This window comes from Anolis carolinensis, chromosome 4, assembly GCF_035594765.1.
Source record: "Anolis carolinensis isolate JA03-04 chromosome 4, rAnoCar3.1.pri, whole genome shotgun sequence".
NCBI lineage: Eukaryota > Metazoa > Chordata > Lepidosauria > Squamata > Dactyloidae > Anolis > Anolis carolinensis.
The window spans coordinates 67,677,700-67,749,788 of record NC_085844.1 but is presented as its reverse complement, the minus strand read 5'-3'; the positions used below and the strand labels follow the sequence as shown (position 1 = coordinate 67,749,788).

The following is a 72,089-nucleotide window of genomic DNA, read 5'->3' as shown; positions in this document are numbered from 1 at the left end:
AAACTCCTTTTAAAGAAACCAGAAATAATATGTGAGAAGAATGTCTTCTGAAACATATTGACATATGACCATGTAGTGACACAGCCATCACCTTAGAAAATGCTTCAAATTTGCTTGTTTTCCATGTGTCTGACACAGTTCAATTCACCAGGGAAAACTCTGGAATGTTTCTTTCATACCAATGAAGCTGCGAGCTCTTAGAGCCAAAAAGGAATATAAGGATCTTTTCCCCCTTTGGGGAAATTTCTGAAGGATGCAATGAAAAGGAGACGATAGTGTTCATTCATTAGTGGCCCTTTCATTTATCAGCTGAATTGAAGGTGCTGCCTTTAACTTTTAGAGCCCTTGATGGCTCGAGGCTCAATAGAACTGAAGGGGAACACATTATTCTGTATCAGCCTTTCTCTGAGTGTCAACACTATGAGAAATTATGTGGGCATATGTGAGTAAGAGACAGTCATCATTAGTAAGCCAGTTTTGATCATTCCCTCCCTTAGGAAATTTGCCTCATTTTGTTATTGTCTTAATGGCACAAACCTCTAGATGTCTACTCAGAAGTAAATTGCATTGACATCAGTAGTACCTACTCTCAGTGAGTGTACTAGATTTCAGCTTATGACATTTTAACACAAAATTCTTCAGGCATATCAGAAAATGAATTGGATTTTAAATGGTGTGACTGAATTCTCCCTTCTGAAGTTGAGAAAAATATGGAGAACATTTTCATTTGAGCTTTTTTTAATGTGTTTTGAAGTACCTTAATAAATGAATTGTTTTTATGGAACACTGTGATGCATTTTCATGGTGCCTGATATGATAATTTCTTAATGTAGAAACTTAAAAGTTATTTATTATAATTATAAATTATTATTATTTTTACTTCAGAAACTATAGGAGTATTGAGTTGGATCTTTGGGTCATTTCCAAAAGAACCTTACAAAAGTACCCTTGTAAAATTCTAATGTATGCAAGCTACAAGAGACATACCATGTTTCCCCGAAAATAAGAAAGTGTCTTATATTAATTTTTGCTCCCAAAGATGCTCTAGGTCTTAATTTCAGGGGATGTCTTATTTTTCCATGAAGAAGAATTCACATTTATTGTTGAACAAAAAAACGAACATTTATTATATACTGTACAGTAGTTGTCATCAAAACCAGCATAACCAGACAAACTGTGAATCCTATCAAGAATTTCTTGTTACTACCAATATTTCCATGTACAACACTTTATGGTACATACGTTTACCGATCCTGCATGCTCTGGTGTTGTTCGGTGGGCATGCTTCCAAACAAAAACTTTGCTAGGTCTTACTTTTGGGGGAGGCCTTATATTTAGCAATTCAGCTTGTAAATCGCCTAGAGCATCTTGGATGGAGGGCAATTAATAAGTAATTAAATGATGATGATGATGATTATCATCTTCTTGTGTTTTAAACTGTGTGTATTGTTTATGTATTTGCGCTGTTACTTTTGTAACATTGTGAGCCGCCCCGAGTCCCCACGGAGAGATTATTATTATTATGAATTCAGCAAAACCTCTACTAGGTCTTATTTTCTGGGGATGTTTTCTGGGGTAGAATACATTTCAACTTTAATTCATGTTGAAGTAAGCATATGAAGGTCCAGTCTAGACCATGGTAAGAGATGTTTAAATCTTGCTTCATAACTGAAATCTTGTATTTTTGTTGTGTGTCTTCAAGTCATTCCCATCTTGTGGTGGTCCCTAAAGTAACCCTTTCACAAATTTATGTGACTTGCCGAAGATGATCCAGTGGCTTTTCATGGATGTGGAGAGATTCATGACCTGTTCCCCAGAGTCTTAGGACCTCATCCCACAAGGGGCAGAAAGTGGAGCGAATCGTATTCTAAGTGTGGCGCTCAGTGGCCTTTCATTTCCCAAAATAACAGAGAATTTAACAATAGTTGCAATCCTTAAAAAACAACAGTTTCCATCCCAAGACGAAATTCACCAGAAGCAGTCCTGTCATTTGATGGGCTCCACGGGACTCTATCTTTAAAGTGAGTAGAACCTATCTCCCCCTGCCCCACTTCCCCCCAACCTTGTAGGATGAAGTCTTTAGTCCAATGCTCAAACCACTATGCCATGCTGGCTCGTGTCTTTCTTATTTGTCCTCTTCCTGTGAAGGCTAAAATAAGAAAAGAATGGAGATTTTCTTGTTTTTACATTTGGTTTTCAGCCAGTACCCAGGAAAATGGTTGGTTTAAGGTGAATTGGGAATGTCAAAGTGTCATTTAAGATCCCCCTCTAATCTTGATGAAGTGGTCCCAGTCAGTGAGGCCATCTATGCTTAGGAAGGAACAAACTGAGGCTCAGCTGTATACAACATATTTAGCAAACATGTCATTCCCTCAGAGTAGAGCCCAATTTGAAACCATGCCTTGCATTCAAAAATACAATAAAACTGCAAAAGCAATAAAAATACAGAGGCAGACATGACATAATCTAATTTGTTGCCCCTTGGATGTTTTATCTTATATATCTTTCTGTTTCCAACCATTGAACACGCTGCTGGTATTACAAAGTATCTTGAGGGTGCCAGGTTGCCCATTCCATTTCTTTGTGAGATTCTATGAATGTGTGCTTCTTTTGTTTTGATAATCTTGGATGTATACGGAGGAGAGGAGCAATTCAGAGCATGGAGTATTAAACCATGGAATAAATGTGGCAGTAGAGGCTCGGGCTGTGGCGCAGGCTGGAGAGCAAGCCAGCTGTAACCAGCTGCAATGAATCACTGCAGGAGGTCATGAGTTCGAGGCCCGCTCAGAGCCTATGTTTGTCTTGTCTTTGTTCTATGTTAAAAAGGCATGGAATGTTTGCCTATATGTGTAATGTGATCTGCCCTAAGTCCCCTTCGGGGTGAGAAGGGCGGAATATAAATGCTGTAAATAATAATAATAAATAATTTGAAAGTTGAAATTTAGATCCCATCCCACCCCACTGCCCAGCCTTGCCTTATGTTGAATTTGCCATCTTGGGTAAAATCATTTTTCTAACTCCAGCATTCTGTTTTTGAAAGCAGTTTGATCAGACATCTGTGGGTTGCTAGCAAGCAAAACAGGTGAGAATATCAGACCAACATCTGGATTTCAAGGGAAAGCAGCTGTTGATGGGTTTCTTCTGCTTCATTATTTAGTCCCAGTGAATTTACCCGAGATGATGCACTGTGGTACTTTAAGCAATGCTGAGCTTTTGGTTCTGTTTAACTTTACCTGGATTTAACTTTCATACAGTTCTGCAACAGTGACTATTTTAAAAAGGACAAAAATCAGAAAATAGCCTCAGCATATGTTCATTGAGTTGGAAACTGCAGATTGAAAAGCTTTAAACCTAAAATAGATATAAATGATGGACTGCAGTATTTTTTCTTACATTTGCTTTCCACAGCTCTGTGTGAGGGCTTTTAAAATATAAAATCTTGAGTAAGATATCACCACCTGGAAAAGCAGTGTATTTGCTTCATTAAAACTCTACCATGAAAAGTTTCATCCTACAGCAAGAAGAAATAAACAGATGAGGACCAGCAAATGGTTCAAAATCTCTTTCAATGACATCTTTACTTACCCTCCAGCATCCACCCTCCATTTTATTAAATAAACTAGATTCAAGTTGACATCTTTTGGATCAGATATGATTCCTTTTTCTCCTCCTTCTTTTGCCAAAATGCCAATCATTGCTTCCTGTGATATTTGCCTTTTTAGAGTTGTACAAGTCCATGGAAATTCATCCCTGAGCACACTATTTCAATGCTTTTTCATCATGACTGACAATGTGGGAATTGATTCAGCAGTAGTTCTAGTTACATCTACATAAATCTGGGCACTAGGGGTAGCTTTTTCTCTCTTTTATAGGACAAGAAAAGGCCTGCCAAAAGATTCAACATAGGATTGGGAATAGCATATGTTTTCTTTGGTAAAATGCATTTAACTTCTTCTGTAACATATAACTGCTGATGTGCTGAAACCTCTTGACACATTGAAATTAGTTCAAGTAAACCCACTGTGTGGCAATATCCAAATTTATTCCAGTTCCATTTTAATATGGAGAAGCCTTCTATTAATTAAGAAGAATGTAAAATCCTGCTGTTATAATTTCCAGTTCACTGTGTTTAAGCATAGCACTAGCACACGTCTTTCCCTTCCCACTAATAAGGGAAAAAAGAAAGAAAAATGTTAGCATTTGAACCTGTAAGGTGATGCATAAAAGGACAGTTTATAAAGAACTTCCAATATTATGTATACTTAGCTATTGTATTTAATTGCACAATAGTAATGTTTAACCCTTTTTTTGGAGGGGAAAGGGGTGCGACTATTATGCAGTGATTTTAATATTTCTTTGCTGCTATGGGGCTGGCAGCTGAGGGAAACTCCATAGCTGCAAAGCCTGCCAGAAAAAGCTATGAGGCCTCCTGAAGCCCCATAACTCTCATGCCTTCACCACCACCACCCCACCCCGAGCTAGAGGACATCCCTATGGCGATTTTCTTGTGGGACTTTCCTTATAGCTCTAAGGGGCAGGCACACAGGCAAAGGGTGAGACTATTATGCAAGGAATCAGAAAATACCAAAACTGGGACCCCAAAAAGGTGGGTATGACAATTATGCAATAGGCACTATTATACAAGAAAATATGGGTATAGTCTCCAAGAACCTATGCCTAAGGCCTATTATGAAAGGGAAAGTTAGACACAGTATTTTAACAACATCAGCCATGAGGAGTAGCCATGATGGTCAGGGGCAGACCTGTGCCAAGAGGCCATCTGGCTGCTGAGCAAAACTGTTATATGGTAAGTAGATTTGCTAGAGTAAGATCCCAAGAGGATTACTTTCTTAAGCCTTCCTTTCTACACACAGAAAAATCCTGATGAATAACATCTTCATTCATAATTAGAGTTATCACTGGAGGTTGTCATCTTCCCATGGCATTGTTTTCATACTTAATGCCCCTCCCAATCATTCTCTCATTGCAGCCAGTATTTTGGTGAGAAAACTGCATGGAAGGTAGAGTAATTCTTACTTGCTCTTTCCTTCAGTTTCAACATGAAGCAAGACTTCATCTGACTAAAATTTCTATTTTTTAAGATTATATTTAACTTCTAAACAGTGTTGATTAACTTTATCAAGGCCATTTTAGGATATGAATTTACATGCCTTGGAATGTTTTCTTCTATATATATCAATTCATATACATACGCTATGGGAATTGTGAAGTTTTCTCTTGTGAAAATGTCTACTTTTTGGTGGATAGTTTTCCACTGTCCACTATTTGGTGAATAGTTTTCTGTCATATTCCGCCCATGACAAAATTATTTTCAAAACCCTATTGTGGCAAAGTCCAATTATTTTGTTGCAACTCAGGGAGGCAGTAATCAGCTTTGCTTCAGTTGTTTATAGCATTATAGATTTTCAAGCATCTTTTTCTGAGATACTCATTTTTTGCTCATGGCACAGAGTGGTTTGGAGTAATAGATTAGATGCATGTGAATGCATCCAGCAAAATGTACTGCTTTTTAGCCTGATAATCATTTTCAAGAGCTTCTAACTGAATAACCAACTCAAATGGGAAAAGTTGCTTAGAAATATGCCCTCTGAAATTTAAAATATGATGTGTAAAAAGTGTCATGACCCAAGCAACACTGAACAGCTACTTCTTATTAACGCTCCATTTCCACCGATTACAGTACATGATGACTTATCGGACCTGCCAACAGCTACCAAGAAATAGCTCAAGTGAGCTCAGGTCAGACAAACACCTGGAGAGAGTCTGATTGCCTCTTTTTCTTAGGAGAGTAGGAAGTCAATGGTACTTAGTTTTAAATTGTTGCCCTTGGTTTCATAAGTTTCTTCCTGGATTCAGCAGCAAAAAAGTTGGATGTTACAGTTCAGCTGGCAAACATTGAAGATATCCTTGATGCATAAAGGGAGAAAAGTTGAATGCAGGCCAGCTTGGGAAGAGTCCTGCAAGAACTGATGAAAAATGGACAAGTGGACATGATCTGGCAAAATTGGACCACCCCACCAAGACGCCTACATAACTGAGCTTCCTCTAGAATCAGAAGTGTATTGAATGATCAAGCATTAAGAAATATTAAGACAGCGGCTGTGTCTACATGAGACAAATTAAATAGACTCAACTTGCAACTGCTGCAAGGAGTTCACACAATGTATGGCTAGTTTTACAACAGAAGTGTTACTTCCAGCCATTGATCTGAAACTAGGGGGCCACAGCAAAGCTCTGGAATGCCCCCAGTTTTTACCAAAGTTTGTACAACTAGATTGGACTGGATCCAGGGCAGTCCAGTGCCCACGCTTTAAAAAGACCCATTGCTTTTTCATCATCCAGAAGCAGTTCTAAGCAGCTCCATGACAGAGCCTTGCTGGTGATATCACTCAAGTAGATCACATGGCTGAATTCCCTTTTGTGACCTAACCAGAAGCAATGTCACCAGAAAGGCTCTGCCAGGGAGCTGCTTGGAAATGCTTCTGGCTAGTGAACAGTGGCAGTCTCCAGGAAGACAAGGTACCAGGCCCCATCTACACTGATTATTTAATACAGTTCAAAGCTAGCTTTAAACTGCAGTGGCCAGACGACAAACTCCCACATTAAGAAAGCCCTTAATGTGCATCAGTGCTCTGTGGTTTGTGCAACCACTATTCAGATCTCAAATTGGTTCCAGGATTTCATATGTAATAATCTGCACAGTAAAACCACTTTCCTCAATGATAGTTTCAAACTGAATTAAATGATCAATGTAGATGCGACCATGTCCACACACTGTCAACCAAGTTGGAATAATAGAATCATAGAATAATAGAGTTGGAAGAGACCACATGGGCCATCCAGTCCAACCCCCTGCCATGCAGGAAAAGCACAATCAATGTACCCCTGACAGGTGGCCATCCAGCCTCTGTTTAAAAGCTTCCAAGGAAGGAGTTTCCACCACACTTCGAGGCAGAGTTCCACTGCTGAACAGCTCTTACAGTTAGGAAGTTCTTCCTAATGTTCAGGTGGAATCTCCTTTCCTGCAATTTAAACCCATTGCTCCAAGTCCTAGCTTTCAGGGCAGTAGAAAACAAGTCTGCTTCCTTTTCCTTGTAGCATCCTTTCACATATTTATATATGGCTCTATCGTGTATCCTCTCAACCTTCTCTTCTGCAAGTTAAACATACCCAGCTCTTTAAGACGTTCTTCATAGGGCATGGTATCCATACCTCCAGACCTAGACTTCTGAATTGCTAAAGAAGTTCAGGATGCTTTTTGAATGGTAGGTGTGGACTACCTATGCTGCATCAAAGGGAGCTTCTTAGCAGTTTACTTCAAAATATTTTGACAAAATGTAGATTACCCATTCCAGCAATAAGGCTCCATGAAATCTATCCAATTCACACTTACTTTGAAAACTACACTGAACACATTCAAGGGCACTTCTACATACACATTATAAGAGTCTTCATATTTCAGGATATTTCCATGATAATGAATGAGAAAAGTAATTTTCAGTACCCCTGGAAATACCTACAAGTAGATAAAATAACAATCTGGTGGCCAATATTGAGCCCTCCAACACTTTGAAAACAGTTCTAGTCAAGACCATATGACAGGAGGTCCCCAGAAGCCTGACCACATATAACTCCTTAAAACTGTGTTTTTCAGTCTAAGAAACTTGTCTGATCAAGTAGCAACTTGAAATATGTCTGCTTTGCCTTTTACTTGTCCTGCTTCCAGTTCTTATTTGGCTGGTCCATAGCACATCTTCTGGCTAAATTTCTGCTACGGGTTCTTGGTCAACTTCTGGCTGTGCTTGTTGTCTCACCAGTCTATCTGAATGTGTTCGTTCTGTCACAAGCTGCCTATAGTGGCACCTGACACAAATAGGCTCCAGGTCATGCAAATCTTTCACAAAATGAGCTACAGATTTTGACCAACCTCAGAGGGATATGACTGCCTCATACATTGCAAAATGGCACTGTGGATTCTTTTAAATGTTTTTAACACTATAATTCATGCTGCTATTGTCAAAACACAGTCAAAAGCAAGAGACAAATGGGGTTGCTGCTGCTTAATGTTGTTTCCAAACTTGAAAAGGGCAGATTAATGTTAGTGATTTGGAGGGAAACAAAGCTCTTAACACAGAGAGATTGTGGAGAGGGTATCACATTAAATGTGGACATTCAAGGTCCATGTAATAGAAATGCCATTTGATATTATGGGAAAATAGTAAAACATTAACTATATAAGAAAAACCAAATTGTTCAGAGCACTGTTCACTAATAACGGAATGTTTTAAGTATTTTTACAAAGTACACTTATTACAGCAATATTAGCTACTTCTTGACATTGGAAGGATTGCTGCAAGAAATAATACAACTCACCACTAGAGGGTACTATTAGTAAAACATTTGTCACATCTCTCTCACATACATACACACACACACACACACACACACACACACACAAGAAAAAATCTTCAAATGACAACTTGTGTGTGTGTGTGTGTGATATATGCCTTCAAATCACCTGACCACTTATGACATAAATTTCATAGGGTTTTCTTAGGCAAATTCCTTCCTCTGAAATATGCATATGTGAACTCATAGATAATAGTGAACACTATTCACTATTATCAAAGGCCTACAAATATAATAGAACCATACTGGAGGACCTAGAAAATGCCTAGAGAGGACATATTTTATCGGATGTGGATAAATGAAACCATGTATACTGTTCACAACTATCCAACTGTTTGCCATTAAACAACCAAAATAAAACCACACACAAAATTAGCACCATGCAGAAAGGGAAAAGCAGTCTGGAGGGAAAGCTTTGCAGAACTATAACAAAAGTCTTTAGGCGGCAAACACCTTGAAACAAGGACACACAACAGTTCAATGGAGACTGCTCATGATCAAATGGGGTATTTGGGGAGAAGCAAGGATGGAATTGGAGTGTCTGGATCTCCAAACAAACTTCTGTAAAGGGTTTTTGTTGTTGTTGTTTTAAAAACTCAAGATTGTATTCTGAAAGACCTAAAAGACAGGCAGGAAATCAGCACTGCAGACTCTGAATATTGCTTTTCAGGTATTGAGTACAACCATGTGTTTTTCCCAGGGGTATGGAACATGTTTAATAAAAAAAAGTAGTTTGATAACAGCTTCTCTTATGCTATGGTAAGTATTAAAAACATTTATCACTGACTGTTTATCATTGACTCACAATCATTTTTTTCCACAGTAGTTTATTTCTTCTATTAGCTCTAAATATCTAGGAGAACAGGGGAGGAAGGAGGAATTGAAATGATGAATCACGGTTTACTTCTTGAAAAAGGTCTCTTTCAAATATGAGTTTCAGAAAATGTCAATACCCACCAAGCATGTGCTTGGGTGATAAAGGCGAATGGGGAGGAGGTGGGCAAGAGTAGTAATGACCACCCTTCCAGAACTCTCCCTCTCAGAAGGACCAAAATCAAAATCTTTATTACGGTCATAGACTAGCATAAGTGGGGTATAGTCTCATAAAAGCATTGTACATTAAAATCAAAAAGGCTAAAATACAAACGTATGTTGAAAACTAAAGCATAAAACTATTTAGAGAAGGGAAGGGACTAAAAAGGGATGGAGAAGGAGGGAGATTGATGGATGGATAGGAGATTCGGGCCACAAGTCTAGGGGACTAGAGTGGGAAGAACTGATTTACATTTCAGTTAGCTGATTCTTAGATTGTTAACTACTAGATCCAGTCATCACTCAGCAGATTTTAAGTGCTGCTACACAAAACTTGACAGCACTGTTGGTTATAACTGGGTTGGTATCTAAGAGCAGCAGAGTGGTGTAAGATTGTCCTCAATGGCCTGGGTAATAATTATATAGCAAAGGCAGGATGAGCCTGGATCAAATTTCTCTGTAAAACAGGCACTGGAGGAGCACATGCTCAGTTGTTTCTATTTCTATAAGTCACAGGGGCAGAGTCTCTCTGGGTAGGGGGGTCTTCCAGTATTGGCCCTTGAGTACAGCTAATGGAAGGGCATGATATCAAGCCAGGGTGAAGGCCCTCCGATGACTGGAAACCTCTAGATTTATCAGAAGGACCAATGTCACTGTAAAATGGCCAAGGTCTGGTGGCCAAGAAGGTTGTTGTGGTTAAAAAGTGATGTGAGATCCCAAAAAGGACAGGCTACCTCTGTCCAGTTTACAACGTAGGTTCACCACTAAGGTGACCAGTCTTAAGATAGTCTGAAATGAATTTAGATTATCCAGAACCTGGAGGAGAAATTCAAGAATCAACTATTGGAGATTGGCCAGAAATGATCCAAGGTTTTTACTCCGTAAAGACTTCATGAAGGATTTCAAAAATCCAGGTGTTTCTTTTAGGTATGGAGCAATGATTTGTTGTAAAAAAGTGTTTCAGAAAGCTTCTCTCGGATGGTGTGGCTTTGATCATGTTCCCCCATGCTCTTTAACAGATACATAAAATTGCTGCAAGAGTTCATTCAGAGTTTTGAAGCTGATGACATGCTACTCACTTTTTCAATTCTCAATACAAAGATGTTATTTTAGTTCTGAACCAGTGTCTGGGGGCAGTAATGGGCTAGAAGATATTAAAGCTTAATTCAGATAAGACAAAGGTAGCTTTGGCAAGTTAAAAGGCAGGAGTGAGTCAACCAGTCTTGAATGGGGCAGCACTCTGCTTGAAAAATCAGGCTGGAGTCTTGACTGGACATGATTCTAGTACAAAAATAGTTGAAAAAATATTTGAGCCTTCCCAGAGGTTGTGTATATATAGTTTCCAGTGCAGGTAAACATTATAACTTTGTGGGTAGGCCCAATAGGTCAGCTGAAGACTATGGCATCTGGTGGAGAGTCACTAGTACATAAATAGGATGTGTGGTTTGAATGAAAGTGTATGAAAGGTGTATGCCTGAGTTTGGCAAGACTGAAGACACCATCTTAAGAAAATTGGAACCTGTGAAAATGGCATTGTGGAAAACTGCAAGAGGCTGATAAAGGAAAGCTGCTAAACTGTTAAATGGCTTAACTGCTGACATGACGAGAGACAGCGATTAACTCTGTGGTGGAAAACAATATGTTTTCATAGTGAAATAATTATTTAAGTTAAGTTAGCAAAAACAGTGCAGCATACTGAAAAAAAAATCCAGCATCAGTTAAGAAGGAAGAAAGCATCTGTCTGAATGGATGGATTCAACGTATTTTAGATGCAAAGCAACCTGTCAGTCATTTACAACTTTTTGGAACAACAGCAGATAATTGCTATATAAGAGACCTTTTTACCATCCAAAACTGTGGCAGGCAGCGGAATCTGGTTACCTGTTGTTTTCTCCAAGGGACGGAGAAAGATGGTGTATTCAGAATGGCAGATTTGGAGGGAACATGATCTAGCCCACATTCGGTTCTCTTCTTCAGGAGACAGACGAAAGGATGGTAATGTATGCAGAGTGTGAATGTTTATATGTGCATGAATGCTGAGTATAATGTAATATCCCCTTTGTTTTTGTAACTAATGTAGCTATACAGAGTCTGTGTGCCTACCTTCTTTCTCTGTAAAGTGCCTGTGAGATACTCTGTGTCACTGGTAACAGAATAAAATAACCTTTTTAATGTTTAAAAAATATTCATGACAAGTACATTTGTGATACCCAGTATAACTAAACTGTCAAGTATTTATACTACACCAAAAGAAGTACAGGATCTCAGCTTCAGGTTTGTAGTTTGAATATATCAAGTTCTCCAAAAGTATGAATAATAACAGCTTAATTATATCGGTTAATATCTGGATATGGGAAGTAGTCAATATCTCATTATAGCAAAGCAGGCTTCCATCTTGTCTGAAAGAGGCTGTGGAAAGGTCATTAGAACTATCAGAAAGTTTCCAATATCCCTTTTCTGGGCAAGGTATGGGAGCATGTGCTGGTCTTCCTGCTCTAGCCATTTTTGGATGAAACAATTATTTCGATCTATTTCAGTCTAACTTCAGGCATGTCTATGGAACAGCTTTCTTTACCTTGATTTCTCTACGTAGTGAACTAGACAGGGAAATGTGTCTCAGTTTTAGGGAATCCATTTTATGGGGGTGAGTTATGTGTTGGGAGAAAGAAATACACACACACATAAACACACACACAGTACACATGACAATATATAATGTTAACAGTATTGCTTCCCTATGGATGTTAGGATTGCTTCCTCCTTGCTCTTCTCCAGTCTCAAGTGAGGACGTTTCTATTCCAATTGACTTTTATGAATTGGCTACAATGGACTTTTAATAACTATTTCTTATATCCTGTTTTTAATGGTTTTTAAAAGGCTTCCATTTTGTACATTGTTTCACTGTTTTTTTAAAATAAAAAACAATGTTTTTGTTTCTGTAATCCAATGTCTTATAACATTTTGTAAGCAGCTGATGACAAAATTTGAAATTTTTCTAAGTCCCGTGAATACCAAGGGATGCCTGGCAAGCTTTGCTAACCGCCGATGCTTCAAGTCAGGAATCCCACCAGATTGAAGGCAAATGACAGTCTTTACACAATTTGTGCAAAAGGGACACTCGTACAGCAACAGATGCTCAAAGGATACAAATGTAAAAGTATAATCATAAGCAGACATTTTTATACACAAGAGTTCTCATGCATTAACATTTCATTAACTCTCTCCCTTTTCCCTGATTGACCAGCACAGACGGCATTTCCCAGGCCTCTGATTGGTCAGGAGGTGAGTCCTAGCTGGTGCATGCCCTCATTGGAGGAGGCGGCGCTGATGTAGCCAAGGATCTCCTCCCAGCTGGGCAGGAAGGCCCCGGGGCTTCCAATGGGCTTTTAATCTATGTTAATTTTATTAATATTTGTATGTATGTATTTTTATCCTTTACAATTTTATCTTGTAAATCGCCTAGAGCATCGTGGATGGAGGGCGATTAATAAGTAATTAAATGATGATGATGATGATGATGATGATGATGAAGGTGGTCTCAGGGGAGGAGAGGTCTCCAGGGAGTTATGCTAACCCCTGGGTGGGTATCAATAGAATGCTGGAGACAAAGATAACTCCAAAAGATGATTTGACAGATAACAAGTCCTACCAAAGAAGACAAGAGAATGTTATTCCAGACATCTTCCTATGTTGGGAAGACAAAGAAAGATTCCCAAAGATGTCTATGCTGGTGGGATTTCAATCAAAGTTTCATCCTAGACCTTTGTCCCATGGATAGCCGAGATTCCAAAAAAGGAAGCACTGGACAGTAGACAAATGGGCCCTTGCTGAGATCCAGGAAGATCCTTTGTTCCATAAATTGTGTACTATCTCTGGTTCCCACACAGAGTGTGGAGTGGATATCTGGAATTGCTGAAGAGGTTGTTCAAGAGGTAACTGTAGTTCATAAGTTCATATTAGCCTTCATTTTATAGAGTTTAATAATAATAACATCACACAGTCCTAAACACTTGAGAAGTGTTCGACTTGTGATTTTGTGATATGAATTCCAGCATATATATCTTGTTTGCTGTGTCATACTATGTCTTTGTGTCAATAATAATAATAATAGTTTAATAGAGAGTTCATGTGTTATTCTTGGTATAGGCATATAGACGGAAAAGGGGTGAAGAGAGGGGTCCCGCCATTGCTGAACATAAGGTGAGAGAGGATATTTGCCTTATTTTTGTATTTCATCAACTCAGCTCATAAAAAAACAAAAAGAAATGTAGAGAGATACAATGTAGAAGGGGTTTCGAAATGGAGGTGCTTTGAATACATTGTGGCTGCCTGGATTGTATCTTGGCTGGGGGGAAAGAGAGAGAGAAAGATCATGGGGCAATCTCCAGCAAAGCTCTCAAGTTTTGCTGGTGGGGACCAGCTCATGCTGAACAGCTGAGCCAGGTGTGTGTATATGTGTGTGTAGGGTTTGGGTGCTATGGGGTTGGGGTAGCTGCTGGTCCTGGGAGGCTCGAGGGAGACTATGTGGACAGTGGTCGCTTCCATTAATCTGGCCTTCCGTTCTTTGGAAACTACAGTTCCCATGGGGTCCAAACTGTCTTCTTTTTATTTGGGGTGGGTTTGGGGGGTCTTTGATAACACAGTCTTGAGTCTTAATAATGTGGAAAAGGTGTAGCATAAGCGAATAAAATGTTTTATTTATTTGTTGAATTAATGCTATTAATGTCACTTTTTTCTTCTATTTTCATTTTCTAAGCAAAATATTGTGCTCAGAAAATATCTGATTCAAAATGTTCCAATCTTATCCAATTTAGCTTACTCGCCCAAATATTACACATTCCATTTCATGTTTTTTATGTCTAGCTTTCCCTGCTATATGATTCCTACATTCTGTGTTCCTATAATATGTGTTGTGCAGCTTTAGACTTCTCAATCACTTCCAATCTTGTCAACAGCTGAACTTTAATTTGAATCCAATTGTGCCATTAGCACTACGTCGGCCTCCATTGTACCCCAGTAGCTCATTGAGTGATGTCCAATCTGGGAGTTTGATCCTCTGGTACTATTTCTTGTTTGATTTTGGACTGGATTGTCATAGGATTTTTGTGTTAAACGGCATTCAAAAGGGGTTTACCGTGCCTTCTTCTGCACAGTACTAATAAGTATTAGCTATGGTTCCACTGCTGTTGTCTTTGAGAGATTTTCCATTATTGTCACTCCCTCAACTGCTGCTGTTAGGCAGCTGTTTGGCACATTCAATAAGAGCATTAGATACTGGTATACCTCAAATTACTACTTTTAGATAACATTTGACTACAGAGGCAGAAATGACGTAAAATAATAGGGATAGGTTCCTACAACACAAAAAGGTACAGCAGGTCAACATGATTTGGCTAACATTTTAGTACCTATTGATCTACTCACATTTGCATGTTTTCGAACTGCTAGGTTGGCAGGAGCTGGGGCTAACAGTGGGCGCTCATTTCACTCCCGGGATTTGAACCTGGGACCTTTTGGTCTGCAAGTTCAGCAGCTCAGCGCTTTAACACACTGTGCCACCAGGGGAAATAGGAAAAGCCTATTAAATGTCAAATTGCATTATGATTTTACAAATTAAGCACCAAAACAACAAATCAACAGAAAAAGCAGTTCAATATATGGTAACGTGAAGTAGTAATTGCTGTATTTACTAATTTAGTACCAATACAATGCAATGTATTGAAAACATTGACTACTAAAAGGCAGGCTGTGTTAGATAATACAGAATGTTGGATAAGCGAAGGTTGGATAAACAAGGCTCTACTGTATTTGTTTATTGGCAGATATTGTTAATATTGCTGCCTTTCTCTTGGAGTATCTATTAAAGAGAGCTGAAATTGGTTTCTGGCACTCAAAATATGAGAAATCTTGGCTCAAAAATATAGTTAGTTAGATGTGAATGTGAATAGCATATGGTATTACTGAAGAATGTCCACTAGGTGGAGGTATCCTCAAGAGAGTGGACTATTTTTTGCCTTTTGACCAAAAACCTTTAGAATGTATAGATATTGAACAATATGCAAGCAACAGAAAAATGAATATATAAGGACTGAAAGGAAATGGGGATATATTTTTTAAAAGAAGACCAACACTTTGTCCCTGAGCACTCAAAATGTCTTAGATGCAAACAAGCTTGAAAGACTGAATGGAGAATCCTTATACTATTTAAAGAGAAATTTGTTTGTTGTCCAGAGTACTTACAACTTGTGTATTCTGCTGCTTTGTAAACAAAATGCTTGGAGAACATATTTTTGTTGTTTGTTTGTTTGTTTCTTTTTGTTTGCATTCACATAGCTTTATGCATCCTGTCCCAGGTCATGCTTCATACTCTACAACATATCACAAATTAAAACAGTGACATATGGCGAAGCAACATCAGTCTGTAGTCAAGATGGCAAAACACATGAGCTGCGAGACACTTCAGCAACTTGTTTTTGCCCTCGCCTCTTTTTTACTGTCCTCTTCTTTTCCCCTGCTGAGCTGAGTACAAACTATATTAGCTCATTGAACTCAGTTTGAAGTAACTGAAAAGCTGGAGTCAAAGTGGGAAGGGTGGAAATCTCACATTGTTTGCCTTTTGTAGCCTTTTTGCTTCCAGGTTTACAGGGAACGGCATCTGGCCACCCTCCTGATTGCTGCGGGAGCTCCTGGGATAAAGGTACTGTCCGGACAGGCCTTTAATGTGAAAATACTTGTACCCCAGGAACTTCATTTTTCTGCCACAAACTTCATTATACAGGTGAAGGACAAAGTTTCTTTTCCCAGGACAAGGTTTTTGCCTTCTACTCAAGTGTCACCTTCTTTTTAGATGAACAAACATCTAAAACCCAGGAACAAACCCAGATAAAAAAATCCCATGGTTTCCGATTGCAGGGACATACAGACATGTGAAGATCCGGATATTTGGCTAAAAACCGCGATATTCTGGCAACTGGAAATCTTGCGGTTTTTGCCTTTTGTAGCAGTTGCTTCCGGGTTCACAGGGAACGGTGTCTGGTCACCCTCCTGTTTGCTGCAGGAGCTCCTGGGATAAAGGTATTGTCTGGATGGGCCCTGAGTTATATGACTGTGTGGAAGGGCCCTAAGACTGTTTGTGCCAAATCAGGATACATGGAGGGTAAATTCCTTCCACTCATGATTCTTGCAATTCATACATATTTATCTGATACAAGGAAAAATACATCCAAAATATTACTATTTATTATTGGTTGTGAGATGCACACAAACAAACTATTCCGTTTACTATTTGAGTCCATAGAGTACAATAGCCTGTATGGGTCAAAACACATTGATAAAGTTTAGAGATGAAGTGGAGATTACGTCTGCTTCTACACTGTCCTAATCCCAGGATCCGATCCCATATTATTTTATTATCCCAGATTATCTGGCATTGGAGACTCTGGGCTCTTCCACACCGCCATATAACCCAGAATATCAAGACAGATATCTGCTTTGAACTGGGTTATCTGAGCCCACACTGCGATATAACCCAATTCAAAACAAATAATGTGGGATTTTATACAGATGTGTGGAAGGAGCCCTATATAATACAGTTCAAATCTGATAACCTGGGATCAGATTCTGGAATATAGAACAGTGTAGAAGGAGCCTAAGAGTTACATCTTAACTGTTAATCCCAATTTGTGTAGAATCGTTGAGTCAATTGCTGGATTGTACTCTGACATTTAACTAATCAAATTGATTCAATGAATCTACTCTAGTTGGTTAGTCTACAGATTGGTTTAGATTAAAATATGGACTAATTTGAGGGCAACATAGTTTTGCCTACATGTGTAGTGTAGGTCCTTCTTTCCATCATCCTCATTTGAGTAGAGGCAACATCCCCCTTACTTTCTGTTGGGTCAGCTAGAATTATCACTACAGTAGCAGTTGAGTACCAGCCATGGACATAAACAGTTGGAAGTGATTAAGTCATATGTTCTTCAGTTGCTAGGAAACTGAGAAACGCCATTCATCTGCCAATCACAATAATGATAAATTAGAAGTCCCCATTTTCTCTCCCACTCCTAGCTCCACTACATCATGTTTTGTCATGAAATGCTTTTAATTAGTGAAATTTTCTTGCTATAGTAGTTTTATGTAAAGGGGAGGGATAAAAGACAGGCAGTGAGTTGGGGATGTGAGAACACAAGAGTAGAGGAAAATAAGGTAGGTGTTTGTTGGCTTATTTCCAGTGTTTACTGATGTGGTTTTTAAAAATAATTTCATAACAAAGGGATTCCGTATTCAACCATTTAGATTAAGATCTCTCCCATTACATCAGGTCCAGAGATGACTATGTGGCACCTCCATCTTGGTTGGATTGTGCATTGTACATTGGGAAGTAATAGACTGTACATTTGCCAGAATTTTAAACAGAAAGAAAGGCTATATGGTGAATAAATGAAATAAACGTTTATAAAAAGGTTTTGTATACCCAGACCAAGCAACTTTCTGAACAATGTTGTAGGAAAGGGTCTTAATTGCACTACCGCAGTGCTCATTTCCCAAGTCTTTTCATGAGAGATTAATTAGGCTGAACTATTGTAACTCATGTGCAAACTGAATAATATAAGGAAGCAGTGCACACCCATGACCTCATGGAAGTTTGGAACCAGACCGTAATTCTGTTTCCCTCCCCAGGGATTCCTTAGATCTTTTCATGCCAGCATGGAACATTTTTAGACAGGATAAAAATATAAAATGTGAAAACACCTGTTGTAAGCCAAGCATAAATTTCACCATGTGAGCTCATTTAAGATCCCCCAACCAGCATTTCATGAGCATGACACACCAGATTCAAATTAAGCTTAAAATGTGACAATATGGCTCCTAATGCAAATACCATTCATTTCCTCCCACTAATTATTTATGTGCTAACAACAGCTGAGACTTTTTTTGGGCATTAGGATTACCATTATCTATTGACAATACTGCCTGGTCTCTACATAGCTTAAGTCTATAGAACTACCCTTTTCTGGACGCTTTTCTCCAATTTCCTATTCTACAAATCCTGTTATCCCCAGCTAGATGTCATTGCTTCATCATATTTCACAGATCCACAAGAAATCAATGTAATTATTATTTCATCCAGTGGTATGGCAGTGTGGGCCATCTGTTTGAAGGGCTACAAATTAGGGCATGCATTTCAAAAAGATTTCATAGAAACAGCCAGTTGTTTACTCATGCAGTTTCATCACACTAGAGCATGAATTCACTTTAAATCCAGTTTCTGCCTCCTTCAGAATTCTGGGGTTTGTAGTGTGGTGAGGGCCAGGACCTGTCTGGCTGAGCTGTTTAACCCCCCTCCCTAAAATAGATTTAAAGTGGATTTAAAGTGGATCCAAGCTCTAGAGCAGGGATCCCCAAACTTTTTAAACAGGGGGCCAGTTCACAGTCCCTCAGACCGTTTGAGGACCTTGACAAAATTGAAGGAAAAGCTGATAAGAAGAAGACCTGGCTATGGCTCACGAATGGAACACTGAAGAAGGAGACAGAAGGCCTGATCCTTGCAGCCCAGGAGCAAGCCATCAGAACAAATGCAATTAAGGCCAAGATCAAAAAATCAGCTGGTCTGCCATGGCAGACTTAAAAATATTATCTTGGAATATAAAAGGTATGTCTACACCAGAAAAAAGGAGAAAAATATACCACTTCTTAAGCAAGCAAAAACTTGATATCATCTGCCTTGAAGAAGTGAGAGTCAAGAAAGGGAAAAATTATCTGATGCAGAATAAAAGACTAGGTAAACATTTTTACTCGCTAGCAGATGAAAAGAAAAGAGGTGTTACAATCTACATAAGAGATAATATACCAGCACAAGAAATCTTTAAAGACGAATCTGGACACCAATTGGCAGTAGAAATCACCTGGCAAAATCAAAAAATCTTACTAGTTGGAGTGTATGGACCACACAAAGCCAAAGAAAAATTCTATAAGAGATTGGAAAAAACAATATTAGACATGGACTATGAAGAAATTATCTTGCTGGGAGATTGGAATGGAGTCCTGAACCCACAAATAGACAGACAATCTGGAAGGAAGATCAAACAAGATCAAGGGAAACTGCCCATAGCCTTTAATACTTTAATGAAAACAACAGGAGTGGTCGATGTCTGGAGACACCTATATGGGAATCAGAAGGGATTCACATTTTACTCAGAAGCACACTCATCCCTGTCAAGAATAGATATGTTTTTAACATCAAAAACCCTCATCCCACAGATAAAGAAAATGGAAATCTTGCCAAGAACCCTCTCAGACCATAATGCGATTTTGCTAGTTTTCAAAAAAAAAAAGAGAACTGACTTTTCCTGGAAACTAAATGAAAACATGTTACAAGACCCAGAAATAGTCAAGAAAGCAAAAGACATTTTAACACTCTACTTTGCTGTAAATAAACCAGGAGAAGTAAAAATGGAGACTGTCTTGGATGCAAGTAAAGCTGTCATAAGAGGGTTTTTTATACAACAAAATGCAATTAGAAACAAAATAAAAAGGGAAAAATTGGATAAAATAAATGAAGCAATTAAAGAAAAGGAAATAGAACTTCACAAAAACCCATCCAACAAAAAAACAGTGGAAGAAATAAAGTTTCTACAAAAACAGCTAGACTTGATTTTATCAGAGGAGATAGCAAAGAAACTAACGAGATGGAAACAGAAAAATTTTGAATGGGCGAATAAAGCCGGAAAGCGGCTAGCATTACGGTTAAGAAAGCAACAATGCTATACACCCATCACGAAAATAACAGACGGTAATCATATACACCATGAAACTACTAAAATCAAGAAAATATTTGAACAATACTACACAAATTTACACCAAAACAAAACAACTAACAAGGAAGAAATCCAAAAGTATCTAGATGGATTAAAGATAAATAGATTCACAGAAGAAGATAGAAGAAGTTTAAACCGAGCAATCAGCACCGAGGAAATAGAAGACGCAATACAATCTGCCAAAATAAACAAAGCTCCGGGACCCGATGGCCTCACAGCAAAATATTACAAAGTATTTCAGGAGAACTTAACTAAACCGCTACATGCTATTATGCACTCGCTAAAAGAAGGGAAAATACCCGAATCATGGAAAAATGCATACATAACAGTAATACCGAAGGAAGATAGAGACCCTCTACAACCAAAGAATTACAGACCTATATCACTTCTGAATGCAGACTACAAACTCTTTATGTCTATCCTGGCAAACAGATTGAAAAATATCCTAAAAAGAATAATCTCAAAAGACCAAGCCGGCTTTTTGCCGAATAGACAAATTAAACAGAATACAAGATGCCTCATCGATATAATTGAATTATTTGATAAACATCCCAGCAGGAAATTAGCGATACTCTTTTTAGACATAGAAAAAGCATTCGACAGCTTAAGCTGGGATTTTATGATGGAAGCTCTGCAAGCACATGATATGGGAGACCAATATATGAAAACAATAAGAACTATATACAAAGATCAATATGCACAGTTAATAATCAATGGGGAGAAAACACAAAGAATCAGAATAAGACGTGGTACCAGGCAAGGTTGTCCATTATCGCCACTCCTGTTTATTATGTGCATAGAGATGCTTATAAAACAAATAAATGGAAATAAGGAGATAAAAGGTGTTCAGGCAGCAGGAAAAGAATATAAGATTCGCGCCTTCGCCGATGATATTGTTATGACTCTGGAAAACCCCAATGACTCAAAGAAATAATTAATCAATATCCTAACAAACTTCTCAGAATTAGCTGGGTTAAAGGTAAACAAAGAGAAAAGTCAATTTTTAACAAAGAACCTCACAGAATCGGAAAAACAAGAACTAAAAGAAAACACAGAATATAATATTGTACAGAAAGCCAAATACCTAGGAATATATATTACAAAGAAAAATTCAGAACTATTCAAAAATAATTATGAAAAGGTGTGGAGAGAGATAAAGAAAGAACTAGCGGAATGGGACAAACGAGGGCTCTCCCTATTAGGGAGGATATCATCTATCAAAATGACAACACTGCCAAAAATGTTATTTTTGTTTCAAAACATACCAATTATTAACAACGAAAAAATCTTCAAAATTTGGCAAAAAGACATCTCAAAATTTATTTGGGCTGGGAAAAAACCAAGAGTAAAAATGAAAATACTTAATGATGATAAAACAAGAGGCGGCTTATCCCTTCCAAATTTACAACTCTACTTTCATGCATGCTGTTTGGACTGGATTAAAGAATGGGTGACCCTAGAAGACAACGAGCTATTAGATTTAGAAGGTATAAATCTCCCTTTTGGATGGCATGCATATTTAGATATACAAAAGGCCAAACCAACAGGCATATTTAATGATCATTACATACGAAGACCAATTCTAAACACCTGGAACAGATACAAAAAAAGAATATATACAAAGACACCAGAGTGGATGTCCCCACATGAGGCACACTACAAAAGGGAGAACATCTTACAAGGGAAATGGTTAACCTACAGGGAATTGGTCCATACCAATTTGGAAAACTCAGAAATGAAATCCCTAGAAGAACTGAACCAATCAGGCCTTAAATGTAATTGGCTTTTATATAGACAACTGCGTGAGAAATTTAAAGAACAACTCAAAACCTCATGTCAAAGACAGAACGCTCCAAGTAGAATACAACACAGTTTATTGAGGTTACAGAACTAAAAATTGCCCGTAGGAAACAAAAGACGAGGCAAACACTTGTCTTCAGTGTGAAAAGTAACAAAAATAACTTCGTTTGAGTCTAGATAGTTCAAAAGAATAAACCGGATTAAACAGAAGTTTAATCCGGATTAAAACAAAGGTGCTTACTTCAGCCTGGCAATTAAACAAACAAAAACTGATTAACAAAGGGTCAAAATGAACACAAAACCCCGCAGCAGATTCCCCTCTGCTACTCAAGAGCTACGGAAGTAACTCAGGCTGTTGCTCCTCCGTGCAACGGGCGAAAACCAGGTCCAGGCACTTCAATCAGGATAACGACAGTCAGCGAGGTCCCAATCCGGTCCGAGGTCGAAAAGCCAAATGCAGACGTCTAGGTTCCACAAGTTCCACCGATAGCCACAGAAGGGTTAGTCCAGAGTCGTAGTCAGTCAGTCAGTCCAGCGTCAATCCAGAGTTGGCAATAATGTCCGTCAAAAAGACGACGGAGGTCCAAGCTATTAAGATTAAACACAGGTTGCACAACAAAAGCCCACACAGTTCCTCCCGCCGTCTATGCCCAGTGTCCTTGGTAACTTACGTATACAGCAAACGAATCACACCCGTCTTCAGGAAGTCCCCAACAAGAGCCCAAGCGTTCGTCCAGATTACCTTGCCCAACGCAATTAGCCATTGGTTCTAAACCCCATTTTATGCCAGTTCATAACTCCTCATCGCTGTCAGCTGCTAACCTAATTCCAGGTGCCTCATCATCATCATCCTCATCAGAACTAACACACCTTTGACTACGCCCCACAGGATCCCCAGCTGTGGACCCCGTTCCATCCCTCCAACCCGTCCACGGGTCCGATCCTGCAACCCGCCAGTCGCCTCCCATGCTATCATTACCAGGAACACCCAAATCCTCCCTCACACGAGTCCATTCCATGTCATCCTCCTCTGAGCTAACCATCTCTTCCTCCATTCCCTCGGTAAAACCCTCAAAGGAGTCTTTGTCAGTTGGTTCTGCAAATAAGTCCCGGAGCCGCTTCCTTTCACGCTCCTCAAAAGAGTCTGACTCTCGAGGAGTCTTACGACCTCGTCTCCTAGTATCGGAGCCAGAAGGCTCAACCATAACACCTCAGGTTTCCAGACTGCAAAAACATGGTTTGATGTGGCGATGTTCCAAAAACCAAAAGGACGTATATCTTATATATACAAAAACCTACTGACTTGGCACACAGAAGAGGAAATAGTAAAGGACTCAATGGTTAGATGGGCTCAAAACATCGGCCAAGAGATAAAAATGGTCCAATGGGAAAAAACATGGAATAGAAGAATGAAGTACACGGCATGTCAAAACCTAAAAGAAAACATTTACAAAATGCACTTGCGGTGGTATCTCCCTCCAGAGAGATTAGCGAAGATGTACAATTGCACCGATAAATGCTGGAAATGTGGGAAAGAAAAAGGCACATTTTACCACCTGTGGTGGTCATGCAACAAAGTAAACAGCTATTGGAAACAGATCCATGTACATCTAGAAAAGATATTAAATGCAAATTTTAAAATGACACCACAAATGTACCTTTTGAACATGCCCGAAGAAGAATTGGAAAGGAAATATGGAAGAATTTTGTTTTACGTGACAGTGGCAGCTCGGATAGTATACGCTAGATACTGGAAAACCCCAGAGGTACCTTCCTTAGCAGAACTGGAACAATATACTATAGAGTTGCTGATGATGGACAAAATAACAATGCACTTAAGAGGAGAACCTTTAGAGAACTTTGTTAAGGAATAGCAACCAATGATCCAACATTTCAATGTAAAATTAATCTAAAAATGTACATAGAGGAAGCTAATAGACTGAAGGCAAGGAGAAAACGGATATAAATTCGGATATTATAATATTAGTATATATATTATACAAATAGAAGCTTGTGACCCCTTATTGTAAATATATTGTCTAAGAAATGATTATGAAAGACTAATAGATGAAAGTATTGCACTGTATGCAACAAACATCTGCAATGTATGTATATTTGAATGAGTGAAAATAAATAAACATTATATAATGAATGCACAACCGAAAAAAAAAAATCAGCTGGTGACCCAAAATGCAGACTGTGCAAGGAAACCGACGAAACCATTGAGCATCTCCTCAGCTGCTGTAAGAAAATCGCACAGACAGACTACAAACAGAGGCACAACTATGTGGCTCAAATGATTCATTGGAACTTATGCCTCAAGTACCACCTCCCAGCAGTAAAGAACTGGTGGGATCACAAACCTGCAAAAGTATTGGGAAATGAACACGCAAAGATACTGTGGGACTTCCAATTCCAGACTGACAAAGTTCTGGAACATAACAGACATCACAGTTTTGGAAAAGAAAAAGGTTTTGATCATTGATGTTGCCATCCCAGGTGACATCAAACAACAGGAAAAACTCAGGACCTCAAGATTGAACTGCAAAGACTCTGGCAGAAACCAATGCAGGTGGTCCCAGTGGTGATGGGCACATTGGGTGCTGTGCCAAAAGATCTCAGCCGGCATTTGGAAACAATAGACATTGACAAAATTACGATCTGCCAACTGCAAAAGGCCACCCTACTGGGATCTGTGCGCATCATCCGAAAATACATCATATAGTCCTAAACACTTGGGATGTGTTCGACTTGTGATTTTGTGATACAAAATCCAGCATATCTATCTTGTTTGCTGTGTCATACTATGTCGTTGTGTCAATAATAATAATAATAATAATAATAATAATAATATCTATTTTGTCAATAGACATTGACAAAATTATGATCTGCCAACTGCAAAAGGCCACCCTACTGGGATCTGCACGCATCATCCGAAAATACATCACACAGTCCTAGATGCTTGGGAAGTGTTGGAGATGTGAGGGCTACCACATGCATCCTAGACCCCTGCCCATCCTGGCTGGTGAGAGAAGCCAGAGGGGGATTGGCCGAGTAGGTGAAGGTGGTGGTGAATGCCTCCCTTTGGGAAGGCATATTTCCAGCGAGCCTGAAATTGGCTGTGATCAAACCGCTGTTGAAGAAGCCATCACTGGACCCCACTCAATTGGATAAATAAAATAAATAAAGTGTTCGACTTGCGATTTTGTGATACAAAATCCAGCATCTCTATCTTGTTTGCTGTGTCATAATAAAATAATAATAATAAAGAGGGTTGGAAGAGACCCCTTGGGCCATTTAGTCCAACCCCCTTCTGCCTTTGTGCACCAAAAGCACTAGCAAAGTACCCCTTAATAATTAATTAATTAAATAATAATGAAAATGCCGTTATAAATGCAAGCAAAGCTTTGTAAGGCGTGCACCGGGCAAGGAAGGAGGTGGGAAAGGTGCATGCTGCGTGAGTGAGGAGACAGGAAAGGCACGCGTCTTTCCCTCCTCCCTCACCCTGTGCGTGCCTTCCTTGGCGGTGCCGGGGGGGGGGGGGCTGAAGATGCGCACAGAGTGAGGGAGGAGGGAAAGGCACATGTGTGTGTTGCATGAAAAATGTTCCCCCACCCTCACAAACAAAAGCTGCCTAGCAAGGGAGCATGTCGGCGACTCTTGGATGCGATGAAAGAGGCATTGGTGTGAGCAATGGCTACTCGGGAAGTGCTAAGGCCAAGCCTGAGGGAGGCCTCACTATTCTCTTCCTCAATGTGTTCGTGCTGTCTCAATTATGACTTTTCATATAGTGCTTCTTTTTAGCAGCTGGCCAACTATATCATTGCGAACTTTAGCAAAGGAAACACACTTGTTTGCATTTGGTACCAAACAGCAGGGCACACCTTACTCCCCTTGCTGATAAGCAAGAGAACGCCCTGGAGAATCAGTAACTCATTATAGCTGTTAAAAGTAGTGTTAAAACAAGAGACTTTAAACTGGTCATTTAAAAGGAGGTACAGCTGAGCATGGAAAGTTTACTGACCTTTCATCAGAATGTAAGGGAATGAATCATACGGGTTGACAACTATGGCTTATCTTTGTTTTCCCTTGCCTTTCAAGCCAACGGTAGTGACTAGAATTTGGCAGGTTCACAAAAGGAACATTCCAGCAGAGAGCCTCAGTCACAATTTCAATCATTTCAGCCTGAAATCAGATTGCCATTCTCAGAGTGGCTGAGAAAACTATGTAGTAATTATGTTGAGGAAAGAAATACATCTCTCCTCAACCTCTTTATGCTTTATTCACCTAGTGAAAGACAGAATTGATGTTTAGTCATTCAAAATCAGTTTTACATACAGTATATATTTGTGCATATGTAAATCTCATGTATAAGTTGAAGGCAGGTTTTGGTGCCAAAATTATGATTTTTATATGGTGCATAGAAAAGTTGAGAGCTGTTCTGCAAGTTTTGAAATTACTTTGAAGTTTCAGGTTTCAGAATCACTTTGAAGGCTTTAAAATATACCATATTCCAGTGAGGATAGCAGAGGAGGTAGTGAAAATGGGGAATTGCAAATAGTGGGCGCTTCCAAGGAGGAAAGTGTCTGGATGTCTCAAGAGTTTTCAAATTTTGATGAGTGCATTGGAAGGAGTGATGTGGATGTTCCCCACAGGGAGATAAGCCAAAACCCCATAGCATACTCTCTGAATGATGTCTAGGACACAGGAGTCTGATGTTATAGCAGCTGTGGTATGATGGTAAACTGAGAATCTGTCCCCAAAAGGAGAAGCATTGGTGGGAAGGTGTTGAGATGGTGAGTGATGTAAACAATGTAGTTGAGATGGAGTCTTTGGTACTGAGGACTGAGCATGAAGAGGCATCAGTGGAAGTGACACTGGAGCAGTTGGTTCAGCAATCTGGCCTGATGGCAGAGATCAAGAAGTGTGGCTTGAGGTTGGATGAGAAGACTGAGCTGGAGATTCAATGGCCAAATGCAGAGAGTTCGATGTCCTATTTTCCAGATCTAAAGATCTTTACCAGTGAGTTTACATGACTCAGCAGGGACTCAAATCCTAACCTACAGTGTCATCGTCCAAATGTCAAACCATTACCCCACACTGTCTGTGACTGCAGTAGCATCCTCCTAATTCTGCTGCCCTACAACTAATGTTCAGACTAATTGCCTCTGATCCAGAAAAGTCCATATGGCTTTCCTGACAAACAAGCATTGGTAATGTGTTGTCGAAGGCTTTCTAGAACATGGCCGTACAGCCCGGAAAACTCACAGCAACTCAAGCAATGCTAAGCCTGTCTTATATCAGAGTTCTAAAATGCAGCCAACGGCCTTTATATAGTCCAAGCCATTTTATGGCTTGAACCCCTGAATCATTCTCCAAATTTCAGACCAAAAATATTTTAAAGGCTTAGGGAACATTTTTCATTGGCCTAATTTTTTAAAAGCTAAGTAGTAGTAGTAGTAGTAGTAGTAGTAGTAGTAATACAGTGTTCCCTCACTTATCACGGGGGTTAGGTTCCAGGACCACCCGCAATAAGTGAAAATCTGCGAAGTAGGGACACTATATTTATTTTAATATTTATACATTATTTTAGTAGTTATACACTATTTTAAGTCTTTATCAACCAATCGTGTGTTGATAAATCGCCTCTTTCTCCTCCTGTTGCCATTTGGGCTCCTTTTCTCTCCCTTTGGTTTCTCCTTCCTCCCTTCCTTAGGCTGTAAATTGTAATTTTTTATGATTTATAATAGTCTTTTAGAGTTTATTGAAAAACCGCAAAACAGTGAATCCGCGAAAAGTGAACCGCAAAGTAGTGAGGGAACACTGTAATAATAATAATAATAATAATAATAATAATAATAATAATAATAATAATAATAATAATAATTTATTTATACCCCACCACCATCTCCCATAGGGAGATAATAATAGCACATAAAGATGCTATATATAAAATACATAATATATAAAATAAAATGCAAAATGGTGACTTCATACCTGCATATCCCTACTGCCCTACAAAACCGAAAGGGAACAGATGTCATAGCACTTCACTTCTGGTTTTTGGATGCTAGTACCATCCATCTTACAAGGGCGTGGTGATCCTTGCTGTAGTTGTCCAGCCCTATCCTACATGATTTTCTAATACCACTCATAATGCACATTTATTTTGATTGTATAGAATGGTGCTGAAACACATTATATGATGAATATTGTCAAGAAATAGACAACATGAAGTAATATTTTCTGCATTCTATCAACAGTGAATTATCCTGATACTTTCAGGGAGCTTCTAAAATGATTGCATGAACTCTGCCTGAAACAGCAATAGGCAATCTATAACACAATAGGGTCACATGTTACTCTGAATTATTTTTACAGCATTTATTTTGCACCTAAGATTAAATCCCATCTATCATTGAAAGATGAGTTTTTTAAAGCCCTCTTGTGGCCCCACTTGCCTAGCAGTTTCCTACACAAAATAGTATGTCATATATTCAACATTTTTCCAGCCTTTAAGATGCCATGGGTATCTTATGCAGCACCCATAACTGTAGCTGTTCTAAACAGTAGATGAATTATGTAGATATTTCCAGCTCATAAATGTGTGCATAATTGCGAGGTTTTACTGATGTTTTACATAGCTTTGAGTTCAGTGATGTCATTGTTCTTCTGTCCAGTTGACCAGCATTTCCCATTGCTCATTGTTAGCAGCAATGTTCTCAAGAAAATCACATTTTCACTTGCTTTGTGACTTTTTTTTTTTTTGCTGATATGCAATAGCATTGTACACCCTGCATAAACTTGTACTGTAATAGTCCCTGTGATTGTTGGAAAGTCACAGTTCTGCTTCTATTTCAGTATCAGACAATTGTACAAGCTCCACCAAGAAAGAGGGAGAAAAACAGTTTCTTTGGGGTGTTTTCATTGTTTTTCTTCCACGTTGTGGGAAGCCACCATTCATGCCTGCCCAGTATTTTATCTTTCAACTTGTTCTTAAACAATGAAAGGCAATTCCATTTACGCTACAAATTCTCCCTAGCACTTGCAAAAATAAATGTTTTTAAAAACCCCAAATTCCTATGGGTTTTTAAAGTATTGGGACAACAAACAGAACATAAATGGATTTTCAAGATTCTGAAACGAAGACTTTGTACGAGGGTTGAATGAAAAGTAATGTCTCCACCTTCGTTACTTGGGTTTGGATGGGAATATTTTAATAAATCAAATGCAGAAATAATCCTTAGAATGTTCTCTTTAAGTACTACTATTCACTTTTCCACATAATGACCAGACAATTGGATACATTTCTGCCAACGATGAACAAGTTTTCTGAAGCCGTCATGGAAGAAGTCGATACTCTGTTTCCGCAACCAGCATCTCACAGTACCCATCGTGCACAGATCTTCCGATAGCCAAGTAAAGCAATAATGTGACCCACACATTCTTGTGAAATGCTGATTATGCTTGAAATTTCTCTCTGAGTGATATGACGATCATCCTGAATCAATCTGTCAACCTTTTGCTTGTGAAACCCGGTGGTTGCTGTCACAGGACGTCCAACTCTTTGTCACGCAAGTCAGATGTTCACACCTCAATATCTTTAAACTTACTCACCCAACGATGCTCAGTACTCACATCAACACAATCACCATAAACAGCTTGCATTCTCTGATGAATCTCTTTTGGGGTGACACCTTCTGCTGTCAAGAATTTAATGACTGCACGTTGCTTAAGTTGCATTGACCGATTGTCTGAACAGGGTTCCATACTTCGCACTTTAACAACACAACCATTCAATACTAAGGCTTCCTGCCAAATGGAACTGTAGAGGAGAGTCTACTGAACAAGCCAGTACCTGCCGCATACCAGTACTGCCATCTGTTGAGGAGTTACGAAGGTGGAGGCATTACTTTTCATTCAACCCTCGCCATTAATCTTCAAATGCAGAGTCCCAATTATTTAAACTGACAGCAGTTAATATTTTGCATATGCCACAGCTGGGATTAATCTTGGCCCACTCTTTCACCTTTGAACTTCCCAGTTAGTTTAAAGGTTTCTTTTGAAGGAGATAGGGCTTTATGAGTCTTTTCAGAACATTTGCAGTTGGCGCTTTGCCAGTCTTAGAAGAAACAGAAGAAATGCCTTGTTTGCATCTGTAACAATGCCAGTAGGGAATAAGTGATATCTCAATGGCAGGAATGACAATGTTAAATGTGTTCATGCATCGTTTTAGATCCCGGAGAGCCAACCTAAAGTTAGGATTTAGTGGCAGAGTTTTGGAAAGCAATTGAGATCTTTGTGTCTAATAGATGGTTGATGCTTTACACATAGTGTTTCAACTTTTAAACAACGATGTTTCAGATGGAAATTTCAAATACAGCCAGGCTTCCGATATGGGGGACCAGACATTTCTTGTCAATGTGCAAAGCGAAATATATTTCTGCTCACTGCCTTCAGCTGTTTTGTTCTTTTCTGGAAAGTTGCAAGGAATCCACAGCCAATAGCCCAGGGACCAATATTGATCTGTGGCCCACTACTGCTACTACTATATTAATATATTTGTTTATTTATACCTGGCTTTATCTCTCCCGAAGGAGACTATTTTGGGTAGCACTATTTTATACGACTGTTCCAGAGTTTAGGACCCCCCCCCCCCCCTCCAAGAATCACAATAATTCACTGGGCACCTAAAAGAGATAATCAACATTGAAAAAACGACCAGAACAAGTTCATTCTTTTATCTATATTTTTTGGGGGTACACCATTTCATGGAGCCCCCGGTGGCGCAGTGGGTTAAACTGCTGAGCTGCTGAACTTGCTAACCGAAAGGTCAGCAGTTTGAATCGCACCAACCCCCAGAGTCAGACATCACTAGACTTAATGTCAGGGGGAAACCTTTACTTTTACCTACACCATTTCATTTGTAACACAGCATAATTAAAAGGACACTTTTAAAAGAAATAATAATTCTGCACCATTACAGGCCTTTAGTGCCTCACAGAAGAAATAGCATTGCTTAGGTTAAGGGTATCTGAAAGCAGCATCGTAGATGAAGGCTGCACTGCTATTCTATGTATGTTTACAGTACCATATATACCATGGTGTGTAAGTCAAGATCAGGTTTGTGGGCCAAAATTATTGATTTTGAAATGATCCATGGATAAGTTGAGGTGCAATACACTGACCTGTGGAGAAAGGAGACACATATAGAGATGAACTATTAGCATTCTTTCTATTTCACTTATACTCTGAAAGGATTAGAACTATCTCGGCAATGGAACAGACATCAATATTTTTATAGCACAAAAAAATATTGCAGCAGCCAAAACAGAAGTAACGGTTCATACCAAATTTCTTCAGCAGTGAGATTCTTGATTATATTTGTGATATTTTATAGTTCTCTCAACCCTATGAACATTTCTACTATAGCAAATGGTTTCACATATCCAGTAAATAATATAGTAACATATGTCAGACTTGTGTTTAGCTCTGCTTTGGCAAACAGGCATGAATCTGAATTCAATTTTTGTTTGTTCTCTCACTACCATGAATTAAACAAGCAACAGGTATATATTACCTTCAGCGCACCTTACTACAAAATTTGTGGGTGTCAGACTGATGCCAGAAAAAACCAAGGAAGAGAACAGATTCTTAATGAATGTAATATGTGTATCAATTACAGTAGTCTCTCACTTATCCAACATTCGCTTATCCAACATTCTGGATTATCCAAGGCAGTCTGCCTCCCACCCGGATCCACAACTATTTCTCTAGGCAGCAAGGACTGAATTTTTTACGGATTTAACTTCCGACAACGTTGTTACTCTAAATTCATTTTATTCTATCTTTATTTGTAGTCAATTTGTTAGTAGCCAATGTTTTTGTAGTCTGTGTTTTCAATACACTGCAATGTTTTGGTGCTAAATTCATAAATACAGTAATGACTACGTAATGTTACTGTGTATTGAACTACATTTTCTGTCGATTTGTTGTAAAATATGTTTTGATGCTTAATTTGTAAAATTATAACATAATTTGATGTTTAATAAGCTTTTCTTTAATCCCTCATTATCCAACATTTTTGATTATCCAACATTCTGCTGGCCTGTTTATGTTGGATAAATGAGACTCTGCTGCACATCCATGTGTGCTTCACATTCTTTTCCTAGGCAACTGTGTGTGTATGTGTTTGTGTAATGTTAAAAGATGGAAGTTTGGATGAAATACTGGAAATAAATAACATTGAAAATAATTGGGTGTGCAGGGGGTTGGACTAGATGGCCTTTGTGGTCTTTTCCAACTCTATGAGTCTATGATCTTAGATTTTAATGAAAGATTATATTGTGTGTTTTTAAGCATGGCATTGAATGTTTGCCAGTTTTATATGTATGTAAACCGCCCTGAGTCCCTAAGGGAAGAGAAAGTGGTCTAGAAATTTATTATTATTATTATTATTATTATTATTATTATTATTATTATTGACACAACGACGTTGTATGACACAGCAAACAAGATAGATATGCTGGATTTCGTTTCACAAAATCACAAGTCGAACACTTCCCAAGTATCTAGGACTGTGTGATGTATTTTCGGATGATGCGTGCAGATCCCAGTAGGGTGGCCTTTTGCAGTTGGCAGATCGTAATTTTGTCAATGTCTATTGTTTCCAAATGCCGGCTGAGATCTTGACGTGGTGGGGGGGCTTAACTGCTCCAATGATGACTGAGGGCTGTGCTGGCGGTAGTGTAACTACCGGCAGGTCCAACCAAGCCAGAGAGGCCTCAGCTGAGGAGCAGAACCAAGAGCACCTAACCCATTAGCATTATGGAGAATCAAACCCAAACGAAGTCTATACTGGCTCGGTCGTCGCCCAGGATAAAAAGGACCGCGGTGGATGCTGCTGATTCTGGACATCCATCAACAAGTGGGCTACGGAATCATCAAAACCCAAATGAACAGTCACAGAAGCGGCAGAAATACACAATGCCAGAAAACCGCACAATAATAATAATAATAATAATAATAATAATAATAATAATAATAATAATAATAATTATTATTATTATTAGGGTTGTTGTGTTTTCTGGGCTGTATGGCCATGTTCTAGAAGTATTCTCTCCTTACATTTTGCCCACATCTATGGCAGGCATCCTCAGAGGTTGTGAGGTATATGGGAGCGGTACCTATTGATTTATTGGAGTGGTACCTATTGATCTACTCACATTTGCATGTTTTTGAACTCCCATATACCTCACAACCTCCAAGGATGCCCGCCATAGGTGTGGGCGAAACGTCAGGAGAGAATACTTCTGGAACATGACCATACAGCCTGGAAAACAGACAACAACCCTGTGATTCCGGCCATGAAAGCTTTCAACAACACATTATTATTATTATTATTATTATTATTATTATTATTATTATTATACCCAATATACTGAAATTTAGATCTGTATTTGCCAAAATTGTGGTGATGAGAAAATATGAGCCTATAGAAGGGGCAGAGTTGTCAGAAAGATTAGAAGTATAATTCCTTTAAAAGAAAAAAATAGATGCATATTATCCCATTGTTAAACATAATTGGATATATACCATTTCAGTATGACTGGGTGACCTGATATAAGGCTTCTAAATTAACATCTGCATTTTATTACTGCATTACTGGCTGCTTATTATTGCTCTCTCTTTAATTAGTTTGCATATTAATACCCAAATGAAAGCAGACCTGATTACAAACAGACCAAATGCATAAAATCCCATTAAAATGTCCCTGCACTGGCCTATGCAGAACATTTACAACAGGCATTTTCATAAGCAATTGTGTGTGATGTCCTCAGAATGAAGTATGCTAAACCACACAGAAATATTCCACGCAAAAGAGATGTTCTTGAATATATGTGGGTTTTTTTTGGTTTAAAAAACCAGCTCATTAAAATGATGCCGGAGGTCTGCAACTGGATGCGCAATACCCTTGAATGCCGAAGCAACTTCAAGAGAGGAAGAAATGCAACTGCTTTTTTTCCATATACAGACCATTAACTGGTGACATATGGAAGCACAAGCAGGCTATAAGGAGGAAAACTGGTGTCCGAAAATTAGATCCAGATGCTCCTCGACAAAACAAGAAGCAAGTAAAGCCAATGCAGAACTATACTCTGCCTGGTGTAAGATTATACAGAGCAATGCATAGTTTTAGCTATGAAATACCAGAACTTGTGAGCAAAATAAGCCACAAATATTACTCAATTGCAAAATAAAAATAAGAATAGCATTACATTTTTGGAAACATGCGTAGCTTATTAATCCTTGTCTAGACAGTGTGGGGATGTATGTGAACAGTGTGCAACTGTATGTGGATGGATGATTTCATGGTTTGCTCGTCTGTTCATGTTTAGCACCATGCGGCCTATACTTACGGGATCAAATTATATGATGTCCAAATAGTAACAGTTCAGTTTGCATCTGACAAGTCCTTCAAGAATCTTATAAGGACACCCGCTGATAACTCTATGCCCCAGCATAGAATCATAGAATTGGAAGAGACCTCATGGGCCATCCAGTCCAACCCCCTGCCAATAAGCACTTCCATGTTTTCCCCTAAAAGAGCTAACCTTTTCAGTAGGCTCAGTACCAATTATGAGGAAAGAGATCCTCAGAGACTACAAGTATGTTGTTATTTATTCATTCAGTCACTTCTGACTCTTCATAACCTGATGGACCAGCCCACACCAGAGCTCCTTCCAGCTCCTTCAAGGTCACACCAATCGCTTCAAGGATACCATCCATCCATCTTTCCCTTGGTCAGCCCGTCTTCCTTTTTCCTTCCATTTTCCACAACATCATTCTCTTCTCCAAGCTTTCCTGTCTTCTCATGATGTGGCCAAAGTACTTCATCTTTGCCTCTAAAATCCTTCCCTCCAGTGAACAGTCAGGCATTATTTCATGGACTTGTGAAATTGCTAAAAGTTTATTTACCACCTACTGATACTAGGGTCTGTATGGTATAGTGGTTTGAGTACTAGAATATGACTTTAGAGACCAGGGTTTGAATTCTCATTCAACCAAGGAAACTCACTTGGTAACTTTAGACAAGCCTCAGATGAGCATAACTGCAAACTGCTCCTGGTCAAATCTTGCCAAGAAAATCCTGTGATACATTAGCCTTAGGGTTCGGCATACAACCACTGCAATTACTATTTATAACATCCCACTTCTAGAGTCAAGGTGACTAAGAACATACTGAAAAACAATAACTGCATCAAAACTACACATTTAAAAGTTATTTAAAAAGCAATTAAGCCATGTATAACTTTAAAAGCATCAAAATTCATTGATGGGACTATATGCAAATCATATAAAAAGAATCATACATCAAAGAGAATTCCTGAAATAAGAATTTTTTTACTTGCCAGTGGAGGGAAAGCAAGGTGGGAGCCATTCTAGCCTCTCTAACAGGAGAAGGTATTCCAGAGTCTTGGAATAGACACTGAGAAAGCCTCTCCTTTGTTACCACCAAATGAATATGAGAAGGTTGTGGAAGAGATGGGGAGTTTCTTCAGAAAATTTTACATCCCTAACCAGCTCATAAAGGGAGAGTAGGGGTGGTCAGGGGATCCTAGAAGTCATTCTTTGCTCACTCTTGTTTGGAGGGTTACATGCATAGATATGTACAATATGATTCCATTATCAATGGTATTATTTAGCCATGTTTCATGAAATATGTCACTTCTAGACATTTTCTAGGTCCTCTAGCATGACTCTATGGTATTCTTGATCTTGAAGTCCTCCATTTCAGTAGAGTTCACTATTTGCAAGCTTCACATATCCACAAGAAGTCTGTGAACATATCCCTTACACATACAGGTTTGCACTGAACTGAAATCTTACAACAGCCAAGGTTGCTAGCTTAACCATAGTCACAATTCTAAGTCTTTCAATTTATTTAAATTTGATTTATATTTATTGACTCTTATATGTGTGTGTATATACTAGTAAATTTAAGGAAGTAATTAATACGTTTTTAAATGAGTTCTATTAGCCTGATTTTTCAAGTGCAATTTGATATGACTGCACTATCAAGTAAAGCTGATTTCAAACACAGGGTGATAATGCTACAAGTCTGAAGGCCAGTTTTCCTTTTTTTCTCTCTCAAGCCTACAGAGGTGTTTCCAAAGGGCTAACAACAAAAGTATTAGGAAGCATATGCTAGCAGGACTCCTGCTAGTTTCTGGCATCTGGAAAAACACTTGTTCACACCTTTATTGGATTTGGAAGAACAGATATGAATCATTAGAAAATACATAAATGCTTGTTAAGACGGAAGGCAGTAGGGGGAAAAGACCACATGATAGGTGGGTAATTTCAAAGAATCAATGGTTTTGAATTTGCAAGACCTGATCAGGGTTGTTGGTAACAGTGATGAAGAGGTTTCTCATTCATGACGGGTCTCCATGAGTCAAAGTCAACTCAGCAGCAGTTAACAACAGGATGTGAAATCTATAAAAAGAGAGCCCATGTTTGGGACTAGCTACCTGCTGTTTTATAAATAAGTGTTATTGTTCTGAGCAGAGAGAAAAGGAAAAGAAGCACTTCACCTTTCCCCCTCCAACACCTTTCATCACACATCCATTCGCCTCCTCCGCAGGGTACAGTTAGCTAAAACCAATGTTATTTACAAATGGATAAGCCACACAACCACCTGGGATTGAAATCAGACAAAATATTACCTTGGTGTTGCTATGTTGGATTCCTGTGGAGTTGTATTTTCATACCCCTTGTGGCTGTTATTTTTCCTATTTTAACCCACACTACAGGGTGTTTCAAAATAACAGACTCAACTTGTAAGCAGTATATGTGTAAGCTCTTCCTCTTACATAAACAGCCTGTTTCCTCAGATTGTTTAGTACCTGCAAAGAATGCCTTTTGGTATTGGGCAATCAATGCCCAAATGCCATTGAAATGCACACTTCTCCTCAATTAGATTCAGTCTTGCTGAGCTGCAGAGCACAAATTACCTTATGTTGCATAGTCATATCTTGCAGATGAGTGAGACTAGGGGCCGATTATGCCCTGTAAGAGGAATGTAGTGGTAATCCTTTGAAACTCTATACTCCACCCTTTCAAGTGCCTAGGGTTTCATTCATGGGTGGTTCGCGGTTGCAGAAATGTTGCAATTTCAAATCAGGTCCATCTTTTTGAAGCACCCTGTATTTTGCATAGAGAAATCTAAATGTTCAGAAGTTTCAGTATTCATGAACAGGGTTTATTATTTTTTTAAGAACATCCTGTAAAAAGTGAATAAGGAAACTAATCACTCATTCTACAGACATTTGCAAAATGTCAATACTGCTTTGTGGAATGGTTTTTGACCAAATATATATACCACATATTATTTTTGTGATTTTTTATTTACATACTGTATCTAGAAGCAGATACATAAATCCTTTTACAATTTTTCAAAAAATGTGCAAGAAATTACTATAATCTTTTTAAGAAACCAAAACACATTTAAAATCAATGGACTTTGGATAATTCATTCTGTTGTGTGCTTAGTACAAATAGAGCACACTTAGCTGGAAACATACAGAAAAGTGTAAACTACAGCAATCTGGATTTTAGTATTAATTGCATGGCACTCCATCACCACTATAAAAGTTCTTCAACCCATACATCGTAATACAAAATTCTAGAATTTCTCACCCAATAATTGGCATAAAGAGTTTGGACCATTTTCCAAATACATCAAACTCTACAGTATTTTGTCATGTTAAACTATCCCCATTTTTGTTAAAGGACACATTATTCATATTTTATAGTACTGAAACATACAATAATAGCAATCTTTTGTGACCACATTTTAGCTTAACATTTTAAACTTACATAGCTGAAGACCCTTCCTTATTGGAATTCACAGTCAGTATTTTGCTGGCATTTTGGTTTTACTTAATTATTCCAATGTCTACATATTAAGAAATGCATCTGTATGAAAAGCTGCATGTTTTGCAAAGTTTAGCAGCAAGAATTATTAGAGAGATAAGCACCTTGAGCTAAATATTGATACCTGGGGCAATGAAAAAGAAAAACTGGGTTGAAAACAAAATTGAAATTATGTTGGGGAGAACCAAGCCCTCACCAATAATTTAATGATTAAAATTACAAAATGAAGGGTAATTCTAATTTTGTCGACAGGCATATGGCCAACCTTCATTTGAATCACCAGTCTTGCAATGTTTTCCTTCTACATAGATCTTAAAGCCCCTCACCAAAATTGGCTACCTCAGCTTGCTTTCCATTCAACTTCCTCAGACACGGGATGGGGGGGATCAGATTGATTTAGCCAACCATTATTATTTACTCCCTTCTGATGCTATGATTTTAAGAAAAACTTTCACTTCTGATTTTTTTCACCCGTGAAAGAAAAAATCATCACTGGGCTTGAGTTGAGTGAACCTGTTTCATACATGAACCATGAGCTGTGGGTGAAAAACATGGCATTCTAGATTGTGTGTTGGTGTGTTTTGGACTCTCATCATCTCTCTCAACTGGTTATGCTGGATAGGGCTGCTGGAAGTTTTACAATAACAGTTGGAGGCCCTACAATCAAACAGTCATAATTGCCCCATTTGACAAGCAGTGCTATCAACTTAGAAATCACAATCCTTGGAAATATCCATATTAGATTTGGTAGTTCTGATTGTTTCAAATAAATACTTTTTAGAACTGAGTCTGAGAAAACATATTGAGCAAGTATGTGTGTGTTAATGCAAAAGATTTAAAACTTGAGGAAGACAGACAATGGAAACCAGCTGGTTCCTTATGGTGCTGCACAAATATCAGATTACTGCATATTGCAGGTGTGTGAAAAACCAGTGATTTATATTTATGTATGTTATCTGGACTACAGCATGTTCCAAAATTCATAGATGTTATTTCATCACCTACTGAAAGGTGACAAAGAAACAAGGTACATTTCAGCAACACTGTCATAATTTGATTTTCTTTGCTCCAAAAGAAATATGGTATCAATTAGAGGCATGTAATCTTCAAAAGGAATAATTCCATTTATTATTGAAAGTATAATGGATCCTACTTGGTTTGTGCAGATCCCCAAGGCAGGACTTCGCCCTTTGTTTCTTACACCAGGTTTCATTTTTGTTTTAAAGCAAATCTTTATTCTAGCAGGATCAGGAATAGTTGCTGAAGTTCAAACTTGATTTCTCATAATATATACAAAAAAGATATGAACAAAAGAGAGCTTGCCATGTCTTAACACTTAAACAAACTGGCTTTTTTTTAAGGGACACATTCAGGTTTAAGAGTTATGGGCTATTTGTTTGGTACCTATATAGCAGCTGCAGCCTAACAGCTACTTAGTTATTGCTCTATTTTATCATTAACTTTTATGCTAATTATGTGCTTCAATAAATTTACATTAGCATTTTACATTTGCCATAGTAATAATTTCTACTTGCATTTATTATTGAAGCCTCTGTGATGCAGGGATCGCAGTAATTTTTAAATAACCAATCCTAATTATTATATCAATTATATCATATTTCATTTATTACAAAGTGTTATTTCTGCTGGTGTTCCAGTAGCACAAAAATGCTGATACAGGATCAACAGTTTAAAGAATGGTAATTCCCTCATACTGCTGTAAAAACTGCTAAACAGCAGATAGTGATCATTTATCTAGAAGGTGTCTTTGTTTCAATGCTTAAAACCACTTGGTCTGAGAATCTAAATGTTAAATAATGACTTGGTGTGGCATCTTGCATGAGTCATCTCCTGGCATTGGGGGGGGGGGGGGGGAGCAAAGTGATAGAAGAAAATTCAGGCAAAAATTGTAGCAGCTACCTCAATGAACAAGGATTTCTACTTCCCAGCACTGTGATCATGCAAGATTTTATGAGCTGTAATTATTTTATTATACTGAACATGTGAGCAAGTTGCTCACTGATGCAGCCCAAATACACAATAATGTTGATAACCTGTGTGGCAATGAGGAATAAACTCGCCACAAAGTTCAAAGGACAGGATAAGAAAGACAATTTACCAAGTGCTTTCAATGTATTCATTCACAATACATTCCAGCCTTTATTCACTTATGTAACACATGGTTGAAATTTGCTGTTCACCTCAAACAAACAGCAGTTACCTCAAATGACAAACTGAGGCCTGGGAATACACAGAGCAGCTGCCTATGGTTTTGTCTTGTCTTAATAACTTTAGCAGGCTGGGGACAGAAAATGTGTGTGGAGGAGATACCTCCAGCATAGATAATACTGGGCAGCATCTTAAAAGTTTTCTCACTTGGTTTCAAGGCCATATAGAGAAGAAATAAAAACCAGCTTCACTATGGAATTGCACTCTGCTCCACAAAGTTACCAAATGAATGGCGGCAGCAAAATAGGGAAAAAAATGTTCCACTAGCTGTCTTTGAAAAATGCAGATACCCTATATACTCATGTATAAGTCTAGAAATTTTAATCAAAATTTGCCCCCAAAACCCTGAGTTGACTTACTCACTTGTCAATGTAAGCGCTGTACATCAATAAAGAATCAGGCTCCTCCTTTGAATAGAGTAACAAAAGGCAAGAGTTTAGCCCATCCTATGAAAACCAAAAAGAAGCACCGAGCTCCTCTATGTCTGCCGCAGTGCCACTTCTAGCCTTCTTGAATGTCTGGGCCAGAAAATGGCAGTGGGAATAACTGGCCCCTTGGAGCAACACTGCTGCTTTCCACTCTCCATGGAGTGAGCCTTGATTTACTCAGGGGTCATTTCAAAATCCATATTTTTGACCACAAAACCTGCCTTCAACTTATACATGAGACTGACTTATACATGAGTATATACAGTAATTCAGTGGTGTGCTAGTGCTTGCACTCTTATTTGCTTTTGCATTTGCATTTGGATGAGGATTACTGTGCACCACTGGCTGTTTTTACACTAACAGTTGCTGATAAATGAACTTCTGACTACGTGAAAGTTAAAGCTGAATAAAAAGAGAGGCAGGCCCACTCCATTCTTTCCTAGGGCACATGTTGCCATTTGATAGAGCGTACTACTTACCATAATAACTATACTGTAGAGGTGTTTATCCTTCAACACGGTGCTATAGCAACTCGAGAAAAAGGATGATCACCTCAAGTTAGAAGAACACTGCAAGTACTGGGAACCCTTTAAAAAACTTTTTTCACTATTGATAAACTGTAGATCAAAAGGTATGGTGGAAAAGGTAAGTGTGCAGATTTACTGTCTCAGAATAGCATTATGACTGGGATATTATAGATCAAACTTGTATATTCCCCAAATCATTATTTTGTTAAACACTGGGATATTTAATTCAGGTATTTAGCCAAAATACACTTTATTCTAACAGGAATATTCCTCTGCCTCCAAATCTCCAACCTCCCATTCCTTTTTTAAAGTTTTATAGAAGGGAATTTGCCCTCCCTCAGTGCCAAGGGTTTTACTCAAAAGTATGTCTCCTATTGTATAAAAAATGATTTCCTTATTCTTCCTAGTACCATAATAAATATCATTGTGCCTTTTATGTAGAAAATTTGTAGTCTTCCTTTATGACTAAAATTCAGAAAACACAATGAAATTTTTGCATAAATATCAGAATGGCAAAGCCAGGAAATGACACACAGAAACACATATATTTTGCTCAGGAATTTAGCAATACATATTCTCTCTATATCTTTTTTTCAAAATCTATTTAAATGGGCAAGAGAGACATTTTTCACCTCTATCTCCCAGAGCAAGACATGCTTTGCCTCTGATATTCCTTTTTAAACACTATGATCTAAAAATAAATTTTAAAAAAATAGAAGTTTAGCATATTGATTCAGGCAACCCAGGATGTAGTGCCATTGCAGCACCTTGCAGCAACACTGTACTTTAATATTATAAACTCATTCACAGCACAAAAAAGGCTAGGTAGAACAAGCAAGAGAGAATAACCCCAAAACAAATGTTTGTCTAAACTTCATCACCCTTTAATTAAAAAAAAAAAAACGAACAGAAATAAAGTCAAATTCCTAGGATGGGAAAACAAATGCTACTTATGATCATGACCATAACTTTCAAAGTAAAGAAGGGGAACGGAGTAAGACACATGGGAATGGCACAAAATAGATTCTGCCGTCTTAAAACCAGACTCCCAAATTGTACATTTTCTTTTGGAACATTCAGGATTCAGTTGTTTTTTTTCTAGTTAAGATTTTTATTCACAATATCTCTCCTAAAACAAAAATGAAATAGAAGCAGTAATACTTCCTTTCAGATGCAAAAAAAATCAGCATGGGAACAACTTGTCTACCCATTAACAAAAAGTTAAACTGCTCCAATCTAGAGAAATTAAGGCTCCAGCAAGTCCCCCTAAACTGAACAAGACTTATTTCAGCACAGAGATATATAAGACTACAATCTTAGGCTTCAGTCTTAAATAACAAGACCAACCTTTTCTGGCTTGAGCTTCATGGGTGAAGAAGCCCCATTTCTAGCCCTTCCAAAACACTGGAAAATTCCCTGTGCAGACCTAAGCAAATGGAAGGGAGATACTCAACAATACATCTGTACTATGGAAATCCTCCTGTTGGAGCAACATTTGGTGTTTTTGCCCACACCAAATATTTTAAACAGAATTTATTTTTCCTGGTTTCATATCAAGATAAGTAGGATGAAACTGGTAATGCACTGAAACATTTCCATGGTGATTACATTATAATGCAATTAACCCAATCTTGACTTTAAAACATGAATTATTTAAATTAAGAATTCGGAAGGATACCTTTGAAATCTCCTTGTTCTCTGCTGATTAAAATAAAATATAATGATGGAAAATGAATGCTTAACAAATAAAAAACCCACTTTTTAAAATAGAAGGAATGATTCAGCAAAATTAGATACTTTTTAAGCCAACTTACTTATATGGGGAAAAAATTAACCAATGAATAAATATATCGTAATAAACAGAGAAGGCATCTCTGCTTCGCTCTGGCAGGATAATGTCTTAGTTTTGTTTTAACTGGGAAGCAACACTGAGCTCCAATTAAGTCATTCTTTTTTTAAAAAATGCCACTAGAGCAAAAAAAAATCATGTTAAAATTGTCCTGAAAATGAAAAATATTGCCACATGCTGTTATGCCTTAATCCAAGCCAGAGCTTCTACTGGGAAATCAAATATTTTTAAAATGGCTTTAAAACTACATTTATCCTTTGCTTAAAAACAGCATGAACATTTCAATATATTTTCACAAGGTAATTAAAAAAAACATTTAGGAATGAACAAATAATAATGACATCTACAATCTTTGAACCCATTTAGAACAGAGGCTTGGAAAGATATGTTGTCTAATTGTGTGGCATCACACATTTCTTCCAATCTATTTATTTTTAATAAAGGTATTGGGGAATCATTTTAAGCATACGCTTGAATTCTGGATACCAGCATATCTTATCCACAACCATTTTTGATTAGAAATAAATGGACAAACAAAGCAGGCTATTCGAAGAAGACAAAACTTATCCCATCAAGTTTCAACTTTTACTTATGGTTGAAAACACATGAAATGTGCTTCAAATGCATAAAAATCACAGTGGATTAGCAGCAAAGGAGATGGGGAGTTTTAGGAAAACTCGTTATCATTCACATTGTGATTATTCTGCACACTGAATGAAAGATAGCTATTTGACTCCTTAAAAAACCTTGAGATCATTATTTTTAAAAGAAAAACCCAGACTCTACCTATGAAACAAATAAAAACGCATTACCCTTCTTGATGCAAAAAATATGAAATTATGGCAGCAAAACACTAATAGCAATTAAAGTTTGTAAACGGTATTTCAATCTCTCTCTTTTAATTTGCTGTTGTTGTTCCCAAAGTGCAAGATGCAAGGTTCCCATAAGCCTTCAGTAGTGCTTTTCTTGTAAATAATCCTTCATTTTGTTTGGCAAAGGCAGTTTCTGAATCAGATCTATTCTAGTATATTGGCGTATAACAAAGCGACACAGATACTGCAATGAGCGCACCTGCATAAAACGAGATACTGGATTGGTCAGTCTTACTGGATATGTTGTAGATCCAGGCAATCGAGACCTTGAATAGCAAAATGCTCCGTTTTCAGAGTCCCTGATAGAGTGTTCAATTAAATCAACTATAGAAGTGTGTCCCTCCACATCTGGTTGTTCATAAAAACTAAACCTACCATTTGAATGTTCAATTCTAGTATGAAGAGTTTTACCATGTGAACGAAAACTGAGACTTAAAAGATAGCGGTCATCAGAGCTATCTCGTACAAGAAACGAACCATCAGGAACATTGGCCAGTTTTCCCTCTGCTTCCCATCTTGTAATTGGACCCCAGTACCATCCTTGTTTTGCAAGTTTTTTCAGTTCTTCCGTGAGACTTGTCACAACCATGGGGCCACTGCTTTGTACAGAATCATAGACTCTTCCCACCCCAGGTGCAGAGTTGGGATCAAAATTCAAATGGCAATGCATACTTTCAGCCACATGGACATCTGTGCCATTCAAGCCATTAAAGTTCCTTTGGATTTGATTATTCTGGATTGGAGGTAGCAATGGAGAAAGTGGAGGAACGTCACTGTGATTCACTCTTGGGCTTTGCAACATGACTCCTGTGGTACCAATTAATAAACCACTTTGGTCCACAAAGATATCTGGAGCAACTACTACATCTTCACTAACTGGAGCTTCCTCTTCATGAAATGCACCACCACCCAACTGAGAAGAAACCGTTGAAACTTCCATGGGTGAGGAACTATCCAAACAGTAACTACGTGATCCTTCCAAAGGATACATTCCCTCATCTAAAGGCACAGTGTACTGAATGTAGTCCTGAGGCATAAGTCCAATAACTACAGGCACATGTTCATCAATATGAAGATGCAAATCTCCATTTTGAGATTCTGTACTTTTTAATGTATTGTTTTGTTCCTGGAACATGCCGTCTGGCTGCAAATCATGGAAATCTTTGCGAACACCATTCAGTGCAGGACTTGGATTTGATGAGTGGACCAAGGCCTTGACTTTCACTTCCATTTTTATACATGTTTCTTCTGAGTTTGTTGGGCGAAGGGGCCATGGAGTTGGACTATAATGGTGATTTCGGAGGGATGTCGATCTAAGAGGCCTTTGAGTTCTTGCATCTTTGAAAGTTATTGGAGCAGAAGATGATGAAAAGGTATCATCATCAGCAGAGCTTACAGAAGGTGTACTACCTTTGCTGCCTTTCTGCTTTTGTTTTGCTGAAAGTCTTCTTTTTAACGTACCCATTAAACTTTCACTTTTCGATCTGTTCTTCCCACTTTTCTCATCTTCACTGTTGATGTCACAGCTAGCCAAATCTTTACCATAGCAGCCACCAAACAAGGAGTCATCTTTTCCAAAATCATTCAATGATGGCTGTGTGACTACAACAAAGTCACTTTCATCTTTGCTCTTATTTAAATTAAAAGACTTACGAATAGTCTTGAGACTAATTTTCTTCATTATGAAAGCACAGGCAACTCTGACGCTTTGAGTCTTTTGGAGCTCTGTCCTTAAAACATGTAAAGCAGAAGCTTCTTCATTGATGCATCTCTCACTTAACTTCCAAGATCCATTTTCTGAAAAACAAGAAAATAAATTTTACAGAAGATCTACATCAGTATCACTAGTGTTAAAAGTATCTGCCATTTCATTGCACAATATGGTTATCTGGTTTACCATATTCATCTTTGGTTTTCTGATTAATTAACATGGGGGCTTAGACTCTGATTTAGAATTGTTTTGGGGATCATGAACAATTGGCATGCTCTAAAATCCTGTCTTTAACACTTTAAAGGTTTCCTTTCCATTATAAATGTAGTTCTAAGCATAGTATGATGTGATGGGCAACCTGGTGATCAACTCCTATCCTCAAAATCAAAATTCACTTTAAGCTACTATTTCATTCTAATTTGTAAAATAATCAATACAGAAAATATTTTCTTGTTAAGCTTCAATTTTTAGTTAATTTAGTTAAACCAGAAAGCTACAAACAGGTTCCCCTTTTTACTTCTAATCATTATGCTATAAGCAAACACACACAATGAAGACCAAAGCAAATAATCCACAGGACAGTAGAAAGCAAAATCAGTAGGTATCTTTTTTAAAAAATTAAATAAAATCAAAGACAGTCTTCCAAAAATACTGTCCTTTACTTAACTTTGAATTTTAGCAGGTTTGTGCCTATCTGTTTGAAATTTGGGAAATTGATGTTGGAAGCCAAGAAGAGTCACCTCTAGTTAATTCTTGGATAGGAGATTGGCAACCAATACTAGGTGCTATATTTCAGAGGAAGGAACGGACAAAACCACAAAACCTACAGGATTGCCATTGATTGACAAGTACTTGAAGGCACATACATGCCCAAGATGGACCTATTACAAGGTATTCTTGGCGTGATTTGTTCAGAGGGACTTCAGAGCTGAAGTATCCCATCTGAACTGAACCCCCACCCCTACACTCTATGGATAAGACTGTGCTAGAGCTGACACTAACCACTGTTTCCCAGAACACTTGTTTTTATTTCCAACCATATTGCTGTAGACAAGAATTCAAAATTATTACCAGTTAGTTCTACAGCATTTCCAGTGTGACTAATATTGAATATTCGTCCAATGTCACCAACTTTCTTAAAATGGATACAAAGTTTCTAAGGTAACTATTTTCATTAGAGCATTCAAAACATTAGGTTATTCTATCTATAAAATAACCTTGTCTATGCTATAAAGTACCAGATTGCCTGTTCAAAGCTGAACAGTCACTTAATTGCAGCTCTGATCTAAAGCCACTAATTCCAGTGAGAAGACTCTCACTTATTTTAATTGGATTTGGCTCTGGTCTTGCAATAATCAACCACTCACTTAGCATTTGACTTTAAGAACAACACTGAAATCCCATTGACCTTCCAAATGTGACCAGGTGAAAACTAATTCTCTAGCTGGTAAGTAATAACATAAACGGAAGTGAATACCTACAGCAAAATTCACCCATACTTTCCTGCTTAATGTTAGAGCTGTAACTTCAAATTCATTTGCTCCATGGCCAGGCCACCCAGAGGACTTTTTCTTCAGCCACTCCAAGTCTGTGAATGACCTGCTGGAAAAGGCTGAATACACTATCTGAATTTAAAAGAGAGTTACACATCAGTCTCTTCCGGCAGGCCTATATAAATCATTTTTAAATTATGAATTTTAAACTATGGAGTGACTGCCTCGATACATATTGGTCTTATATATTGTTTTACACCAATCCTATGCATTGCAACTGGTGTTATATGTTGCACTTTAATCTGTTGTTGGTCCCTGCTTTGATCTATGGGGATAAATAGAGAATGAATTAATAAACAGATAAATAATAAGTCCAAGCTGATTAAGAACCAGTCTATATTTTTCATTTTGTTTATAATTCCACATCTTTAAAAGTATGGTCAGAGGGGAAAAAATATCTAGTTTGGATGCTAATAAATGCTTTTTTAGTATTATAAGCCAGGCAACAGCCACCCCTGGGCTCACACCTTCCCTGCTTCACTCTGAAACCAAAAGGGAACAGGAAGTATCCATTTTAGGTAGCAGTATTCCAACTCTGTTTTCTCTATGGAAATACTAGCTGTGCCCGGCCACGCGTTGCTGTGGCGTTGTCTGGTGGTGTTGGTGAGAAATGTGAGTTAGTGGTGGTATTGAATGTCTGTTGTATGGTTGTCTTTATGTTTAGTATGTATTTGGTTGTTTGTGTAATGTGAAAATGGTGAGAGTAGAGGGGGTCGCTGTGTAGTATTGTATAGTATGCATACGTTGTCCAAGTGTTGTGAATGGTTAGATTGTGTCTTGGTGCATAGTAGAAAGGGTTGGGGTGGATTGGCCGTTAGGGGTGTCTCCAAATTATTGGATGGTATAGTTCTATGATTATTATTGTTGTTGTTGTTGCTGTTATCATCATGATTATTATCTTTATTATCATCATTATTATATAGTGGGTGGATGGCCATCTGTCAGGAGTGTTTGGATTGTGTGGTCTTGCATGGTAGAAGGAGGTTGTACTGGATGATTCTTAGGGCTGTCTGCAAACATAAGGATTCTGTGATATTAGTACTGTTATTATCAAGAGGCTGTATGGCCATCTGTTGGGAATGTTTGGATTGTGTTTTCCATGGCAGGAAGGGGTTGGACTGGATGGGCTTTAGGGGTCTCTCCTATGTCTGTGACTGTAGGATTGTATTATTATTTTTATGGTGGAGATTGTGGAGATATTGGATGGCCATCTGTCAGGAGTGTTTGGATTGTGTGGTCTTGCATGGTAGAAGGAGGTTGTACTGGATGATTCTTAGGGATGTCTGGAAACATGAGGATTCCATATTGTTATTAGCATTATCATTCTGAAGAGGCTGTATGGCCATCTGTTGGGAATGTTTGGATTGTGTTCTCCGTGGCAGGAAGGGGTTGGACTGGATGGGCTTTAGGGGTCTCTCCCATCTCTGTGACTGTAAGATTCTATTATTATTTTTATGGTGGAGATTGTGGAGATAAGCACCAAAACATCATGTTAGACAACACATTTGGTAGAAAAAGTAGTTCAATATGCAGTAATGTTATGTTGTAATTACTGTATTTACGAATTTAGCACCAAAATGTCACAATATATTGAAAACATTGACTACAAAAATGTGTTGGATAATCCAGAAACTTGGATAAGCGAGGCTTGGATAAGTGAGACTCTACTGTAAATAATTCGGATGATGGGTGGGCGCTAGGACCCAGGGGACAGCTTTTTCCCATTGCTTGCCTTCCCTCTTCCCTGCCGGCCTGGATAATCCAGAAACTTGGATAAGCGAGGCTTGAATAAGTGAGACTCTACTGTAAATAATTCGGGTGATGGGCGGGCGCTAGAACCCAGGGGACAGCTTTTTCCCAGTGCCTGCCTTTCCTCTTGCCGGCCTGGATAATCCAGAAACTTGGATAAGTGAGGCTTGGATAAGTGAGACTCTACTGTAAATAATTCGGGTGATGGGCGGGCGCTAGGACCCAGGGGACAGCTTTTTCCCATTGCCTGCCTTCCCTCTTGCCGGCGGCCATGAGGGCTTCTCTTTTCCCTCCCTGGCATGGCTCCCGATGGTGCGTTGTGGGTTCTCTCCATGTGGAGGTGCGTGAAGTGATTTTGTGTTGTTTCAACCTGAAGGCGTGGATGATGGGTTGTGTTGTCAAATTTCGAGGTTGGGGGGCCTTTACTTTTGCTGTTTTGCTCGGTGTCGCGATTCCATAACCCTTTTATATATATAGATGTTGGTACACAGTACTGTATGAATATACTCATGTACAAGTCTAAAAATGTTTAGCCAAAAAATCTACCCAAAAACCTGGATCGTTATCTATGGATCAATGTAAGTAATATACTTTAACTCTTATAAAAAGGAGCCATGCCATTTTCTGAGCAGAGTCGTAAAAGGCAAGACTGTAGTTTATCCCAGGAAAACCTAAATGAATTATCAATCCCCTTTATTTTTTCTGAGTGTTGCTTCTGGTCTTTCTGAATGCCTGGATGGGTTGTACTATGTGCAGCTTTGGGTATCGCAATTCAAGAACTATAACATGTTCAGAGAAAAATGATCAAGATGATCAAAGGTCTCAAACAAGTTTCTGTGCAATGGCTTAGGCATGGTAGACATCTTAAAATATTTGAGGGGATATCATGTTGTAGATGGAGCAAGCATGTTTTTTTGCTGCTCTCTGTGATGTTTACTTGATGGCAGTATGTGCCCTCTTTTTTAAACATGATGTAAATGTATTTATTTACAATATTTTTACCCCGACTTTCTCACCCGAGGGGACCCAAGAATGTTGCTTATGTACACAAGCTTGTAATATTGATAGCTAGCATTCTGGTTAAATCATAAGTTCCTTCTTTTATGTTGAAATACTAACCAATAAGTGCCCCTTACAAGAAAATACTCCACTTAAGCATTAGGATAATAAAGAAACCAGCCCAAAACAAAATTAATAAATTATACTCATTTCAAAATAAAAATAAGGAAGTATTCTTGCACTCAGTCCCTAAAGATAAAGATTACTCATAAATTCATTTGGAAGAACACTGCAATGTCCTAGACATTTTCTGTCTGCTTCATAAATATCTAAAATTAAAGCCATCTATATGCAAGAAGATAAACGTAACTGAGATGTTTTTAAGCCTTCAACTGAATATAAGAAAATCTACATATTTTATATGGTTCTTACAGTCTTATAATAACTGTATTGTCAAAATGAACAAAATCTGAATCCGGAGAACTCTAGACACGGGCCAGTGAACACCTCCCAAACAGAGGATGCCTCTAGGCAACAAAAGCTGGGCTACCTCTATGCAGATACCCTCACTGATTGACTTTGTAAACTTCATGGCTACTCAAATGCTAATTCAAGCTAGCTAATTGTAACATTCATACTTTCTTTAAACAGACAAGGGTTCTTTCTCCCACCCTGGACATTTCACAAGTATATATACACTCCATTTGCTTCACTGCCAACAGAACCTCTGAAGATGCCGAGCTCAGATGCAGGCGAAACATTAGCAGAGAATGCTGCTGGAACATGTTCATATATCCCAAAAATGCCCAGCAACACACTTATAATAACTGTCAGGAAGTTCTAATTGACATTAATTGCTCCTGAAAACAATGAAACAGTTTCCATTGGTAAATTTAAATGTAATGGTTGGGTTTGGATGACTGTTTCAGGCTTCAAATACCATGTCTTATACAAGCAGGTACAGACACCAAAGCTCAGCATCTCATTTCCTCTTTTCTGTCTTGGGCAAGCTTCAATGGAAATACCCTTGCTGGTTCTCTATGTGAACCAGACTTAAATATGCAGTTCCCCACAATTGCATGTTAGGTTCTTAAAGAAAAAAAAACCTCTTCAGATCACGTTCTATTCACCTAAACATACAATAAATATACAAAGCTAGTGCAGAGCAATATTTTCTTACAAGATGACAACACACTTTGATATATTTTAGCTGATTGTGTGAAATTTTAAGAGAGGAAATCCAAATATTGGTATGTATTTTTCAAACAAGTCTTTGGTTCTATAGAGTAATAGAGAATACAGTTGGCCCTCCATATCAAAAGATTCTGCATCCACTGGTGCCACCACCATTCACAGCTTGAAAATACAGGTTGAACATCCTGATATTTGGGATCAGAAGTCTTTTGGATTTCAGGGTTTTTTTTCAGATACTGGAATACCTGTGTTTGCACCTCTCTTGGGAGATGGGGGATAAGTCCAAACATGGTATTTACTTATGTTTCATGTACGCCTCATAAAAATATATTGAAGGTAATTTATACAATATTTTAAATAATTTTGCACATAGAATGAAGTTTCTGTTGCAATAAACCAGAAATAAATAAGAAAGGGTCAATATCTCTTCTGCTCATGTGGTCAGTTTTGCTGTTTGGAGTACTCTGGAATTCCAGATAAAGAATACTCAACCTGTATTTTAAAGAAAAAAATCCAAAAAGAAATCTTGATTTTGCTATTTTTATACCAGAAACACTATTTTGCTACACTGTATATAACAGGGCATGAGCATCCATGAATTTTGGTATCTACAGGGGGTATTAGATCTCTCAGTGGATATTGTACCCAAAAATGTCATTGATGCATGCTGCAAAGTTCACAGTCAAAAGTAGATACTTAAAAAAAACTTATCTTCTCCAAATTAAAAGGGACTGCTCTTGCTTGTTATCTTTTCTTCATCTGTCAATTCATTAACTGTTTCCTATAGTTCTTCCCCTTGCAGAATCCAAATCATGCTGGCTTGCTGTGTTACTCATGAAAGTAATACAGCATTTACCCCTTCCTTTCCATTATATTCAACTAAATATTTTATGTGCCGAGCATTTAAAGAGAAAAAGTCTAAATTGAAACTTCCTAATATATAACCAAAAATACATTTATCCATTTTCCTAATTATGCTACTGGAGCCCCCAGATGGCGTAGTGGACTAAGTGACTTGAAGGTTGGGTTGCTGACCTGAAAGCTGCCAGGTTCGAATCCCACCTGGGGAGAGTGTGGATGAGCTCCTTCTATCAGCTCCAGCTCCATGCGGGGACATGAGAGAAGCCTCCCACAAGGATGGTAAAAACATCAAAAACATCCGGGCGTCCCCTGGGCAACGTCCTTGCAGACGGCCAATTCTCTCACTCCAGAAGCAACCTGGTTGCTCCTGACACGAAAAAAAAAATTATGCTACTAGATTATTTCAATCTACTTTCCCATCTCTGATTAATATAGAATCAGAGAGATTCCACGTGACATAGTGGCTAAAATGCTGGATTTGCCATGGAGGGATATAGGCTCAATTCTCATTCAGTTATGAAGCTCAGCAAATGTCACATGGCATTAGACTAGTCACCATTATCTGAGCTGATTTAACTGGATTGCTGAATAACAGCAACCTGTTGAAAGAAAAATAAAATCAAAATGTAATAGTGAAATATACTTTTAAAACATAAAACATAAATATGATAAAGAGGCAGGAGAAATCACAAGAAATGTAAAATGAATGTAGAAAAGAGCAAATCTTATGCCATCTTTTAAAGTGAACTGAAATTTCCAAGTCGTTTCAGTCATCTCACAATTTAACAGTTCATGCACAGATACCAGGTTTTAATATACCTAGGATAAAGTGCAAAATTAGCAACATTACTCTCATTTGCCTATCAATAACAATGCTCTGTCAGCACAACTAGTAACTACTTTTACAAAATCTGCAAGATTCGTTTTTGCAAACCAGCATAAAGATGTCAGGCAAACAAACAAAACTGGTCGTGTGTGAAAAAAGTTTAAGCATATATCCCTTGATAAGGGATATTAAGTTAACCCAGGTCTTAAAAAATACTATCTGAAAAACCAGTTTTCTGATCCAAATCCATTCCAATTTGTTTTTCCATACAGGCTGGGTGTGTCTAAATACAAGTATGACCTTGTCTATAACACAGAATTCAGTTCTCAATATAAAAACTTACACAGTTGAAGCAAGAATTACACTAGTAAAGAACTATACTATCTGCATTTAATTATCAAATATTCTATTACCATATCATTTTCAAAATAAAAGGGTTTTTTTCGTGTTAGGAGCAACCGGAGTTGCTTCTGGAGTGAGAGAATTGGCCGTCTGCAAGGACATTGCCCGGGGGACGCCCGAATGGTTTTTTTTGGGTTTTTTTTTTTGATGTTTTACCATCCTTGTGGGAGGCTTCTCTCATGTCCCCGCATGGAGCTGGAGGTGATAGAGGGAGCTCATCCGCGCTCTCCCCGGGTGGGATTCGAACCTGGCAGCCTTCAGGTCAGCAACCCAACCTTCAAGTCACAAGGCTTTAGCCCCTAGGCCACCGGATAAAAGGTTGGTATTCTCTTCTGAACTACTGTATGCAGGCACAGTCAAATTGATAATTCTTTGCAAATTAAAAACAAAATAAAGCAGATCCAAATAACTGATGGTAATTCAGATTGTGATCAAAGAATCATTTACATAAACACTCTTCTTGATAGATGGATCTCCCTTTCAAAGGCTATGACTTGGATCTAGTTTTCAGTTTTCTTCCATGCTTAAACAAATGAAAAACAAAAACTGGGATTATGCAGAAGCTTTGCATAACCCACTGAAGGAGTATGGATGGTAGGACTTATCAAGCCTTGTGTCATCCAACCTTGTATAAACTGCAGGACTTGTTCTGAAAAAGATGTGCAGTCAAAGCTCTTGGCAGTAGGAGGTATAAGATGAGAAGTTGGATCTCCAGGATGGGGATTTAAAATCTATCATAGAATCATAGAATAGTAGAGTTGGAAGAGACCACATGGGCCATCCAGTCCAACCCCCTGCTAAGAAGCAGGAAATCGCATTCAAAGCACCCCCGACAGATGGCCATCCAGCCTCTGCTTAAAAGCCTCCAAAGAAGGAGGCTCCACTGCACCCCGGGGCAGAAAGTTCCACTGCCGAACAGCTCTCACAGTGAGGAAGTTCTTCCTGATGTTCAGGTGGAATCTCCTTTCCTGTAGTTTGAAGCCATTGTTCCGTGTCCTAGTCTGCAGGGCAGCAGAAAACAAGCTTGCTCCCTCCTCCCTATGACTTCTCTTCACGTATTTGTACATGGCTATCATGTCTCCTCTCAGCCTTCTCTTCTGCAGGCTAAACATGCCCAGCTCTTTAAGCCGGTTTTGTGATGGGAAAGGGAGCAACAGTTAGGAACAGTTAGGGCTGTTGGTGGAAAAGGGATCTACAGAATGCATGTTTGAGGGTGGCTTGTGATAGTCATGATTCTTCTACTTTTGTGAGAGTCTTGGGCTCCGCAAATGTGGGAGGCCAACTGTATACCTGCATCTTGGCAAGGGTGTTATGCAGATGCAGAGAGCTCACAACAGCCAAGCATTTAACTATGCCAATGAAATCCATATGAATTCCAACTTGTAAAACAATAAATTGTGATGAACAAGAGTGAATGCTGCTGCAAGGCACTGTATATTTTAGCAAACCGAAGCAAAATCTCAACAGTGTGAAGCTTATTGTCAAAACTAAGGGTACAAAATGTTACAATTATCTAAAACACCAGTGCTTCTCATACAGGAGCCACATCCATTTTCATGCATGCAAACATTTTCAGTCAATGGGGCAATATGGCCAATGGGTTTGACGTGTGTAACTTTATACTTTTTTAAAAGTGCTAAAATATAAAATTATTCAGAGAAGGGCAATCCAGAATTTATATCAGCAGCATGAATCATGCAACTTCCAGATGTTGCTGAATTTCCACCATTGGCTATGTTGGCTGAACTCCTCCCAGCAGCTGCAACCACATGATTTCCATCCCAATTTATATGAAGAAAGCAACAATTCCAAAATGATGACTAGTATATTAAAATGTCTGTCCAGACATGAAGAACACCTTGGGAAACATATACTGTATGCATATGCAGTTTCTGAAGGAAAAGATGCCAATACAGTAATAAAAGAAATGATACTTCTGCAGAAACCATTCTATATGACCTGGAATAACCATTCCTAGGAAACACAGCTCATGTGGTTGAACCCAAAAAGCACCGAAAAGGGTACTGAGTTGCCCCTAAAAAACCTAGTACATAAAATCTATCTGCACCAAACTAAATGCGAAACTTGAAATTGTGACAAGTAAAACCCCATCCTTCCCCATTAAGAACAAATGAGGAATTGGTCTATAGAATTTTGCTCTAAATCAGGAAGTACTTGCCTAAAAAAATAATTAATGTGACTACAGAAAAAGAGTGATAAAAAATTCGAAGGAACATACAATTTAGTTCGAGCTTAATACTTATGATGCTGCTTTCTATATTAGGGATAGGAGACTCTATCAAGCTAGATTTCCTATCAAAGACCCATTTTTCTACTTCATTCTAGCAGTTGAAATCTTGTTAAGTCCACACAAAATATCTGCATATTTTCATGTGCATTATTTAAATTATACAGTGTTTTAGATGCTTTGTTACCTTTCACCACATTCACTTATTTGACAATCTCTATTGGGAGACTTTGCTTTATAGTGGTTCCACTCCTACATGCAGTCACAATTTCAGAGACTTGGATTGGGTGGCTTGATCTCGAATTTTAGCAGTTATCCTGTGGCATGCCATCCTGCTCCCAATGCTATTCAATATACAGTAGAGATTCACTTATCCAACATTCTGCATTATCCAACGTATTTTTGTAGTCAATGTTTTCAATACATCATGATATTTTGGTGCTAAATTCGTAAATACAGTAATTACTATATAGCATTACTGTGTATTGAACTACTTTTTCTGTCAAATTTGTTGTATAACATGATGTTTTGGTGCTTAATTTGTAAAATCATAACCTAATTTCATGTTTAATAGGCTTTTCCTTAATCTCTCCTTATTATCCAACATATTCGCTTATCCAACATTCTGCCAGCCCGTTTACGTTGGATAAGCGAGACTCTACTGTATATGAATCCACTGGGGGTGGTCACTAAGAGATCAGGAGTGCAATATTGGCACCAGGTTTCCAACATATTAGATTTATATCTAAATCAAAAAATGCAGCACATGATCTCAACCAGTACATGACTTAAGTGAGGGATATTGTGGCAGCCAATAAGGATGAATCCTAATAAGATGGAGACTCTCTGGGTGAGTTCTGCTTCTCCAAAAAGAAAATGTTAGTTTTTCTGAAATAACAGATGTTATTTAGGCAGTTCCTGAAGCCATCACCCCTTAGAGTTTCACATAGCCTGCGTTGTTAGAATATCCTTTTACTAACTGGTTCATATGTCAATTTCTCTTTTTGCTAGGCCACTTAACTACATTGAAGATTTGATTACTTCAACGCACTCAACCTGGCGTAACATTTCAGAAAGACTGCAGTTTGAAGCAGGACTTAGGAAGAGACATGATTCTCAATATAGGCCTTATCAAGGCTCCCATTTTTCACTACCAAGTTTATTTCCCTACCACCCTATTCACATATTTGTACACATTTTTCTTTTTTTCAAATGTGAACATTTTAAGACATATGTATTCTTCTACTCGTGATGTGAGGTGAACATCTTTCCCGTGTTTAATTTTCAACGCTTTTTTTCATCTTAAAAATATTAAATTCATAAAATTCATTTGTAAGTGCAACTAGTGAAGATATTGAATTGTGGGAAGTATTCCTTACCCACAGAAGCTGAATCAGATTTGCCTCACTCTACAATTGCACTAAGTAACCTATCGGTAAGTGATATTACAGAAATGACAATGGAATTGGTGGTACCTCATGACCTCAACTAAACACAGTTAAACTCCGGTTGAAACAGATGAGTGGATAATCATTATATATCATGGGCTTTGCTAAAAGTACTCTGTCAACAGTTTTCAGTGTCTTTCCCCCTTTGTTTTAACCAAACAATGTAGAAACAATACACATTGCAAAATTTAAAGGCAATTATCATAGAATCATAGAATAATAGTTGGAAGAGACCTCATGGACCATCCAGTCCAACTCCCTGCCAAGAAGCAGGAAATCGCATTCAAAACACCCCCGACAGATGGCCATCCAGCCTCTGCTTAAAAGCCTCCAAAGAAGGAGGCTCCACTGCACCCCGGGGCAGAAAGTTCCACTGCCGAACAGCTCTCACAGTGAGGAAGTTCTTCCTGATGTTCAGGTGGAATCTCCTTTCCTGTAGTTTAAAGCCATTGTTCCGCGTCCTAGTCTCCAGGGCAACAGAAAACAAGCTTGCTCCCTCCTCCCTATGACTTCCCCTCACATATTTATACATGGCTATTGTGTTTCCTCTCAGCCTTCTCTTCTGCAGGCTAAACATGCCCAGCTCTTTAAACCGCTCCTCATAGGGCTTGTTCTCCATACCCTTGATCATTTTAGCTGCCCTCCTCTGGACACATTCCAGCTTGTCAACATCTCCCTTCAACTGTGGTGCCCAGAATTGGACACAGTATTCCAGGTGTGGTCTGATCAAGGCAGAATAGAGAGGTAGCATGGCTTCCCTGGATCTAGACGCTATATACCTATTGATGCAGGTGAAAACCCCATTGGCTTTTTTAGCTGCTGCATCACATTGTTGGCTCATGTTTAACTTGTTGTCCACGAGGACTCCAAGGTCTTTTTCACACATATTACTGTCGATTCAGGCATCCCCCAATTATGCTAATAAAAATACGATATTAAGTGCATAGGGGTTTTCTAAACAAGTATTTCTGTTCAAATGCTTATGAGCTGGTGGTACACTTTATAAATTTGGCTTAGTAAATGTAAGCCAAAAAAATCTGCTAAAGCAGATCACCCCCTAAGGAAACTACATTGTCTAGTTCAAACACTCCCAGAAAACCCTCATCACTGACCCATGCATCCATTTATTAAGACATACCATATATAATCATGTATAAGTTAACCTCATGTATAACTTAAGGGCAGATTTTGAGGCAAAATGTATTTTTATATGACCCATACATAAGTCAAGTTATTCCACAGGAAGGAAAAAAAACCAATGCCACCTCAGGGACGTCAGCTTCCTCTGGCTGCCACCACCATTTCCCCACCGAGGCATTCAAAAAGACCAAAAGTGGCACGACGGCAGAGGGGGTAGGGGAGGTTGATACTCCTTTTAGGTTCTCCTGGGATGAACTAAACTCTTGCTTTTCACCACTCTACCCAGAGAAGGGGCTGGTTCCCTTTTAAAATCAGAGTTAAGGGACATTACTTACAATGACTTGTGGATAGGTTGTGTTTTCTGGGGTTGATTTTTGGACAGAACTTTCTAGATGTATACATTTATATAGGGTATATGTATTTTAGAATCTCACAATTTTCCTTCATATTTTTTTTAAATTGTGGATGTTGAACACATTTTTTTCATAGAACCTGCTGTAATCTTTGAAATGCATGGATTTTCAATTATCAAGTGTATTCATTTTTACCAAGTTTCAACGGGGTATATCCTTTTTAAAAAGCCCCAAACACCAAAACAATTTCCTTTGCATCTCTTGTTGTAGCAATTAAACAGTAGACCCTCTGGATCAGCAGTCTCTGGATCAGATAAATGATGGCAACATGAACATGGATATACTGAAATGTCTGCAGGCATGTCAGTGCTGTTTTAATAATATAAGACGTGGTTATCCACTTTTTGACATCTACAGGAGGATGTCTCAGAAACGAATTTCCATGGACAGCAGCAAAAGTGTTCAGTGAGACACATGGCAGTGCAGAAATATACTGAAAGAACTGAACAAGATGCCTATTAGCTACAAAGCCAAGATCAAAGTTCTGTTATTAATGTACCATGTCCTGCATAAGATGAGACCAGACAACCCAAAAGGCATTGTTTCCTGTAAAGACAGATCACTAAAATTGTCAGAATATGATTTTTAGTTTGAGCCCAAACATGAAGAAAGATATCTAGTGGCAATGTGCAGATAGCTCTTTTCTGTAAGGTCTATTTTGCTCTATTAGATGGACAGCAGAAATGGTCATATGATTTTGGGACTTACTCAAAACATTTATTTTCTCTGGCATTTTTATGTCTCCAAATATTGGCTCAACCAATTTTAAGTATCAGTAGCTTTAATGATTCATTTGCATTCATTGTGATATGCATTTTATTTGTTTGTAAACCATTTTGAGATCTACTTTAGTAGTCTACAAATATTTTAAATAAACAAAAATGAGCCAAAGGATGCATGGGAACAGAGAAATATCTATATCTCTAAAGTAAGTTAGCAAAACTTCAGGGACTCTAATCCCAATGAAGCCAGGGATGCTCACTGAGTAACTGTGCTTAGTCCATGGAACCTTCAAATAATTTCAAAGGTAAACCCATGAAAATAGAAAATTAACCAAAAATGGTGCTGTAAAAATCAAACCAACAACTGCTTTAAATACTAGAGAAATTATTTCTAACTGATCTTTAAATATTAAATCTAACTAAGCAATTTGCATAGCAAAGTTCACACTGCAAGAAATACAAAGGTATTTGAAACAAGCTCCCCATGAGTAAAAACTTTGCAATTCTTTAACACGCTGCATAATAAATAGACTTGCTAACAGAATCTGCAAATTGTGCAACAAAACACTGCAACTTTTTTGCTTTGGGAAAGGAAGAAAAGGAAGTAATATACTATAAGGTAAGAGAGAAGAAAACAATGTTAACACTAGTGCATTAATCACCCTTCCAAAAGAAAAGGAAGGTTTTAATGCCATGTTTTCAAACTTCGTTGTTTTTAATGAGCAGAGATTTTTTAAAAAATATTTTGCTTTATTAATGTACAAATTTTGTAACCATGTGAAAGATTTGACAATGCAGCTGAGACAGTTGGCTCCAGAATAGAATCTTTAGGCCAAAACTGCAGCCTAATGCAAGCCAAAATACATTTGGGTCAGCATACAGATTAAGATCCCTTAACTGAAATTTCCATATCCAAAATATTGCAAAATACAAAACTGTCTACATGGGTGGCCGGAAAAGTGATACCTTTCTTATATGTTGTATGATACCCTGTTTCCCCAAAAATAAGACAGTGTCTAATATTAATCTTTGCTCCCAAAGATGTACTAGGTCTTATTTTCAGGGGTTGTCTTATTTTTTAATGAAGAATAATTCACATTAGAACATTTATTATATACTGTACAGAGTTGTCATCACAAAACAACATAACCATATATCTGCTTTGAAGTGGACGATATGAGTCTAAAGTGTCATAGAACCCAGGTTTCTGAATCCAGATTATCTGTTTCAAAGTGAGTGATATGAGTCTAAACTGTCACAGAAACCAGGTTTCTGAATCCAGATTATCTGCTTTGAAGCGGAGGGTGATATTTGCTTTGAAGTGGATGATATGAGTCTAAACTGTCACAAAATCCAGGTTTCTTAATCCAGATTATTCTGCTTTGAAGCAGATGATATGAGTCTAAACTGTCATAGAAAACAAGTCTCTGAATCCAGGTTATCTGTTTTGTTGCAGATGATATGATATCTGCTTTGAAGTGGATGTTTGGAATCTAAACTGTCATAGAATCCAGGTTTCTGGATCTAGATTATCTGCTTTGAAGTGGATAATATGAGTCTAAACCAGGCCTGGGCCAACTTCAGCCCTCCAGGTGTTTTGGACTTCAACTCCCACAATTCCTAACAGGCTACCAGCTGTTAGGAGTTGTGAGAGTTAGAGTTCAAATCCCCTGGAGGGCCGAAGTTGGCCCAGGCCTGGTCTAAACTGTTACAGAATCCAGGTTTCTGACTCCAGATAATCTGCTTTGCCTGGATGGTATGAGTCTACACTGCCAGATAATCCAGTTTGAAGCAGACAAGAGACTCCAGAGACTGGTGGGGGAGATGGGGCTGAGGCCTGGAACAAGAGAGAAGCCCAACCCACGGCATCCCTGCCACCGAGGGGCTCAAAGGCGGAGAAAGACCCGACCATCCGGCCCCTTCCCTCCCTCCCTTGCTCCCCGGGAGGCCCAGCTCCACACACTCAACTTGTCCTTGCCAGATTTCTCCCAAGTCTTTATCCACTCGGCAGAAAGCAACGTCCCCGGTGCTGCTGCCATCTTCACCGTCTGGTGCTGGGAGTGCCCGGATGTACAAGTGGCAGGCAGGCAAGCAAGCAAGCAAGGCGCCTCCATCGAGGAAGGCACGGTGGGCCCCTTCTTGCTTGCTTGTCTGCCTGCCTGCCATTAGTACATCCAGGTACTTCCAGTGCCTGATGGGAAAAATGGCAGCGGCAATGGGAACAGCACTCCCTGCCAAGGGTATAAAGACTTGGGAGAAATCTGGCAAGGGCGAGTTTAGTGTGCGGGGCTGGGTCTCTCGGGAACCGGGGGAGGGAGGGAAGGGGCCGGATGGTCGGGTCTTTCTCCGCCTTTGAGCCCCTTGGTGGCCGGCCCAGGCTAGAGGGTGCAAGCGAAAGGGAAGGGAAGGGGAGAGGGCTCTGTGGTTACAATGGCGCCAGTTCGCGGGCGGGCTTGCACGCTCTAGCCAGGCCTCCAGGGCACTCTATGGTCCCAAGGGCGCACGCGTTCCTGGTGGGGGCCTAGGCTGGTGGTAGCGGCGTCTGCTTCCTGAGGCGAGCGAGCGAGCGAGCAGGCATGCCCTTGCCTCCTCCGCCTTCACAAGTGGTTTCTTTTTGTTGCCAAGGCCAAGGCTCTAATCTGAGGTAAAAATGGGCATGACCGCTCCAGGTGTTTTTGACTTCTACTCCCACAATTCCTAACAGCCTCAATGCACCTTCCTTGGTGGCGGCTCCCTCCTGCTACGTCTTACTTTTGGGGATGTCTTATATTTGGCCAGTCACCAAAATCTCTGCTAGGTCTTATTTTATGGGGATGTCTTATTTTTGGGGAAACACGGTAGTTCAATGAACAAAAACTCTGTTTCATGTAAAAATTCCATATTAAAAGCTGGTTTTCTCAAACCATATAAATTGGGCATGTTCACTGCAAAGCCCATGGTGTGAATACAGAATGCCTACATAACCTTAAAACTAGATTACTGTATCAAGAGCCCCAAAAAGGTACCGTAAGGAAAACCATGTTCTGATGCAGATTAGTTGCTGGGAACATATTACACTGCCAATATTGTGTTTGACAACTTTCCTCGTAGCCATGGGTGACAAGGAAAATGCAGGCAAGGAACTGAGCAGGTAGATGATGGTTATCTCTGGGCTCATCAGTGTATTTGTTTTCTGGGCTGGCCAAAAAGAGAGATAAACCTAGCATGCAATTGCAAACCTCCTTCACCAGCTTGTTTTGTTGAAGTTTCCATAATGGCTGATAAGGAGAGGTTCTTCTTTGATTTATGAAAATAGAGGCTACTAATATTTTAGCAGGCCAGCAAAAGAATGTACAGGATAGTAATTTTATGAGTCTAAATACAACTAGGTTCCAGTTTCTAGAACAAAATGGGGGGAGTCAAAGCTCTTCAGATTTTTTTTAGGTTACAGTGCCCATGGTCCCTATCCACTGGCTATGCCGTCTAGGGCTGATGGAAAGTGCTATCTTAAAACATTTGTAAAACCACGTATTGTCCATTATTTAGCTTCTAAAATAGTTTTTAGCTAGCTATAAAGAGCCAGATTTCTAAAGCTGAACTCTTTAAACACCAAAATATAAACTCCACTGAACACAAACCATAGCTATGTATTTTTAAACTTCACAACATTAGGACATGAATCACTTGCATTGCAAAAATACTAGCTGTACAGGCATGTGAGCCACGTAGTCTGAAATAGGTAGAAAAAATGGCATCAGTATAATAAAAGAGAAGATCTTCTCAATTAATATTAAACAAGAGTTACCAAGTAGGTGAATGAAATGTTAGAATCGTGTAGGTAGCTCTGTAAAGGAATAGCTAAAGAAGTCCAGGAATAGTCACATTTCTACAATTGTTAACTATCCTGATTAATTAAAAAAAATAAGATTCAAGTACTAGAATAATTAAAAAAAACGTAACTCACTAGGGAAAGAATCACAACATGGATGCCAGGGAGCTTTTCTATAGAAGGCATTCTATGACCAAGGCACTATCAATGAAAAGATCTTTTTTCAAGTAGCTAGCTATATATCGTTACCTCATTTAGCAGGTACAAATGAATAATAGCTTTGAAGATGTTGTTAATGCTGGGATGGGAGATAGGAAGGGAAAGGGGGATGAAAAATTATATGATACCAACTTACATATGCATTTATATGTGTGTTAGTATAAAGATGTGCCACCAATAGTGTATTCAGTCATCACTCCACATATATGAATTTGACTTTAGGAATGTTGTCACCGGTGCAATTCTATGGTCAACTTCCACCAGAGGATCTAGAGATTCGTAGAAAGGTGTTCTCACTGGTAATACAAAAAAAAGTTTCTCATCTGCCTTTTTTCTACTTTCATAGAGGTCCTGCACCCTTAATGCCAGGGAATGTGGAGGGCTAACTCTACTAACAAGCCTCTATCTGTAGACAGTTGGAGATATATATTTAGAAGAGTTATGGAGAAGGCTTTTTGACAAAGAGATTGGTCCTTCTAGCCCATTTTAATTTATTTTAACCTAAAGCTCACTATCTCTGAGAAGGTGAAGAGATTAAATTTCACAAACTATTCAGCAAAGGGATTATAATACAAAAATTATGAATTTAAACATTCTAGTATTGTCTTAGGATGGTAAAGGCTAGTAACATTCTCCTATAAACATTGCTTGCTTTTAACTTCTTTAAATTCATATTTTATTGGCTATTTCTTTCCTGCAGTGTCTAGTCTAGATCTCCCAACTGATTGTGTGCCCCTACTGTAAATAGAGGCAACAGCCCTACCTACATTTTACATATATAAGCATTAATGAATGTTGGTTTATAAATAAATACAGTTTTGGTTTATAAGGTAAAAAAGGTAAAGGTTTCCCCTGATGTTAAGTCTAGTCATGTCTGACTCTGGGGGTTGGTGCTCATTTCCATTTCTAAGCCGAAAAGCTGGCGTTGTCCATAGACACCTCCAAGGTCATGTGGCTGGCATGACTGCATGGAGCGCCATTACCTTCCCGCTGGAGCGGTACCTATTGATCTACTCACATTTGCATGTTTTCGAACTGCTAGGTTGGCAGGAGCCGGAGCTAACAGCGGGCGCTCAAGCCGCTCCCGGGATTTGAACCTGGCACCTTTCAGTCTGCAAATTCAGCAGCTCAGCGCTTTAATGCACTTTGCCACCGGGGCTCCATGCAGTTTATAAATAAATTTGTATTTCTAGAATGAAGTATTGCCTCCAGCTTCTTTTAAATCACTAATCCAGGATCCCACAAAGTGGTACCCTTTTGATGTTTTGGACTATAATTCCCACCATCCCCAGGCAGCATGATCAAAGATCAGGGATGATGGCATCTGTACAACAAAGCTTCTGGAAGGCACCAGGTTTAGGAATAATAATAAACATACATTATTCTGGATTTCAAATTCTCTGTTATCCTTTTTGACTGGCGAGTCAGAACTAAAAACTACTCCAGCATAGTTTTTTTCACAGACCAGTGAACACATTCATGTTGATTATATAGTAGATGCAGCACAGTGGTAACTAATTAACCATCACAGAACAAAATCCAAAGGCAGTTCTTTCATATCACTGCAAACACTATTGGGGTTAGTGCATACATTTAAGTTGTGACTGATCAATGCTTTAGCAACCAAAAGTAAGAAATCAAGCTTTGCACATTAATTCCCTTTCCTCAAAATAGAGCACAAGATGTTTTGGCAGACCTCTCTTTCATAATACACCGTAGGACAGGCATGTCTTGTCTAAAGTCTGGCCTGGGGGCACATTGTGGCCGCTGTTCAAATTTCCACCGGCCCTTTCTCTCCAGGCCTCCCTTCCTAGCTTGCTTCTCCCTCCCATTTCTTGACCACAATCAAAGTCCTTCCAACAGATGGCCATGTCACCTCTGCTGAAAAACCTCCAGAGAAGGAGACTCCACTAGACTCTCAGGCAGCATATGCCACTGTCTGAAAAGACTTGAAGGCATACAACAACAACAACAACAACAACAACTCTAATTAACTTGACTCTCTCATCAGCCAAAAGCAGGCCCATACTTCCCATTGAAAGACTGGTAGATTTATGTTGGTTAAAATTGTTTTCCGTTTTATATATTGTATTGTTGTTTCATGGGTTTTTTTAACTACCAAAGATCAATGGTATACAATCACAGAGATTGTAGTTTAGTGAGGTACCTGCACTCTTTGATAATGGAGGATAAAGGCTTTGTAAAGCTACAATTCCCATGATTCCAAACACTGTGTTAAAGTGATGCAAACTGTATTAATTCTACAGTGTAGATGCCTCTCATTAATTAATTTATTTCCTAACAAGGCCTCTACAGCCTGAAAATTGCCTCTGTTATCAGCCATTTTACCTATTAAAACACTTTCACAAGAATGTTCATCTTGTGACTTGAAAGAAGTAAAATATGTGCAACTTCATAATGTTTACCTGCTGGAAGATCAGAGGCACGCAATACATGAATGACATAGCTGCCTTATTTAAACATGGTTAATGAATATTCCATTTCAAAAGCTCAATGAGACTTCTTTTGATAGCTCCATTATATTCTGTCAAAAAGAAGAGCATGTAACTTGTCATCTGAACTCACTTACATGACACCAGCCGCATTTTCCTTTAAGGTATCTTATTGCTTGATGCTACTGTAAATGTAGTGTAGTGTACTTCAAACTGGAGCACTTGGTAAACTAACCGAATGTGACTGAATGCTTTCTTCTTATGCATACTTTCAAATAAACAATTTTCCTAAACTGCCATCAGAAGGCATATAGTGATTATTATTTAAGTGTTTAAGATGAAAATATTACTAATTTTTGTATTTGTTCTTGATACTCTCATTAAGCAGACAATATAAACTCTTATTTGTGTATTTTCAGATCAATCCTTTGCATACACATTCTCAAAGATGCGTGAATAGAGCTCTGCTCTTAATAAAGTACTTTACACATATCATAGCCAAAACTACAACAATATCTGCATACACCTTAGCAGTTCTCATTAGAGTCTGTAAAATTTATTCTACCTGAATGTACGTAAGATTAGACTGAATTTTAAATACTAGAAAATGAGTCTTCTGTTTTGTATGCAAAAAGAGATAGCCAATTCATGTCCCAAGCAATTAATTTACTCATCTAGGGTTATAGTGAACTTTTGGTTTTAATTGAATTAAAGGTTTTAATTGAAACAGAATTCAACAGTGAACATAAAACTAAATGTCTGTAATTAACTGACTATGTAGAAGTATTAAATGTAGCCTTTGGGGGGGCACAATTTCCAAGTACTTTTAATTTGTCATTGTCAGTTGTGTTTAGAATGGATTGTAAATTTGCAATTGGAAAGAGTCAACAAGTATTCTAAGTAAATTAGCAGAAATATACATCAACAATATTAGGAAAGAAGTTATAAAATCTGGCTGCATAAAGATCAACAAGTATGGAAGACTAGATCATGCTGCAACTACAGAAGTCACATATACAAAAGGCTACTACTTTTTATTGCATGTCAATAATACAAAGGTAGAATTATGTGGAGTGAGTGAGACAAAGTGCTTGTACAGAAATGGGTGTAAATTATAGGATGGTTCAATACAAATATACAGAGAAGCCTACATTGATTAAGCATATTGTTGGATAATTATCCCTTTGTAAAACTATTACTTAGTTATCCAGTGATTCAAAACATCAATAGTTAGCCATTGGGAATCACATCCTCCCAGTTTACTAATTCATTGTTTTCTGAACTTCCATATATACTGTGCTTGTCCTAGATCAAGTTGCTTCTGACACAGGCACCAAGATACCACCTGTAGCAGGTTACAAACTTCTATCGTGTCAGTTTGGAAAATGTTAGAGATTGTTTATGAGATTAAACTCTTTCCATACTTGCCTCAACAGCAATACCAGAGGAATTCTTTAGATAAAACAAATATTATGAATCTGCATAAAATTAATAAACTATTTACTGACATTTTATTTCTGTGTATTTAAGATTTACAAATGGCAACAATACATAAAGAGAGAACCCATTTTGAAACAAAGTACCCTACTCATTTACTGTTCACACATGGAATACAGGTTGAGCACCATTTATATGAGAATCCAAAATAAGAGCCATCACTCCACATTTGCAGTTTTGATGTTTCTTAGATTTCACGATTCACTGATTTGATTAAAAATGTTCTTTCTATGAATCTCTAGGTTTTCCAATTCAATTCTGTGGTGAATGTCTCCCAGATATGTTAAGGACTTGGGTGATTTCTAGATAGAACACCCCCTTAGGAATCTCTAAGTCCTCATGCGATTCCATGGTTAGCTTCCAGAAGACATTGACCACAGAGTTATGCTGATAGGCCCAAAAATTCCTACAGAGGTATTATCTCAGATAAAAAATAGCAATCTTTTTATTTTAGTTTTTTGTTTTCATGGGGGTCCTATGCCTACAAATGTGGAGGGCAGACTGCAAATGTGTGGGTGACATGTCGGTTTTGCTTTCTGGTGGTTTAATGTGCATAAGCTTTATTTCATGCACAAAATTATTTTTAAATTATGTATAAAATTAACTTCATGCTAGGTCTATATATAGAACATAAATGCATTTTGTGTTTAGACGGGTCCCATCTCCAAAATACAAGTTGAACATCCCTAACCCAGGACATTTTGGATTTTTTTTCCAGATTGTGAATACTAGTATTTTCACATAAACACATAATGAGGTATCTTAGAACAGGATCCATGTCTAAAACATAGAATGCATTAATGCTTCATATGCACCTTATACACATAGCCTGAAGATAATTTCATACAATATTTTAAATCATTTTGTGCACAAAACAAAGTTTGCAACACCACAATGCAGAAGGCTCACAATCCCTGCAACCCATGTTGACAATTTTGGAATGTTTGGGATTACTAGATAAAGGGATGCTCAACCAGTATATCATTGTCTGCATATCTGCAAATATACTGTATTCCAAAATCTGTGACAAAACAAAACACAAACACTCCTGGTTCAAAACATTTCTGTTAAAGAGATGGTCAAATTTGACAGTATGGTCCCCAAGTTAATTCTGAAACAAACAAAACATAATAAACTGTGTGAAATGTTGATCTCTGACACAAACAGGGCTTTACGGCCTGATAGATTTGTTCTTAACCTGCTGGATTTTGGGAACCACCAAAGCTATTCAACTGACAAGTCAGCGTCACTATTCAAGATGGAGATGGATGCCAGAATGATGTGTTCTGCTAATGAGTGTTTACATCACGAATATCACAGGGCTCAGTTCAGTCGTGAAAAGAGGAGGCCTAACTTAAGAGGAGGAAATCAAACATCTAGCCTTCGGTGCTTTGGGAACTGGAGGGAAAAAGTAGGATTTCTAGAGAAAGATTTAAAGTGCCCCCAACCCATTTTTAAAAAGCATGCTGGTTCTTCTCTTGCTTGAAAGACAGTAGTAAAAACCTACAGAGCAGTAGATTAAAAAAACATAATACAATGTACCGCATTTCAGCCTTGCCATTAAATGTGTGAGGCTGCTTCCATACAGCTGAATAAAATCCCATATATTTCTGCTTTGAACTGGAATATATGGCAGTATGGACTCAGATAACCCAGTTCAAAGCAGATATTATAGGTTTTTCTGCCTAGATATTCTGGGTTATGTGGCTGTGTGGAAGGGCTCTAAGAGGCGAGATTAGGGAGGGCCAACCCAAAACAAACAGGCAAATCCTATTTAGAAAAAGAGAGAGCATCAAAATAGGAAGAACTTGATGAGCCAGAGTCACCCCCGCCCCCCAAAAAGACCTTTTATACAGGGGAATAGGATCCAGGCTCTTCCACACAGCCATATAACCCAGAATATCGAGGCAGGAAATCCCACAATATTGGCTTTGAACTGGGTTATCTGAGTCCACACTGCCTTATAACCCAAGGCCCTTCCACACAGCCATATAAACCAGAATATCAAGGAAGGATATCCCTCAATATCTGCTTTGAATTGAATTATCTGAGTCCACACTGCCATATAACAAAGGGTCCTTCCACACAGATCTATAACACAGAATATCAAGGCAGCAAATCCCACAATATCTGCTTTGAGCTGGAATATATTAACAGGCTCCTTCACTCTCAATATGGCAATGTGGACTCAGATAATCCAGTTCAAAGCAAATATTGTGGGATTTCCTGTCTTGATATTTTGGGCTGTTTGGGAGGGCCCCCAGTTCAAAGCAGATAATGTGGGATTTTATTCAGCTATGTGGAAGGGGCCAAAGAGATAGATGGATAGAACGAGAGCCCTTCCACACAGCCCTATATCCCAGAATATCAAGGCAGAAAACCCCACAATATCTGCTTTGAACTGGGTTAGCTGAGTCCACACTCAGATAATGTGGGATTTTCTGCCTTGATGTTCTGGAATATAGGGCTGTGTGGAAGGGTGCTGGGAGTCCTGTGGCTGGCACTCATTATCCACTGGGGTTGAGATTCAGGACCCACCGTGGATAAAGAGCGAAGGAATATCAAGGCATGCTTGGGGGGGGGCTGTTTTCAAGCCCTGGGTGGTGGAAATCAGGGGCCGAGTGTAGTTGAGGGAGTCCCATCCCACCAAGGAAGAGAGCGAGGAGAAGGGTCCCTCTGGGCACCCTTTCCCGAGGCCAGTCCTTCTTTCCCCACGAGGCCCCAAATCCGGAACAAAAGAGGAAAGCGAGAGCGAGGCTTGGGCGAAGCGCGGCTGAGGCAGGCCAGGCCGGAAGGTTCCCCTCAGGCGCACAGAGAGGAAGGGAGAGAGGCCTTGCTCTTCCTTCCCTGGTTTGAGGCCTAGCTGCCCCTCAGAGGCCTCGCAACTCCCAGCGCTCGCTTTCTCACCCTCTCCTCAAGAGACTTACCGGAAAGCGGCGGCTGCTGATGCTGGGAAAAGCGGTGGCGACGGCGGAGTCCAGGCCGGCCCGGCTAGAGCGCCGGCTCCGCCTCCGCCAGGCTCCCTTCTCGCGTCGGCCGCCGCGGCTTCCTCCTCCTCCTTCAACGCCGCCTCCTCCTTCAGCCCAAAGGGGCGCGAAGGGGGGAGCCAGGCCGCTGCCAGCCCACATCCATGGATGTGTATATCTCAAATGAGGGAAGCTTCAGTTCCCCGGCTGAGGCGACACCGGCTCCCTCCCTCCTTCGCCTTCCTCTCACAACACCCAAGCTCGCTCTCTCTCTCTTTCTCTCTCAGCCTCCCTTCTCCCTTCGCCCCCTTTGTCCCTCTCCTTTTGTCCCCTTTGAGACTTGGCACCACCATCGTGAAAAGGGAATTTGCCGCCTTTTCAAAGCAGGCTCTGTGATTTTTATTTACTTTTAATGTATTATTTTTATTTATTTTTAAGTTTAAAGTTTAGGACAGAGGCCAGGTAAATGGCCTTGGAGGGCTGCATCCGTCCCACAGGCCTTCGTTTGGGGACCCCGGATTCAATGTGCTGTTGCAGGCTTTCATGGCCGGAATCACTGGGTTGTTGTGAGTTTTCCGGGTTGTATGGCAATGTTCCTGAAGCATTCTCTCCTGATATTTCGCCCTCATCTGTGGCAGGCATCCTCAGAGGTTGAGGGGTCTGCTGGAAACCGATAAGAACACATTAAACAACATCAATAAATGTAGATTGATAAAATAAATAAAGAGCACTTGATGAACCAACCTGGACATAGCATATTATTTGAGAACACAGAAATGCTGGGCCACTCTTAACAACCACCATGTCAGACTAGACAGAGAAGCCATTGAAATCCACGAGCATGTGGACAATTTCAACAAAAAAGAAAAAACCATGAAAATGATCAAAATCTGGCTAACAGTATTGTAAAAACTCTAAAATCAGGACAGTAAATTAAAAACTACACTCAGAAGACAGGAGAATTCCAGACAAGAAACAATCAGGGCCAGTTAACACCTCCCAACAAAGGATTCCCCCAGGCAGGAAACAGCCAGGCTTTGAAGCTGCAAGGCTACTCAGTGCTAATCAAGCTGGACAATTTCAACATTCACACTTGCCTCCAACAGACAAAAAGTTCTTTCTCCCAACCTGGACATTCCATAGATATATAAACCCCACTTGCCTAGTTTCCAACAGACCTCACAACCTCTGAGGATGCCTGCCATAGACGTGGGTGAGAAATCAGGAGAGAATGCTTCTGGAGCATGGTCATACAGCCTGGAAAACTCACAGCAACTCAATTAATGTTGCTTCACTAAAGAAATTGTCTTTCAGCACCATAATGCAATAAATATGTGTTTGTTTTTTACCCATACAATACTATGCCAGCCTGGATAGTCTTGGTCACAACAAATGCTTCTTGAGTCATTCACTCTCGTGTGGTTATAGAAATGGTGACACCGGCCTTGATTGCTAGGCCACCTCCCAATAATCCAGTTGGGCATGGCCAAGTACACGTCAATACTACTTTAATGGCAGCAATTATGAGTTTGGGACGAAGAGGAGGATAATTGTAGCATGCACAGATCTAGGATAATATAAGCAAAGAGATGAAAGTGAAAAGTCAAGAAAAAAGTGCCATGAATGGATGTGGACAAGCAAGTACCCATGTTGTGGTGATCATAAGAGGAAATATTGTGTTGATCATAAGAGGTAGATATCGTGTTTACAATATTTATATGGTGCACCTTATCCAGTCTCCTTTTAAAACCTCTCTGTTTTAATCCATGTTTTTATTAGTTCTTGTCATTTGTTTTTATTGGCTAATATTTACATTTTTATAATTGTGCATGTCTCTTGTCTATGGTTGTGTTTTATATTGCTATTGTTTTTATTCGGGCTTGGTCCCATGTAAGCCACCCTGAGTCCCCTTTGAGGAGACAGAGGCGGGGTATAAAAATAAAGTTGTTGTTGT

At 38.8% G+C, this 72,089-nt stretch overlaps 1 protein-coding gene across 2 annotated transcripts; it reads right to left on the bottom strand.

The window, feature by feature from the left end:
* Positions 1–37,473: 37,473 nt before the first annotated feature.
* socs6 (suppressor of cytokine signaling 6) lies at positions 37,474–70,378 on the bottom strand. 2 transcript variants are annotated; one of them, XM_008108729.3, is made up of 3 exons: positions 70,097–70,378; positions 47,119–47,262; positions 37,474–45,723 (listed from the first exon to the last, which is right to left on the bottom strand). In XM_008108729.3, exon 3 carries the CDS (start codon positions 45,605–45,607, stop codon positions 44,006–44,008), a length of 1,602 nt encoding a protein of 533 aa, XP_008106936.2. In that variant the 5' UTR covers positions 45,608–45,723; positions 47,119–47,262; positions 70,097–70,378; the 3' UTR covers positions 37,474–44,005. The 2 variants fall into 2 exon arrangements, with proteins under 2 accessions (XP_008106936.2, XP_003219773.2); XM_003219725.4 differs by lacking the exon at positions 47,119–47,262.
* Positions 70,379–72,089: the final 1,711 nt, after the last annotated feature.

Coding starts and splice junctions, on each gene's coding strand:
- socs6 (XM_008108729.3), bottom strand. CDS start 45,607: ATGAAGAAAATTAGTCTCAAGACTATTCGTAAGTCTTTTAATTTAAAT.